At 45.1% G+C, this 72089-nt stretch overlaps 1 protein-coding gene across 2 annotated transcripts; it reads left to right on the top strand.

Moving 5' to 3' along the window:
* The first annotated feature begins 32541 nt into the window (after positions 1 to 32541).
* LOC144114624 (cytochrome P450 4V2-like) lies at positions 32542 to 57022 on the top strand. 2 transcript variants are annotated; one of them, XM_077648484.1, is made up of 11 exons: positions 32542 to 32985; positions 40924 to 41036; positions 47048 to 47133; positions 47211 to 47398; positions 50920 to 50989; positions 51060 to 51186; positions 51317 to 51469; positions 51617 to 51790; positions 55202 to 55268; positions 55706 to 55879; positions 56662 to 57022. In XM_077648484.1, the coding sequence occupies exons 1-11, from the start codon at positions 32775 to 32777 to the stop codon at positions 56835 to 56837; spliced, it is 1539 nt and encodes a 512-aa protein (XP_077504610.1). In that variant the 5' UTR covers positions 32542 to 32774; the 3' UTR covers positions 56838 to 57022. The 2 variants fall into 2 exon arrangements, with proteins under 2 accessions (XP_077504610.1, XP_077504611.1); XM_077648485.1 differs by lacking the exon at positions 51617 to 51790.
* The last annotated feature ends 15067 nt before the right edge of the window (positions 57023 to 72089 follow it).

Raw genomic sequence — 72089 nt, 5'->3', positions numbered from 1 at the left:
GAGCAATAATGATAAAGTTTCAGAGTGTTGTATCCCAGTGGGTTCAGTTTTTTTGACACCTTTCCGATGCCAAAGAGAGTGTGCAAGAGACAGTTGTACATACCAGAAGCCATCGTCTGGCAATACTTGAAGGCTGCTCACCTCAGCGTCACGGAAAGTGAGTGCTGCGACAGTTTTGTGACAAGTGCCTTTTTAGAACTACAGCATGCTCATTTCGTCCCTCCGACTGCTAGAACCACTGTTACGCTTAATTTTTTTCCCGCTTTTTCATTTTGACCTTTTACTGATTCTGACAACTTTTTTTGCGGTTTAGTGTACCTTTTTTTTGCGATGTCGGAGTATAATATGATCAACACATTTTATTCATTTTCGCTGCTCTTAACTGAATGAGTGAATGAGGGTTCTATGTTACTCTCGGACGTTTGCCGCTCTGCCACTGTGTCGTGCGGAACAGTGGCAGAATTCTGCGTAACTCAAATCAACCTTGGCTTTGTGACACTTTGAAACAAGTATTCTAAAATGAAAAATCGTTTAAATATATTATAGATGGTCCCCGTTGCTTGTTTTTACTGTGCACAACGTCTACAAAGCGCTTAGCGGTGTCAAGAGGAGCCAGACATGCTTCTAAGCACCCGGGGTCGTATTCTGCAAAATTTATTTTCATTTTCCTTTCCTTCGGCCTTCTGTCATTGGTGACAACTTTTCAGTGACGTTGGCCGTGGCGTAAGGATGCTGTTACTGAACCCCGAAAAAAGTAAAGCGAGATGAAGCGTCATAAACTAAAAAGTTGCTGCGCCTGCGTTGCGCTTAAATGCATTACACCTGGTGTCCAGCTTCAGTACCAGTTTAAGCAGTGAAGTTCCGGCTGAGGCAAAATAACTTTGAGCACTAACTATAAATGGTATGCGGAGAAAAAAGCATGTGGAGCTGCCGTAGAAACATACAAGCATTGACCGCAAAGCCGCCAATGATCCCATTGCAATTGATAGTGAATACGTGCAGTAGTTATAATTACACGCACACACACACGCAGATGCGCATTGTTTACCACAAGCGCTACACTTCTAACAGGAATTTTCTGGAAGCCACCACTCTAAGAAGAGCAAATTACTTGGGCGGTAGCGCAGTTGCCGCGCAGTTGGCATTTCATTTTGTCACGACAGTACACGCCTTTACTGCCGTAAGAGACAAAAAAATACAGGAAAAAGAACAAGTCCCTGAGATAAGTTAGTAGCAGTTGAAAGGCTATCTGTAAGTTGGGTTACAAGCACGTACGTTCTCCGATCCGTCTCCCCGGAGGAAACCAAGCAGCGCTTCCAGAACGTGCTTGCGGTATAGAGGTGAACATGAACTAACGGTGCCTGAATAGGGGTACCTAGCTTTTCAGATGTCCGCAGTATGAAGCAAGAATCGTCAGGAAGCGTATGTGTTCTTAATTGGCAGAGCTGGGTCATCACGAGTGACTGATTATCAGTGAAAGTTTTAGGATATGACCCAGAAGCAATCCTAGTAAAACTAAAGCTGCGTATTACCCGTGCACATGTATTACAGCATGCGACTGCTATTTTCTTTCCGGAGAGAATCAGATTTGAACACAGAACCTGGCTTTGTGGAGGTTTAGAAAATAAATCCATGTCTTGCGGGAAGCGAGGGCACGCGGCTTTCAAGTGATAAAAGTACAGACCCACTCTGGGGATGCTTCAATATTTCATTCTCAGAACCATGGAAGTTGTGGATGGGGTGCAGTGGTGAACCTAAAACACCATTTGTTTCAGCGAATTTAATTTAATGTTTTGTGATTTGTTTTCTTCAAAGCTATACTTGCTAAAAATAGGCGCGATTTTTGCTCGCGCGGTTATGACCACTGGTTGATACTTGTCCTCGAAAGATCGAAGGACAGAGTCTTGGGGAAATCTTGAGTGTGCAGATCCGGCGCTGTTAAGCTAAAATCGTCCATTTCAAAATGAGGAATGGGTGCAAAATTCAGTTAAAATAATGCTTAAATTCTTAGGCTGCATTGAACATAGTAAGTGTGTTGAGTCCTACAGAAACAAAATTTTTGGGGCTGTCACTGGCAATTTCCAATGTCGAAGTCCATGTGAAAGCTGATCATTCATTTTTACTTCTTAAATTATTTTTGCAAGATTGTTCAACTGCTTCAAAGAATCAGTGGTTGCTTATGCCAGCGAAGATTTGACTGTCTACTTGTATGGGCCAGTACCCGTACTCCTCATGAACACGCCTGTGGAAATGGAGGTGAGATAACTTTTAGTCATATCAGGCAAACTGCCAAATAGGTTGTACACCAAGTTATAAGCAAATCAGCATAAGTTGTTAAACACATCAAATTATTCACACTAGCTCTACCTTGCTAAAAACCTTCTCGTGAAAATTGGGTTTTTCGAACCTTAAATTCCGGAAAGTAGCAAACTAAGATCCGTTTACGACACATGCTGTAGTAAACACGTTTAAAATATGCCACCTGCTCTAAATTAAAAAAAAAATATTGGATTTAATCAGTCCTGATTCTGTAAGTTAAAGTCAGTCTTAAGAAAGCCGCACACAGAGCGAAAGTGGGAGTTAAGTCTCTGCCGCTGGCGCCTTGCAAGGGTGCGGTAGCGGGAGAGCCGGTAATCTTTTGACGCACCAACAGTAGACGCTGTTAAGCGCATCATGTTTAACGTCTCACAAGCAAAAATAATTCAGTTTTTCAGTTTTCTTCACTCCATCAAATTCAGCAACTGGAAAACTAAAAAAAAAACACATAAATGAAGTCGCACACTCCATCAAATTCAGCAACTGGAAAACTAAAAAAAACACATAAATGAAGTCGCAGCGCGAGGGCGGAGGAAGTGTGTAAGGGCACCAGGCAGTAGCAGTGAAATTTAAAACATGCCAGTGCGTTTCTTATGAGCGGACCGCTTGCTAATTATCATGAAGGCTGTTGTAGAATTCGTTATTACCAAAGACCACCGATCCTGTGTTGGCAAATGGCACAACAACTGGAGACGAGAAAAATTCGACGAATGTCTGCTTCGAGGATTCCGTCTTAATTAAAGAGGCGCAAACTGACGTTCCCGTTGATGCTACAGCAGCGTTTCGATCAGTTTTTCCGTAAGTGTGTATCAACTAATGCGTAGGGCTCTTTATTGCAGCCATAGCTTCACTACGCCATGTAAATCCGATTTCGCCGTGCTTGGCACAGACCTCTACAGCGCATGCGCCGAAATATTTGGGAGCTGCGTAAAAATCAGTGGACACGCACACTCAGTGAATTAAAAAGCCGATGTCCAAGCCGGGAATCGAAACAGGGCCTTTGACTTTCAAGACGGGGAAGCTTCCACTCCGCCACGACGGCTCGACGTTTGAACATAAATAAAGGCGCGTCTAGTGAATGCATGAGTTTAAAAACGTACGTTCTACATCTGTACTGAGGCATGCATGAGTAATTATGAGCATGTGAACTACAGGTGTCGGAATTAATCGAGTACCACGCGTTTCCAGTACAATTCCTCCGAGCTTGGCGCGCAGTCGTAGCGCCATCCTCTAGGCACCCACTGAAATCCCCTTCGCCATGCACGGCGCTGGCCCAGCAGATGGCGCGCGAATCTTCTGAGTCTTACTGAGTCTGCGCCTTTCCTGAATGCTGATGTGCCCTCAAAATCAGCGGGTGCTTGACCACGAAGGAACGCTATCGCGTTTAACTCTTAAGGCGGAGCTTAAGCATTTCCCAATTTTTATTGCGAAAGCAATACTACGTCAGGTCTAACCGCGCGTCACGTAAGCCGTGCCCCCCCCCCCACCGAGCCGTCGCTGCGCTTAGCAGGTGGTGTGACGTAAGCTCTCTCTGTTGCTATGACGACGTGTGACGTCAGCTTGCTCCCTGCCGCAGCTAGAAGGGAGCCGCTCATCGCGTGTGCCGTGGCCCCCGAGACGGCGCCGCGCCTAACAGTTGGTCTCTCCGTTGATATTGACGACCTCCTCGCCTTGCGCTCGCTCCGTGGCGGCTTCACTGGGGTGTATAGCGGTGCGCTACGCGTTGGTTGATCAGTCTCGCCATGGAAGTTACCGACCAAGAGTCTTTATCTGAATCTAGTTGCTCTACTGCTTCGGAACAGTTAAATTCTAACGCGAAAGCTAAGCAAGCTAGGAAGAATGATAGAAAGAGGTTGCAACGTGCCCATGAAGCAGAGGAACAACGAGAAGAACGATTGCGAACACGAAGAGAAGCCGAAGCAGCCAAGCGAGCTTTCGCAATTCAACCAGGTTTAACCAGAGTTAAACCACAGTCAATTTTTTCTTTAATTGCGGTGTGACATTTCTTGTGGCCACCAAGCAGCAAAGCAACATTTTAGTCATTACAGGCAATTGCACGAAGCCGAAGTAATCTAACCAAACAATCACGTACGGTATGACGAAAACCCCGATGGGAACCAGCCTGCTAGCAGGGTATGCGCATGCAACACTCATGCCTGCTGCTGCTCTTTTTTCTTGTCCGATTCCTCCGTTCTAGTTGCACATTGTGCGTATGTGGAAAAGGATCAAGCTAGCCTTGATACCCACAAAGGAAGCAAGCTAGCGTATTACGGTTTTCACGTTGATGAGACTTGTTTTTGGCAAGAAAAAGAAAATTGTAAATGTAGTTAACCTTTAGTGCACATGCATGGTCTTCAGATTTCAATTTCCAGCACTCTACTTGCCGCTTCTATGCGGTCGCTCGTAATGTCTACGGCCTATAGTTTTTTACAGGTGTACTCCATCAGTGGTCCATGTTGATGGCGGGCCACAAAATATGACGTCACACATGACGTGAGCGGCACAAGATAAGTGGAGGAAGGGGTCCGTGCAGGTGGCATGAGATGAGCCAAGCGGTGTGGAATGGCGATCGCATGCGCGCAGCAGCCTGTCATTGAAGAAATGCGACCGCGAGACGTCTCACCTCTCATACTACTTTAAGATAATTGGATAGATGGTAGTGGTACAGCGGTTAACTGAACGTGTCAAGGAAATTCGTGTAAAAGGGCAGGACGCATGGATGTTGACATGGTTGAGGTGCTGTCACGGCATGCTATAGGTCAAGCTAACCGAATACACGCAAGCTGCTCGACATGCAGACTTGCTCGCTTTGCTGAGCTGCGGTAAGAGGAAAACCAGACTTCAGAGGAGTTTGACGAGTGGGCGCTGCGCGTTCGTCGCACTCAGTCTAATTGGTCTGACAATGGTAGTTTATTTATTTACTGAAATTTCCAAAGGTCTGAAACTGAGACATTAGATTGGGGGGGTGGGCCTTACTCGATGAAATAATGAAGCTAAAACAATTAAGGTTGATAACCCGCTTCAAATAACATTAGGAGAAAGATGCTGATAGCAACGTTGGTGCACAGGCCATTCCAGGTAATAGTATGGCTTTTTGTGGGATCCACATTATTGGCGTCGCTTGCACCGGTCATGTGGCAGTCTGATTTAATTTACTGGTCACCAGGCTGAAACTAAATGAAGCATTTATATGAGAGGCAAAGACAGGCTATACTACGGTGAGAAAGAAAGATGGGTAAGTTTAGCTGAACATTTAATGCGAGAACACTCCAATTGCTAGAATATTTAGAAACAATTAAATAGGAAGCGCGGTTCTAAAACTACTAGAGGGGTTTAGTTAAGTTAGCTTGATACCGGTCTGAAATAGCATTGCCACACTCAAGCTTGGATCGCAGAAATGCTTGCAAAGAAAATTGCTTAATAGTGGAAGGATACAGGGCAAGATTCAGTGGTATCGAACCCAGAAATTCTGAACAAGCGCAGTTTTCAACGGGAAGCTGTTTATGGGCGGAATTTTTTCATATGTCGCAAGATTCCACTGCAGCAATCAATGTATCCGCAGATCTCCTCTCGGCAGGCTGGCGTTGTTTTGCTATTGACGTTTTTTCTTTCGTCAAAAAAGTTCCTCATTGGTTTTTACAGCAGTCTTAAGTACTCGATGCGCGAGAAGGACAACCTTTAAAAAGATATTGCTTCGCATCGCAAGAGTGTACCCTCATCTTCCGTATTTTCACAATCGTACCTTACAATATTCGACAGTTGCCTCACAATTAAAATTTATGTCCCAGAATCTTGGACTTGACATCCCAAAACGCGGTTAGAAAAATTTTTGTGGCGTTAACACGACACATCCAAGTTAGATAATTCGAGATATGCACACCGATGTATTCGGCTCAGAAGCAGATGGTTTTTATTTCTGTGCATGAATAATGCATCATGTGCAGGTTGTCGCAACCTGACCGTCATTGATAGCCTAACTGATCACCGCTTAATAGCGGCGAAGTTGAAGGAACAGAAACACATCATTAGAGGCATTTAAAGACATGAACCAATTGAGCGTTAAACACGTCCTTTCTGTGATCAACGTCGTTTTGTAATGCACAATTACCGGTAAAGTTTGCAATCGCACGGTAAATGGCACAACAATCTGCGAAGAGGCGGATCAGAGACTCTTGCCGCAACCTTATGAGAGGCTACAGAATGAAAAAATAAAGAAATAAATAAGAATGTTGTAAGGCAGTTTGTTAAAAGAAACAGTGAGGTGAAATATGTATCGACCTGTATTGGTAGCGCACCGCGCTCTGGTGACAAAGAGAGCCCTCTCCTCAAAGACGGCGCTTCCATAAGCTAGAAAACAACAAAGGAAAAAGTACAGGTGTCGCCACCAACCGCCGATTTCAGAAATTATATGCATCCGTTGACCCCGTCTTTCTGTGCTTATCAGAGGCTACGCTACAGAGTTCGTCACCTCGAAATGGTGGCAATCCGTCCTTTCCGGTAAGGACGTCACGAGTTTGTATCGATTTTTCAACCCGATTTTCAAGGCGATAAACGCGCGCTACGCTGCCAGAAAAACGCCAACACAGCCAGAAAAAGCAAGAGAATTAGTTTTAGTCAGCACAATAAAGGAAAATATTCTCCTTAGTGTCTCTTTAACATATATTAAGAGAAGGAGAGGTCCAACGCTGCTCTACTGCTGCGCATTTGAAAATACAGGTTTTTCAAATAGCTACTAAAAATGATGGAATCTAGCTCAGGATGAAGGTTAAGACAGAATAAGTTTAGTAAGAAACGACCATGAGGGCTTTCAATACAGAAAAGCTTCAACAAACTAAAAAAAAGTGCGTAAGTCGGGATGATGCTATTTAGGTTTCAGTGCGAGTGCCGCTATGCAGTTTTACAAAGCTCCTGTCCCGAGGTGCTTTCAAGTGGAACTTTCTTGGTGATCTTCTGTGACTGTAGCACATATGACCTCGGGACCACACCAGCTATCGCCTGCCTACTTTTCCCCTGAGGGCGACAATGATGTTATAATTTTCATATTGAGATTGGTACAGCCTCACTGGAATGAAAACATTATAGTAGAGACGCCTCGTCTCATCCTACGTTTCAGTTTTGCGCCTATTGTGAGCATAAAATGCGTACAAGTGGAGTCAGCCGAGCAAACTTGCGCAGCGACTCACAAAACCACTGCCGGTGGCCTCACATGGCAGGAAAATGAGAAGCACTGCTAGTTCGAGTGGAAATCGAACCGGTGACCTTTGGATTCCAGGGCCGGCGCGCTACGACTCAGCCGTGACTCTGTCAGGGACGGCATTTGCAGGCAGGAACTATAGTAGGGCTAGCGGTGTAGGTCGTAAAGTGCATTGAAGAGGAAAGAGGACTCCCACACGTACACGCAGAGAGAAACGCGATGAGGAGTTAAAGTTTCGGTACGTTATATGTTAGAAGTGAAAAAAAAACTACAGAAAAACAAAGATGCGGCACTTTCTGAAGGGGGAATGAAAATTTGCAGTGTACTTCGATTCACTATATGGTGGATGTGCTACTCAAGTTAGTAGCTATAGCAAGTTCGTTCGCTGCCATTTGTGCTTAAACCTACTTCCAGCCACGGAAATGAGAGCAAGTATGGGGAGGCCCCAGGCAAATCATAAAAAAATAGTAGTTATAGAGCACAACTTAGAAACGAAAAAGGTTTTGCGATAAGATCAGGCGCAAAAAAAAAATAGGATCAAGCGGTAAATGAATTAAAAGAAGATTGTGAGATAATTTGATTCCCTGCAAGCAGTGTTATTGAATGGAAGTCGAGGACGTAATTGTTCTTATACTTTACGTAGAATATTATTACACATTATTAGAGCTGCATATTGTTATGCATATTACAGTAAACTCAGTAGAGGCATTCGTAATACTTTTATCAGCTTATTCTAACCATAGACAGTGTGGATAGCGCATCACTGCGAAAATTAACATTCGTGCATGCGATATGTCGCTGTGCGAAAGGTGCAGGTGCATAAAAACATGCATGTTCCTGAGCGTGATTTTTGTTGCGCTCCGGAAAAATGTGGATACAAAGCGAGCAATTCATTGCAACCACACTTGACAAAATTATTCACAGAATTGTTAACAATACATTTCATAACCCATGAAGGGCTTTTTTATGTGAATATCTTCCTTACGTTGGTGCAGCCTTTTGTTCACACACACCTCCAAACCTTGTGTATGTCGTTATGGTGTGCTTATCATGGGAAAAGAGACGCTAATATATTATTATTATTATTATTATTATTATTATTATTATTATTATTATTATTATTATTATTATTATTATTATTATTATTATTATTATTATTATTATTATTATTATTATTATTTGACGCCTACTATACTCGTTGCCACTTTCAATTTCTTATGGGCCACCAATACTCCTGCAGTCTGTGTGTTTCACCGCAGCAGAGACCTTTTCATATGGTGAATTTTTAATTTCATTTCTAATTGCAAAAATAAAGGAGAAGGCACCATGATTCCGGGTCTACATGTTTTGTTCGTTTATTTTAATGCTTCCTTATCCGTGCAGACGTCCGCAAGGAAGGCCTCAAACCATGACAGCGCCCTCTTAATGGATAAAAAAAAGCCCAAATTCTTGGATAGTATCTCCTTACCTATTGCTTTTGTGCTTTCGTGAATACGTTTGTTGCTCCCGGTGTTGTCGACTCTCGGGATTGACGGGCATGAATGCGCATGATTTCCCGCAGAAAAACAGTTTGATGTTTTCGCAGCCGTTACTGACATGGCTGTCTTCAAAGCAAGCGGTAAATGTTTCTGGTCAGGAGTAAGCGGCCTTTTCACTTTTCAAAACAAGGCCCTTGAACGGTTGGATTCAGCACCGCTGCTATCGCGCGGGTTTTCTTCGCAGCGAAAACCCGGCACAGGTAAGCCGCTAAATTCTTAAAGGACAACATGAGAGCAGCGTCTATTTCATAGAAGATGACCGCACTCGTCGCTTTGTGGGGTCGAGGGCATTGACGACACGCTCAATTCACATTTTAATAGTGCACCCCACAAGAGGCATGGGGCTGCGGGACGGGAGAGCGGGATCTCCTTGATAGCGGTAAACAACTGCCAGAGGGAAGCGGGCGACGCGGGCTCTGGGGTCCAGGGGAAAGGGGTGGTATAAAAAAAACAGTCACTGGGCGAGCTATCAAGGAGGAGCACCTTGCCCCCATCTGATGAACAGAAGACTGTAATGACAAGGTGTCGGCACGTAAAGTCAGGTTGCCCAGCTACCCCGACTTCTGTACAATGGACAGAAAAAGCTCACTTATGACGCTTTCGAATATTACGCTTTCATTTTAGGCTCAGCCTTTTAGTGTCTGCTTGCCTCGACTTTCAGAGTGCAGCCACGCACTAAATGCGGTCACCACCCAAGTTCTTTTCAGTTGCTAATAACGAATATCAGGCCCCATTCAAGCATTGATTTTTTTCTTCAAATGAGTGGTTAATGACGCTACAGCGCATTGAGTAATGCCTCAGCGGCTCTCACGGCCCGTCGAACAAGAACGCCGGCCAACCACCGATGGAAAACGAGCAAGAACACCTTGGTCATTTCCATGTCCATTTAAGAAGGACTTTAATACGAAAGGATCCTCGTACCAATGTCAGAATTTATGTAGCTTGTGTAGACAAAGTGCTGGGCGCCTTAGGTAACGTTCTATCAAGTTTGTCTTGTCGATCGTAGCGCCGTAGCACATAGCGATCGGAGCATTTACTTTTTAGTCCATCTGTATGCTTTTCCACGTTAACTGCCTACGCTTAACGCCGTCACTTTACGCGCTCTGTCAAAGCCACAAGTAGCGTTTAGAATGCAGTCTCACGTTTGTAGCGGCCCAAGTGGCTGGCTGCAGCAGTTTTAGGCGCCCAGTGGAACAATATCAGCGCCTCCTGGGCACTGAAAGTTGCCTATAGATGCGGAAACTAAACGTACTTGCGATGCAGTTTTTCTTTCTCTTTTCTCAATGCCACAAATGGCAATACAGAGCAGCAACTGGTATATGATTGCCTTTCCGCGTTCAGCGGCTCGTTGTGCAAGCCTGTAAAAAAAAAAGGGAATAAAGCATCGTTGTGTGGGCAACGTCAACTTGTTGGTACCCCGCCTATTTTTTTTTTTAGCTGTGCATACCTGTGAATAGTGCAGAACCCCATTTGTGTGCCTACGCAATACCGCACTTTTCACCTAAGATGTCCTGATTTTTTTAAAAGTAGGCTGTTTCAGTTAGAAGAGCGCTATTTTCGGAACGGCACGGTCAGCGGTGTAGCTCGTCAGAATACAAGTGAGACGTGCTAACGGGTAGGATTGAATAGTTAGCGTTTTACCTATTACGGTTAGTCTCCTGATTTATTGAGAGTCGAATAGCTTACCGTAAGTATAATCCATATCAGTGTTTAAAAGATGTCCAACGTGCTTGGAAAACATTTCAAATATTGGAAACGTTATGGAAACGTTGAAGGTGATGGTTCATTCTTTTGAAGTGCAGCAAAACCATTCTTCTAAATATTCTCCATCGCTCCCACCGAACATTTAAGACTACCAGAGAAAACGAACGGGGGATGCTTTTGATGATAGCAAGAACGTTAATAGCAAAAAAAATGCAAGCCTGTCGACGCGAGATATGTGGACATATAGATTGTTGTAACGAAATCTAACTATATGTCGAAAAATTGCGTTCATAAACTTTTTTGGTTATGCTTATGTCCAGAATTGCTGGGTATGTCGAAACCGCAGTTACCCTCGGCGCTGTGGCCTAAAAATTTGACTCTTTCGACCAGTTACGTGCACTGGAGGTGCTGCTTTGCCTAAAAGCTTTTCGAAGGCGCCTGTATTTTGACCTGATGTAGGACATATTTGTTGCGCCAGGGGTAACTCCGTTTTCTAAGTTCTAAAAAGCTTTATGAATATTACTTGCGGTGGTCTACATACACGCCTCTCAATAAATAAGAATGCTATCAGTAATAACTAAAAAGTTAGCTATTAAATATTAGTTAACCAGCCTACTTATTAGCATGTCTTAGAAGCATTCTGATGTGCTACACCACTGACAGTCCTATTCTGGCAAAACGCGCTCTTCTAACTCAAAAGTCTCTTTTTTAAAAAGTGGAGAAGATCTGCGATGAAAAACTCGGTACACAGCTCACTTGCTCACAATGCCGAGCACTAGAGCACTAGAGCAGTTCTACGAAGGAGCTGCGATTTCCTTGCATCTGAATCGTTCTTCACAGCAAATGTAAAGGAAAAAATAGAAAATTAATGTTGTCTTCAGTGTTTTACAAGAAGCCATTTAAAACAAGATGGCGGTTTTTCTCTCATTTCGTTAAATTTTAACTTTCGTTTTGTTTTGTTACAATCTTGCACTAAAGGCATGTGGCGGAGCCGAAGAAGGATTCTCAGTCCAGCCCTTCACTTCTGGAACTTCAGCTCCTTTGTTCCCGCGATTAGCCGAAGGTGCGAATCACTGGTGGAGCGCAGCTCGGTAAAAAAAGTGCGGCTGACTCTGGAGGGATCTTTGATATACTGACCAAGCTGACGTCGACCACTTGTGGCGTGTTATTAGGTGAGGAGCCGCTTGCACACATCGACAGGGAATCTCGAGTTAAGAAGAACAGGGATCGTAGTAGACGTGCCGCCCAGTTAGGGCAACTCAACAAAACCTGAATTACTAAATGTGCGCAGGCAAGAAAAAACAATAAAAACAGAACTCACAAAAAATAACAACTGCGTGTCGTTTACGTTGGGCTCGATATCATGCACTCAAGAATTTTTGTGCTATTTCAGATAACTTTCTAACGTTGCAAGTTATTACAAGTAAGAGTATTAAAGTCACTGGCAAAGTCAAAGTAAAAACTATTTGGCGTTTCGGAGCCCGTACGGGTTCCTCGTTCACAATGAGTCTAAAATGGCAACCGCTCGGAACTTAAATACGCAGAATATGACGTAATTATTGTATGTACACGGGTGGCATCGTCCCTGGCTTCCGGTTGATAGTATCAGGCGTCGTTTGCATGGATGATGACTCAAGCAAAAGGCGTGTCGTCAAGTTCCGCTCTTTGGATACAATTGCAGCGTCGTCCCAGTCGATATGATGCATTTTCTCGTGCGCGTGCTCGGCAATCGCACTGCAAGCCACTTTGTGGTTTTCGACATCGCGCTGATGCTCTTTCATTCTCCTGGAGAATTTGCCTGTTTCGCTTCTGTAAACCTGGTTACAATAAGCGCACGGGATTCGACAGACAACGCCGGGAAAGCGGTTATCTAGCAGGGGGTCCCTGACTTTCACCAGCATACCTCAAAGTTTGCTGGAAGGAAAGAGTCAAAAGCGTATGTTATACTCCGCGAAAATACGGGATAAAACTTCGCTTATACCATGCACATACGGAATGCCAGTAATGGCGATGAAAACCTTACGATTGGAAGAACTCGGTTGCAAGATCTGTTTTTGGATGCTTTCCACAAAATGGAAGGAATTTATTTCGTTTATTTATTTATTTACAGAATACTGCAGGCCCTTCTGGGCCCTAGCAGGAGGGGCAATACAATGCAACATGAATATACACAAAAACACTAAAGAAAATTGTAAACACAAAGCCAATTAATTTTGATGGCGTCAATCTTCTATTTCATCAATTGATTCTATGTCCCGTAGTGCTGTTAAAGGTAAAGCATTCCATTGAGTAACGGTGCGAGGGAAGAAGGAGTATTTCAATAGGTTAGTTCTGGCGGTGAATGGAGTTAGTAAATCAGAGTGGCGATGCCCTGTTGGTCGAGGAGCGGAAAATGGCTTGACATAGGGATCCGGGCACAGTGACAACTTGTTATGGTTTAGAAGGAAAAGAAATTTTAATCTGAGAATTTTACGTCTTACTTGCAATGTTTAATTCGGTGTGATCGCAATAGCCGTGAGACGAAAGCTCTCGGCGTATCATTTGAAGTTCGGCTTGCAAATCGTCCTTTGCAGATTCGCGTCGCACGCGTCACCAAAGACAACACAACGGATCTTTTGTGGGCAAGCGGGTGATAGGAATCAAAGTCTAATTACTTTCTTGTGTGCGTTAGTTTCCGCTATACTTTGAAGGAGAGTTCATCGCCCTTGCGTTGTACCAGTACGCCGAGGAACGGGAGGCTGCTATATTGTTCATATTCGACCATGAACTGTAGTCTCGGTTCGAATGCATTCAATTGTTGCACCAACCGAGAGACGTCCTCTTTGTGCAAAAGGGCGCAAAAACAGTCATCTAATAAGCGAGTAGATGATTGTTCGTGGTGACAACAGAACAAAAGATCTGTTGTGTTGTTTATGGTGGCGCGTGCGCCGCGAATCTGCAATGGAAAAGGCGATTTGCAAGCCGAACTTCAAATGATACGCTGAGAGCTTTCGTACAACGGCTATCCCGACCATTTTGTGGAAAGGATTCAAAAACAGATCTTGCAACCGAGCTCTTCCAATCGTAAGGTTTTCATCTCCACTACTGGCATTCCGTATGTGCATGGTATAAGCGAAGCTTTATCCCGTATTTTCGCGGAATATAACCTACGCATTTGACACTTTCCTTCCAGCAAACTTTGAAGTATGCTGGTGAAAGTCAGGGACCCCCTGCCAGATAACCGCTTTCCCGGCATTGGCTGTCGAATCCCGTGCTCTTATTGTAACCAGGTTTGCAGAGGCGAACCAGGAAAATTCCCCAGGGGAATGAAAGAGCATCAGCGCGATGTCGAAAACCACGAAGTGGCTTCCAATGCGATTGCCGAGCACGAGCACGAGAAAACGCATCATATCGACTGGGACGACGCTGCAATCATATCCAAAGAGCGGGACTTGACGACACGCCTTTTGCTTGAGTCACCATTTATCCAAACGACGCCTGATGCTATAAGCCAGAAGGCAGGGACGATGCCACCCGTGTACATACAATGATTACGTCATATTCTGCGTGTTTAAGTTTCGACCGCTTGCCATTTTAGATTCATTGTGAACGAGGAACCCGTGGGGGTTGCGAAACGTCAAATAGTTTTTACTTTGACTTGGTCAGTGACTGAAATACTTTTACTTCTAGCACTTCTACTAATGCTTGAGCAGACGAACTTTCGTCGAACCGTTGACTATGCAAGTTATTAGCCTGTGTAACTGTGGATGGATGCCGTTCCTACGTACGGTCAGAAATACAAAGGTTACTTTTCTGAAACCACTCTTTTCACACATATTAACAAATATTTGCCACTAAACAAATTTTTTCTGTGTGTAAGCCGGCCTCAAAACAATAGTGAGATGCCTATGTAAAATAACGCTTCGTTACTATTTTACTTCTAGAGACAGTTCTCGGTATCAGGGTTGATGACATTAATCTGAATGAAATGGGAATGATTACGCTATAAAAGGGTATTTAGGTTCCTTCTTGTTTGTAACATTTCCTGCCTCACAATTCTTCCTCCGCAATATTATTCTGCCAATTTTTTTGCTGCGCACTACCGATAATCTACTTACTTTGGCTTTTTTTTATTTCAGATTGTGTGATGGATTCGTATCTCAGAGGGCGCATATTCTTTATCGGTGGGATGCATTATATTTCCTTACCAAAGAGGGAAAGTATCACAAAAGGAGTTGTGAGGCTGTGCGGGACTATAGAAGGTAAGTGGGCAACTGAATTATTCAATTTTTTTATTTGCACGAGTGTTCCTTATTCTGCTTGCATAGGAACCGTATGCCATTATGAGGGTCTGGCTTGCGATGGGCGCCCGCTTTCTGTGCCTAGAAAATGCTAAGCAAAAACGCAAGTTCTTGGGGTCAACATTTCAAGCAATTAAAAGTGCAGTAAGCGTAACACACTGCGGCCCGACCAAGACCGAAGAGAAGAACCCTCTTGTGGCTTGGTGCTCCCGTTCTGTTTAACTCTTTCTGTTTCACCACCAATTACCGCTTCCACAGTGAATTATAAACACGTTAAGTTCCGGCTCAGTGCTTTTACGGCACAGACACAGGAGAAAAAAAAACTCGGAATAGACAGATGATGGTGAAATATGATCAAGCGCAAAATGGCGCAAAGGCCAGTGAAGATGACTATGAATCAGTGCGAATTTTGTCATCCCTAGGGTGCCAGGAACAGCGCCAGTCACGGCGACTTTGAAGGACCAAGGGCAAAAAGGGCGGTGTAAGATATTGCTCCAAGATGATTCAGGGGCGTTTTTTATTGATCGCAAAACAAGAAATCATAATTTCATTTCGGCATGAAAAATCTCACAAAATGAGATCAAGTGAGTTCCGCTCTGGAACTCTCATTTATATCAGTGCTACCCACCAAAGTGAACACATATTGCTGTTCATAACTCAACAGTTGTTAAATGCCCACTGTCCTAGCTTATAACTATAGAATGCCGACTTTTGTTTTATAATCGTTTACTCTCTTCGGAGAGCCTTCTGTTTAAAGAACACAAGTAGCGTAATGGCGCGTACAGGGCTTTTGTTCCCATGCTTGTGTAAAAAGGGTGCGCACAGATTAGCAGAAACAACGAACTACAAAGGGTGTTTAACATTAGTCTTGCACTATTTTTGCTGGAAACTCCTCTCGCTGGCACGTAGATTTTACTTGGGCGTTTCGTCTGCCAACGCGTCAGAGCAATAGGTGAAGCTGATAACATTTCTCTTCCATTTTCCGGTATAATGAAATACAATAAACTATGTACGCCACCGATGCGTCACTCGAGGGAGGAGTTACGCGCTGATGATCACCGCCGCCTTGGATACGCAATTACGTGCATTAACAATGAAATTCTAGGGCGAATATTTAGGGCACAGGCGTGCTAAGAAAATTATGCTCAATGGAGTGATGTAGGAATTTGACCGCCTCATGTTTTCAATATAAATACGGATGTGAACTGCAGGCAGTAAAAATAATAATTGATTTGAAGATTAGCAATGCCATTTTTCCTCATGTATTGCGTCCGCTTGATCGCGAAACCAACTGAGCAAAAGCGGATTTCGCGTACTTCTCATAGTTTTTCTATAATTCCTGAAATGCTGTTCCTTACGGCTGGTGGCCCATTTGCTTTCGGCCTCTCAGTTTTGCCAGCGCCGAAAGGCTATCACGCTCACTTTTCATTATTCACAGCCCAGAAATATATAAAAGCTATAGCGTGCTCCCTGCGCGGAAAACTGCGCTTGGCCATATATCGCGAGGAATATACTTTCCCGTTCCATTCTTTTGCCTGTTTGAGGTCGTCCAGATCCACCATTGACATCATAGCAGGAGATCGAGCAATGCTTGTCGGCTCTTACCGATAACATCCCACGCGGGACCTGCCAGTAATGAATGGGCAAGGCAATAAATCGGGGAAGGAAATGTTACAAAATACAACCTCTCGATTAAATTTCGCGCTGTGTTGAACGCAACGGTTGCGCTGCTGGGCACGCTGGATGCCAAGTACTTGACTGCGAGAAAAGTCAATTTTTGTCCTATTTAAACAGATCGAAGTTGCAACGCTAAGGATTAATTTCTGTTTTACTATCGGTTTTCCTTTTATTTTTAGAGACAATCATTCACAGAAGTTAATGTGCATCATTTATTCTTTTGGCGATAAGCTCAAAGTGGCGTTTGAGACATCCAGACGGCATTATTGTACCGTGGGAAAACTAATGTAACAACCATGTTCAAGTCATCCACATCAAAACTGTATACTTGAAGGGGCTGCTAACCGTTTAGCATTTCTCCTTTACTGCCGTCATATGATCTCATGTCATGGGATCATATGACAACCCAGGTTTCGGGAAAATTCTGACGCCTTTACGTACGCGCCTTTTTGTGCAAGAAGTTGGCCTTTAAGTAAAACAAGGGCGCAGTATTCCCTTACAAAAATGGTCTATATACAGTCTACAGACTTCCTATAGACTCTGTTGGCTTCCTGTAGATATTTATTTTTGTCTGTTCGTAGTCTATAGACAAAAGTCTACAAAAAGTGTATGACCATAAATCTATAGATTTTCTATAGACTGTCTATAGGATTTGTATGGCCTCCAGACTGTTCTCTAGGGTTTGGCTATAGAGAGTCTATAGACTTTATAGACAGAAGTCTATGGACAGTCTACAGACTGTGTAGAGAAATTTTTGTTAGGGTTGCTTAGCGCTGAACCTCCTGTATTGGATTTCCTTCGTAGAAATGGCACTTATTACGGCTGTTTTTATTGCTGACGCAGATAATGGTGAAAAGGAAGGAAGAACTCTAGGCCAAAGGCTCCGAGAGAGACTACATCGCTTCTTTCTTCGACGTCCTTCTTCAGATACTTTTGGAGGACTGATCCTTTACGGAAGAGGAAGTCCTTGATGAAACCGTAACAATTTTCGCCGCGGTAAACAGCAATCGGCCCACCCTCTAAAGGCACTTTCAATGTATTTATGGCCACTAATGTGAGAGGGGAATACCGCAACACGGTTTTGACTTGCACAATATCACCAACCAGCCGGTATACGTAGAAGAACGCTGAAGTATGTGCGGGATACTTCGCATACGTTGTGTGCATTTTACCACATGAAATTTTTCATGCTTTCATTACTCAAGGTTTTCAGTCTGAATGTTTCAATATAAAACTGGCCTAACGAAGTGAAAATCGCGTGCTTCCGCACCTGCGCAGTGCATTCTTTACAAGAGAGCTTTTTGTGTTTCGACACTCTTTGTGAGGAGGTATTTATGTGTGGCCTCAGGATTGCGATTCAGGTTACTGTCTATATCTGCCCGCTTGTAAATGCTCTGTCAATTAGCTAAAGAGGTTTCTTAATTTTGCTGTAAAAGTTAATTTTTGTTTTTCCTGGGTTATAAGGGCCAACTTATGTAGGCAAAGATTCATGCAGGCAGGGTAGGCATACATAGCGCCAGACGATTCTTGTTCGCAAAAGTAATGAATACATATGAATTGTATATCAAGGCCTCTAATTACTTGTAAGCACTAGTGATCCACAAACACACTCGTGAGTAAAAATCATAATCAGAAGGTTCGGCATTAGCAATTTGTGCATATGGTAGGGAAATGATGCCCAATTTATGTGGTTTAACTAGGCTAAGGGAGTATAGATTATGAACGGACACTCGACAAGGGTGTGTGTTTCGTTACACTACTTAATGCCTCTGAAGAGAAAGCTGAGTGTGGAGCCAGCAAACCAGGGGCAGATTTCTTAATGGTGTTTGCGCGCTGGAACTGTGCCTCCTTGGCAGCCCCCCCTTTTCCACTTCGGGTTATCATGGTTGCCGAGACCACGTGCCCAAACCATTGTCGAACCATTATTACGTGCAATAAACTTTGACGGCTCAGCCCCTAATTTATCAATAATAGCCCCTAACAAAATAACAGCCCCCAATATAACAATAAAATACATTATAACAATCTGTAATGTTGGGACCCTCCTTAAACAATTTATGCTGTGTCCCTGCAGTTCTATTTTTTTTGTATTTTGGCACTTAATATGAAAAAAATATTCTGTTCTATTCTATTATATTTTATTCTAGTCTAAATGCAGAAAGCTCCATTTTCTGTTCACTGTTTGGAAACATATGCTCTACTCAGCAACACAAGGGGACAAAATCACACACGACACAAGCGCCTGTGTCGTGTGTCATTCGTAATTTTGTCTCCTTGTGCTCCTGAGTAGCGCATACGTTTCCAAAAATGATCATTCAACTGGCTGCTGTGTTAGCATTGTGTTCAGTGTGTTTGTGCTAGCAATATAACGGCGTGCATTTCTTTAAGATGCGTAATTTTGTAAGACTTCTTGATGTCGTTCTTGACAGTAAGTAGCGCTACCTCAAAGGCAAATGAAGAATTTATTAGTATCGCTTGAAACTGAATAAGGAATTTATGAAAAAAGTCCCATTTTATACGCTCAAAGTGAGTGACAACTACCGTTATGAAAGGCGGTAATCGTACCAAAGGCATCTGTTATGTAATCTGCGTTTAATGCATTGCATTATGCTTATCGAAAAATTTGAATAACCACGCCGGTGTATCCCTCAGGGCAAAAGTGGCAACTGAGCTAAATGCAAGCAGTGTGCACTTGATGCTTTAAGTCCAACGCTCTTGAAGTCATTGGGATACCAACTACACGCTGTTTCACACGTAGAGGAAAAGTGGGATCGCGTGACCGCCGTGCTTCGTAAAGCGCTGCCGCCGGAAGCCGGCGAGAATTGGCGACACCAAGCGCATGCACGGAAAGAGGAGCCGGCTGTGCTTATTGCGCAAGCGCCTTTGCCACCGATTCTCCCCGGCTGTTGACGGCAGCACTTTGCGAAGCGCGCGATTACTCGCTCCCTGTTTCTGAGTGTCAGACAGCCTCTACAGACGTGAGCAATATGACAGGGAACAAACTCCACAAAATTGCGAATTCTGTGATTATTTCTCCACTAAATTTGAGAACTTTTAGACTTTATATAGCAAGTAAAAAACTGGTTAGAAAACAGAAAAAACTGCGCTGGTAACACATAATTATAGAGAAATCAATAAACGAAGTCATTTATAATGATAACACTTTGTTTCCTGTCATATTGCTCACGACTGTGCATTGCACTGTTTATTGTTTCATCATCGATATAAGAAAGGTTAGTACGAGGGAAAAAAGGTGGGCAAAACTGGCAACCTAATCTACATCCAAATGATGCCTTTTTTTATGGATCGGGCGAAGGTGAAAAGTACAACTTGCAGAGTGGCTGTACTGCACACAATTATTTCGTAATAAAAATTTTACATTACCGTTGTTCGCTGAAGGAATCTTTACAGTTGCCGAAATGCATGGAAAAAGAGACAAGGAAGAAAAGGTGGATGGCAGAGAACGCGGCTTATTTGCTAAATTCTGTTTCTAACTGCTTGACTTCAGCTAGTTCTTTGTACAAATCCCTGTTTCGAAATGATTTACTTAAGTGAATTCGTGGAATAAATCACGGAGTTTATATACTCGCACTTACAAGGTATACACGTTTAATACTTCTATACGCGGGTTATAGTGTCACTCTCAGCCTACCATTAAGGAGCCGCACCACGCCAAAAACAAAAGTCGTCGTTTGCTTTCTTCAGCCACTGAAAGCCTTGACCGCTGAAAGCCATGTAAACCTTGACCAAGAACAGCTTCGTTGTCAAAACTCACACGTAAGCAGGACGGGCACAAGTACTATCATGATAGTTATGAGCGGGAATGCGTGATTGCTGCTTTCGCTGCGACGTTCGCAATGTTCTTCTGAATTCTGCTTCGGGCGACCATTGTATTTGCAACGGCAAAGAGCCACTAAATGGCGCTACGTGACTCACCCAGAGCCAGTCGCAACGAGCCAGACGCCACGCGCGAAGCGCGCCCTGGCGGCGGAGCTTCAAAAGTCGCAGGCGTCGTTTGGAGGCCCAGTACAATACATGAGAACATCGGCATATGGACTTCAATAAAAGAGGACAGGCGTGCTTTCAGGCGTTCATGAGCGGAAATGCGCGGTAGCACTTAGGCGAGTGCGCTCGCTCGCGCTTAGCTTTCCGAGAAACCGGAGGTTATGGGCAAACGAAAGTCGCGTTAGCTCTCGCGCGTAGTCTGCCTCTCTCCGCTCGGTCCGACTTAGTGTGATCGCATTTATTTTTAAAAAGAACAATAGCTAAGTGGAGGCGGCGTTCGGCTGCTCAGTGCCAGGCTGAAGGATCAAATCCCGGCCTCAAAATTATATGGAAGTGAAACACAAAAAGGCGCCCGTGCGCTGTCGAGCGCAGGTAAAATAACTCCAGGTTGTCGGTATTCATCCCCAGCTGTCCACTACTGCACCCCTTTTAGTCTTTCCTCCAACGTTCCCTCACGACCTGGTTTCCGTTTCCTCTTAGAGGTGAAACACGCACTTCGCCTTCACTTTCCGCACAACCAAATTTTTTCGTTTCCTTTTGCTTGCTTCTGAAACCTTCTTTGCGCAACTAAGGCAGTAAATACCACTGGAAGAGAGAAATGACGGGGTGGGGGGGGGGGGGGGGGGAAATTGAACCAAGTGTTTTGAAATGCGGAACAACGCAGCTGGATGCAACCAACGACATATATAGTGTTTGCCGTCGTGTTGCACACCTCACAGTATTTTTAATATTCCACTTTCACATTAAGTTCATTAACTGAGATTAATAATGCAAATGTTTTAATATTTATTTTAGGCACAAAAGCGCTTCGCTAAGTTTTTGCGGGCGTTCAGGAACAGCTGATAGGTTGTTCTTTGGCAACGTAAGCACCTCCTGCGTGGTACGACGAACTGGACAAGGCTTTTAGGGGCTATGTAGACTAGCCTGTGATGGTAGACGACCTGAGAACGATCAGGTACCTAAGCTGCATTATAAAGGTGAAAAACTAAAATCATGTTGTTGTTTGGAATATAGTATTGTTTAGTAAACAAAACAGCATCCTAATCACATGCAGCATGCATCAAAAAGAGAGTTCAGATCTTAAATAAAAGTTTCTTTCGAATCACGAAAAATTTCCTTATTTAGTACAAGTATGATCATGTGAATCGTTGTGTAGAACAATGATATCTGTTCTCCGCGCTCTCTTCTAGGCAACACTGAGTGTTTGTCCTTGTGTTCCATTTATGGGACAGTGCATAGAAGAGGACATGAATATTGGTAAACAACAACAGCTGTATTAGTCATAGTTAATGGGTACAACGTAAATATGACAATGCATTAAGAAGAGATTCCGCGCCACTTCTATTCATTATCCTTGTCTGGTTCCCGTTTTTTCCCATTACCTGTGCTCTCAAGTTACCAACTTGCCTAACTTTTGATCCTCATTCATGCGTATTAAAATTGAGATCGTGTTACTCACGGTAATTCGTACTGCTATTTTTTTTTAAAGCAATGCTGATATACTTGTATACATAAACGTAAGGTGTTTTGATCAACGAGTTTTAAACAGCCGTTTCATGTGCTCATGGCATGAGAATAAGAAGTACAAAAAGTGTGCACAAATAAAATCTTCACTCATTTGTGCAAGGGCCTTCGTAGAGTTGGACTCAAGGACATTTTTGCTTGCTTAACGGGCGCCTTTACGAAGGCTGGTGACATTGTTTCCCGCATGGAGATCTAGCCTTCTCAAACCAAATGATGCACAGCTTTTTCTAGGTTTCTTTTCTCTGCCAATTTTGGCAGAGCCCGCGAATCTGCCCAAAAGCATTCGTCCAAATTGCAGGGCGCATTACGCCGAAAGGCTTGGCTTCCTACCACCACGGGGATTCAACGCATGCCTTTTTGCCTGTCTGCCCAAGCGGCTTAGACCACGTGACCGTGGGACCTACCTCACCATTCCTGCAAACAGGTTCCAGTGCCCAAGACATCATTTGGAATCGCCGTTTGTGGCTTTTCTGCTTCAGCTATGAATTCGCGGTTTATAAAAACTCCCGCTCCTATTGTGCTCCCACGGAGCAAACATATTAGAATGCGAGCGGCACCAAGTTTATTTCTCCTCTCAGCCAGTGACAGCGTCGACTAAAAAGATTCACCTGGCTAGCATTCTTACTGAAGAACAAGTGAACGTGGGAGCTTACAATTTACGGCATACTACGACGTGGAACTCGATGCTCTGCGACACAGAGAATGTTTTCAATACAGCTATAAGTGGTTGCTGGCAGTGATTGCTTCGGGGGGGGGGGGGGGGGGGGGGTTGTATGCGGGGTGCTGGTCGCAGCTAGTGCATGTTTCGCATATGAAATAAAGCAGTACGTTATTAGGGCTCTGTATAGTGAGAGAGGGCTATGTAAGATTGCAAAAAATAAATGACGAATATCAAGTTAAGTCGGTCAATAATGCTGGGATGTGGAAGCTAAGAGGGAAAACTCCCAATAATACCATTTGAACTTTTTATTGTTCTTCTCAGAAAATGTAAAAACAACATAAAAGAAAGATTGAGGGAGCCCGGAAAAGAAGCTAAGTACTCAAAAGAAAAAAAAAGAATTTAAATGAAAAATCAAAGCTGTAAAAACAAAAATAAGACCCAAAAGAAGAAACAAATTACACACCACAGTTAATGTCACAGTCAATGGCAGACAGACGAAGCACAGAGAGCGGCACACGACGAAGAAAAAAAGAAAACCAAAGTCGCAGTATACTGTCACGTAGTGATGACGGCAGTCGAAGCAGCGATGATGACGGACATAAGGGTGTTCTAAAAGAAAACTGCTTATTGAGCTGACTTGCACCCAAAATGGACTGGATCACTCGGCGGCGGTGAAGCGACAAGCGTGCTCGGCGGTCGTCGAACACAATGCCTGCCGCTGTCGGCAGTGCTCAATTTAAAGCTGATAGCGAACTGTCGAGATAAAGCGTGCAAAGTTACTAGAACATTGCGGAACAACGTAGAATCAGCTCTGCCTGGCTGCGATCAGTCGAGACAAATCTAGTCGCGTCTTGCGTCGTGAACAAACCGATAAAGTGGTGTGGCGGCAGATCTGAAAAACGAACAAACACTGCAAATATTCACGGCATTACTCCCCTCTCAAAGAAGTATCGACCCGATGCATTAAAACAACTAATGCGGCTAGTACGAGCAAAAAAACGGATCTTGCGAAAAAAGAGCATGGAAGTGCAGCGGCCTTTAGCGCGCATAATACGGCTTCAGACGGACTACATGCATGGGAAACTTCTGGTGGTACGCGGCGTCGCTTGGATGCAGTCATTGCGTCAGGGATGACTTCATATTCCAGTTCACCTAGCTCGCGAAGAACCTTGTACGGGCCGAAATAACGGCGCAAAATATTTTCACTCTATCCACGGCGGCGAATGGGCGTCCACACCCAGATTTGGGCTCCTGGCTTGTATTCCGCGTTGAGTCTTCGTAGGTTGTAGCGTGTGGCGTCGGACCGCTGCTGATCTTTGATCCGTGATCGGGCAAGCCTTCGAGCTTCTTCTGCGCGTTGAAGGTATGCGGCAACGTCGACGTTCTCGTCTTCTTTAACGTTGGGCAGCATGGCGTCTAGCGTGGTCGTGGCCTCCCTGCCATGGACGAGTCTAAAAGGTGTCATCTGGGTGATCTCCTGCACTGCGGTGTTGTAGGCGAAGACGACGTAAGGAAGGATGACATCCCAGGTTTTGTGTTCGGCATCGACATACGTGGCGGGCATATCGGCGATGGTTTTGTTCAAGCGCTCGGTCAGTCCGTTGGTCTGCGGATGGTATGTAGTTGTCCTCCGGTGGCTCGTTCGGCTGTAACGCAGGATGGCTTGCTTTAGTTCCGCCGTGAATGCTGTTCCTCTGTCCGTGATGAGCACATCGGGGACGTCGTGTCGGAGAAGAATGTACTCCACGAAAAATTTGGCGACTTCTGCTGCTGTTCCGTTCGGTAGGGCTTTTGCCTCGGCGTAGCGGGTCAGGTAGTCGGTCGCTATGATGATCCACTTATTTCCAGATGTTAACATTGGAAAAGGGCCAAGCAAGTCCATGCCGATCTGCTGAAAGGGCCTTGAGGGAGGTTCAATGGGTTTCAGAAATCATGCTGGTCGTGTGGGAGGGGTCTTTCGTCGCTGAGAATCTTGGCAGGTTTTCACATAGTGTGCGACATCGGCAGACAGTCGGGGCTAGTAATACTTGTCTTCAATGCGGCGGAGGGTGCGAATAAACTCGAGATGTCCAGCTGTAGGCTCGTCGTGTGAAGCCTGTAGAAATTCTTCGCGGTGACAAGCAGGTATAACAAGGGGGTAGGCTGTTTTGCTCGTTGCAAAGTTCTTCCTCACGAGGACCTCATTCTGCACCCAGAAGGAAGACAGTCCTCGCTTGAATGAAGCGGGGGGTGAAGAAACCTTGCCTTCCAGGCACTCGATGAGGCGTTTGAGGTCGGGGTCCGAGCGTTGCTGCTGAGCGAAAGAGCTGGGGCTGATGGGTCCCAGGAAGGCGTCCTCATCGTCGTCCGGTGGCGGTGTATCTACAGGGGCTCGTGAGAGGCAATCGGCGTCAGAGTGCTTGCGTCCGCACTTGTAAACGACGGTGACGTCAAACTCCTGGAGACCCAGACTCCATCGAGCGAGTCGGCCAGAGGGGACCTTCATCCTTCAAATTGGCAAGCCAGCACAGCGCGTGGTGGTCGCCGACCACCTTGAACGGTCGTCCGTACAGGTAGGGGCGGAATTTCGACGTAGCCCAGATGATGACAAGGCACTTCTCAGTTGTCGAATAGTTAGCCTCGGCCTTGGAAAGGGAATGGCTAGCGTATGCGATGACTTTTTCCACCTGTCGCTTTTTTGAACGAGGACGGCGCCTAGGCCCACGCTGCTTGCGTCGGTATGAACTTCAGTATCGGCGTTTTCATCAAAGTGCGCGAGGATCTGAGGGAACTGTAAACGACGCTGAAGTTCCTTGAAGGCTTCTGCTTGCGGCGCTTCCCATTTAAACGGCACGTATGCCTTCGTCAGTTGGGTCAGGGGCTCGGCGATGCGCGAAAAGTTTTTCACAAATCGTCGGTAATATGCGCACAGTCCGAGAAAGTTGCGCACTGCTTCTTATCGGCCTGCGGTGGAAACTGTTCAATAGCAGCTGTTTTCTGCGGGTCTGGGCGGACTCCCTCCTTACTAACGATGTGCCCCAGAAACAGCAGCTCTTCGTATGCAAAGTGGCATTTCTCTGCTTTCAAGGTTAGGCCAGACGACTTGATGGCGTCCAGTACTGTTCGAAGTCTTCTGAGATGCTCTTCAAAGTTTGAGGCGAAGACAACGACGTCATCTAAATATACCAGACAAATGTGCTACTTCAGGCCTGCCAGCACTGTATCCATTACTCGCTGAAACGTCGCTGGTGCGGAACAGGGACCAAATGGCATCACCTTGAACTCAGACAGCCCATTCGGAGTGATGAATGCTGTCTTCTCGCGATCTCTTCCGTCGAACTCAATTTGCCAGTAACCGCTCTTGAAGTACATCGATTAGAAATATTTGGCGTTGCAGAGGTGGTCCAGTGTGTCGTCGATGCGGGGGAAGGGGTAGACGTCCTTCTTTGTTATGTTGTTCAAGCGGCGGTAATCCACGCAGAAGCGAAGTGCGCCGTCTTGCTTTCTCACTAGAACAACCGGTGCCGCCCAATGGCTGTTTGAAAGCTGGATGACGTCGTCGCGAAGCATTTCTTCGACATGGTCCCGGATAGCTTGTCGTTCTCGCGGTGACACACGGTAGGGGCTTTGACGGAGAGGTCGGACGTGTTTGTCCGTTATAATGCGATGCTTGGCACTTGGCGTTTGTCGCACCTTCGGCGATGTCGAAAAACACTCACTGTAGCTTTCAAGCAGACTGCGGATCTGGTCTTGTCTGTTCCGGTGCAGGGCTGGGTTGATGTCGAAAGTGGGCGAGTTCTCTTGGTCAGGCGAATCTTCTGCGGAGGGGTCGGAGAGGGCGAAGGAGTCTCGTACGTAGGATATTTCGTCGAAGAAAGCAATCGTCGTTCCTCTGTTAATGTGCCGGTATTCTTCGCTGACGTTAGTCAGCAGTACTTCGGCCTGGCCATTGCGGAAATGTGCAATGCCTCTTGCGATGCTGATTCCTTGGTCTAGAAGCAACTGCATGTTCCCCTCGATGATGGCTTCAGCGTTAATGGCTTTCGTGGCGCCTACGGTCACGATAACGCTTGATCGGGGTGGGACTCACTTCTTCCTCCAGGACACTCAGGGCAACGTGATTTTCCCGAGTTTTCATCGAAGCGATGGCTTCGTCCGTCGAAAGCGTGATCAGCTTGGATCGCAGGTCGATGATCGCCTGATGCTCATTAAGGAAATACATACACAAGATCACTTCGCAAAAGCATTGCGGTAGCACAACAAAGGTCGCAAGATAGGTATGTCCTTTGACAGTCACTCGCGCTGTGCATCGTCCGGATGGCGTAATGAGGTGGCCCCCTGCGGTGCGAATTTGTGGGCCGTCCCAAGCCGTTGTGACTATTTTCAGCTGCGCAGCGAATGTTCGATTCATCACCGAGTAATCGGCTCCTGTGTCGACTAGAGCGGTAAGTTTCCGGCCGTCGATAGTCACTTCTAAGTCGGAGGTCCTGGCTCTTGCATTGCATTTCGCTCTCGGCGTCGGGTCACGGCTTCGTCGCGTATGCGAGTCGCGGTTGTGGCGTGTGGTCGAAGTATTTCTGAGTGGCGTCGTCGTTTTGAAGGCAGTTTGCGTCGTGGTCGGGATTGTAATTTTGTGCGACATCGGTGCTGCGACAGTAGGTTCTTCATGCGGCGTCGCGGGTGCAGCGTCTTCATGGGGCGTGGTCGGTGGAGGATCTTCGGCGTTTCGCTCGTGATCAACCTCACCTCCAGAGGTTGCTGCCTTTAGTTTCCCCTACGTGGGCTGGGAGACCTTCCTCGTACCGCGGCTGCGTAGCTGCGGCGTGGCGACGCAAAGCGCGAGGTTGACGGTGGTGGTGAGCGCGAAAAGCGGTTCGGCGTGTACTCCTCTCGACGCAGGTACTCGTCGATTTCCTGCGGACGTTGTCCGAAGCGTAGCCGTGGGACGTTAACGGCAAATGCTCGAAGACCGATCCGTCGGTACAGGCAGTGACGAATAATATGGCCGGCCTCACCGCAATGGAAGCACAACGGCCGGTTGTCGGAAGTCGTCCAGGCGTCGCATTTCCTGGGGCTTGAGCGTCGGTCATAGGCTGGGCGGGCAGGGGCTGGGTGGCGGCGTTGTGGAACAAGTGGCTCATCTCGGGGAGGACGTAGGGGTTGTCGGTGGGGCTGAGCAGTCCTTACTGCAGCGGCGTAGGTCATGGCCTGGGGTTCTGTGGCCGTCGGGGTGCCAAGTGCCTGTTGCACTTCTTCCCGTACCACATCCATCAGAGTCGTTGATTGTGGCTGTGGGGAGGGTGGCAGTAATCGGCGTAGCTCCTCTCGGACGGTTTCGCGTATAACTTCCCGCAAGCTGCCGCTGGTGGTTGCCTCGTGTCCTAACGGATTGCACAGGCAGAGGAAGTGCGATTGTACTGCCGAGCTCGGACGTCGAGGGTCTTCTGAATCGTGCAGGCTTCTTGCATGAATTCCTAGACTGTTTTTGGCGGCTGACGTACGAGGTTGCCGAATAGTTGTTCGTTTGCGTCACGCTTTAAAAACTGAACTTTCTTTTCCTCGGTCATCTCGAGGTCGGCGCTGCGAAATAGGCGCTTCATCTCCTCGACGTAACCGCGGACGGGCTCATTCGAAAACTGGATCCTGGACTCGAGGAGTCGTTCGGCTCTTTCCTCACGACACAGGTGAATACCTTCAATAGTTGTCTCTTGAATAGCTCCCATGTCGTAAGGGACGACTCGTAGTTTTCGTACCACGTGCGTGCGGAGCCATCCAATGAGAAAAACACGTGTCCAATTTTTGCCCCATCATCCCATTTGTTGAATGACGCCACGAGCTCAAATTGGTCCAACCATTCTTCAGGGTCTTCGCCTAGGGATCCATTGAAAGTTGGCTGCACGGGCGGCTGCTGCAGTATGATAGGTGTCGACATCTTCGGCGGGGTTGCGGTGCTCGTAGCAGCGCCTTTTCGCTGTCTGGTGCGGTCCGGTAGTTTCCCGAACTCAGGCTCGTCTCCCTGGAGACGTCGGCTGGCTCGCTGATCTGCTGGCTCGTCCTCGAGTGCGAAACGCTGAGGGCTGGCTTCAAGACTTGAAGGGGGCGCCCGGAACATGGAAGGCAACCCAGCACCTCCACCAGATGTCACGTAGTGGTGACGGCAGTCGAGGCAGCGATGAAGACGGACAAAAGGGTCTCCTAAAAGAAAACTGTTTATTGGGCTGACTTGCACCCAAAATGGACTGAATCACAAGGCGGCGGCGAAGTGACAAGCGTGCTCGGCGGTCGTCCAACAGAATGCCCGCCGCTGTCGGCAGTGCTCAATTTAAAGCTGATAGCGAACTTTCGAGATAAAGCATGCAAATTTACTAGAACATTCCGGAACAACGTAGAATCAGCTCTGCCTGGCTGCGATCAATCGAGATAAATCTAGTCGCGTGTTGCGTCGCAAACAAAGCGATAAAGTGGTGTGGCGGCAGATTTCAAAAACGAACAAACACTGCAAATATTCGCAGCAATAGCGAAAGGAGCAATCGTTATGATCCACGTTTATTTTCTGCATCGGCCTTCTCGCTTTCCCAACAATCTAGGTAGTTTCACACCAAAACGATTTCTGAACAACGCCACCTGCCTGCACCCGTACGCCTGCATGCCTTTCTTTGGCGGAGCGAAAAACAGCATAGTTACGCACTACTTTTATGCCACGGCCTTGGACGCCAACAATAGCCTGAGCGAAACTATAAGTTCCTGGTCGCAAAAAAAAAAAAATCGGAACGAAGAAAACTGCTAGTATAGACAAGCCACACTCCGAACAATGCACGAAAGATAGCTGGAGCGAAGCAGATTATGCACAGAACATCACGCGATAATCTTATTTAACGTGCTTCACGTCTTCCTGTAAACAGCTTGATTGCTTGAGCGCGTAACAGCAGGTAAGCATCGTAAAAAGTGAGACATTGAGCAGATCACGGGTGGAACTTCTTTGCAAGCGGCTGGATGGCAAACAACCTGAAGCCAATTTGTTTCCTTATGGGGCTCTCGCGCAATAGCCCATGATTTGCAAGAATTTGGTTTCACTGCTGCCACAAAACAAGGCCGCGTGCTCCTACAGAATTTGCTCTTATTTCCATCTTCTTATATGCCTACTCAATCATGACACGTGTTTCCAGGTCAGCGCTTCGCCCTGCAAGACGCAAAGGTGGTCGTCGCCCAAATTATGATGATGATGGATTTTCACGGCGCAAGGGCATCTATGGCCAAAGAGCGCCATAGTGCAGGGTATCTTCGATTAACTCCAGGTGGGGTCAAAGACCCGTTTTTCAAGCATTTCACCCCTGATAAGCCCAGAACCGGGCCAAGGGGAAGCTTGTATCCGTTATATCACCGCTGGGTACCGGGCGGCAGTGGGGATCGAACCCCGCACCTTCCGCATGTGAGGTGGATGCTCAACCACTCGGCCACCGCTGCGGCGGCGAAGTTATACGCCATTTCGAAATCAAATCCTAAATTCAAGAGAAGGAACTTCATTCGGAACTTGGTTTGGTTTATGGTTTATGGGGGTTTTACGTCCCAAAGCGACTCAGGCTATGAGAGACGCCGTAGTGAAGGGCTCCGGAAATTTCGACCACCTGGGTTTCTTTAACGTGCACTGACATCGCACAGCGCACGGGCCTCTAGAATTTCGCCTCCATCGAAACTCGACCGCCGCGGCCGGGATCGAACCCGCGTCTTTCGGGCCAGCAGCCGAGCGCCATAACCACTCATCCACCGCGGCGGCCATTTGGAACTTGGAAGTGTGCTCAAGCCATGTCAGGGGCTTAAAGTGGGAGCACGCACCGAAGCTTCGCAAGACCATACGCACTGACCGGCTGTAATGATATCAAGTCTCTGAATAAAGACAAAATTCTGATGTCTCTTTCTCTCACAGTGGTCGTCGTAGATTTATTTCAAAGCTAATGGAACCGCCTTTGATAACGTCACGGGGAACAATCCACACAGCGGATGCGCCGAGTCAGCAGTGCATTAGGATGCTCTGACACTTCAGAGACACGAACTTAAACTCGCGGAAGTTTTACATTATTTAATAATATTGTATTTTTTTTATCTCGCGGAATTGTAATTGAAAAATCTACGTGACACTACGGCATCACTGTATGTGCATCGACAGAACTCATTGTATTAGCCTGTTTTAACTGGCTGTACAGAATTCACAATATAAGAACAGGACACTTTTTCAAATGTGAAAGAGGATTGTCTCGAATGCAATCGTCCTTTATAAATACCAACCTCTGAAACATGTCAGCCAGTAAAGCAAAGTTACGCAAAGTATTTTGTCATCAATGACATATTACTACGAGTTGGGCTCCGGAGGATCAAAGAAGGATGCACTGACGCCGAATGAGAATGTGCGAAACGACATATTTGACAAAAATTTCATCTGTGTAAACTCTTTATACAAAAAAATGAGCTATCAAGTGCTGGTTCTTGAAAACACTAGAAATAAAAATGTCTTCAAAAATAATTCTGCACTGACAGAATGTTATCTCTTCGAAAATAAAAATACATTTATGATTTGGTTTATGGTTTATGGGGGTTTAACGTCCCAAAGCGACTCAGGCTATGAGAGACGCCGTAGTGAAGGGCTCCAGGAATTTCGGCCACCTGGGGTTCTTTAACGCGCACTGACATCGCACACTACACGGGCCTCTAGAATTTGGCCTCCATCGAAATTCGACCGCCGTGGCCGGGATCGAACCCTCGTCTTTCGGGCCAGCACCGCGGTGGCAAAAAAGAAAACATTTATATTCCAAGAATTCCGCTAAGCGTTTTCTTCCGAAGTTCGCCGTTTTCAATTTGCCATTCCACATCCACATGTGATCTCAGTTGTGCCATGCGCAACGCGAAATAGAATATATAAGTGGCAAAATCATGTTCGGTATGCATCTCATGGTGTATATAATAGTGTGTAAGAAAACATTTCTTGTTGATGATTTGGTTTTTGTGGGTTTAACATCCGAAAGCGGCTCAGGCTATGAGGGAAGCCGTAGTGAAGTGCTCCGGGAAATTCGACCGCCTCGGGTTCTTTAACGTGCACTGACATCGCACAGTACACGGGCCTCTAGAATTTTGCCTCCATCGGAATTCGACCGCCGCGGCTGGGATCGAATCCAGTTGTTGAGATCGTTATTGCACCTAATATAATAACAAAACCGCGGTGAAGTTCGCAGAAGTTTCGTAAGCTATATATAAAATTGCGCGATAAATTAGTTTTTTTTTTGCTTATACACATAAATGCCTCTGCGCGCCAGTTTGAATACACAATCCATTTTGTTGAGGTTATGGCGCAAGTTACGATAGCGTTGAAATCAGTTTTGCGAATGAGAAGGATAGCAGAGCTGAAAGGGCAAGACACGCACCTCGAGGCACTCCTTAAGTGCCCTAGCGTGAGTTTCTGAGATCACCGTGAAGGAAAATCTGGCTAATTTAGGAAAAACAACATAAAGGCTGGCGGTCAGGATGGCGACGTTGCTGGCGGAGAAATAGCTGTGCAAATACATGATGACGCAGAGGCAGGACATTCACGGACGAGTGAACACACGCCAAGTATCAATTGTGTTGAGAATCGCGGAAGAGTCGGCTTCCAGTCTAATATGCGGCGACATTGCGACCGGCCTTGTTTCATAGGCGTTGTTCGTTCCGGAGGAGTTCGCCCGTCCGTTAGCGAGGTTCTGCGCCACAGCCGACCTACCATTCTTCGCCGGGCACTGCGTCAAGAAGGGTTCTCTCTCTTAGTTTTCGGTGTCCAGCGTTTAGCTCTCAATTAAGGCTGCTTTTTGAAGACTCTCGCTAGACAGTTTTGAAGCTCAAAATAAGAAAAAAACTTTAGTTTCTAACCAGTCATGCAATACGTACTTATAGCCACAAAACTCGCAGCCTTGATTGCATTGGTGACAATCATTTTCTTCATCGGTAAGCAAGCGCTGAAATGGTTTAGAATGTACTACTACCTCCGGCACTTACCGCATGTAGAGGAACGCTGGCCCTTCTCTCTCTTTCTCGACACTTGGACAGCACTACGACGAATGGATAGGCACCTTCCCATCACAGCAAGTGAGTACCGTGCTGAGCACCTGAATGGCAATGGAGTACAGCTTTCGTAACGATTCTATCTGAAATGACTTTATACGACGCATAACGAGCTTCCGAAATAAACTATGACACCAAACAAAATCTCTTGAATAGTCGAGCCTATTCCGGTCCTCTGCTTTTCTCGTTTGTAAAGCGCGGAAATTTGCAAGAAACGACTGTTTCAATACGTTAAAATCCTGGTCTTAAATTTTTTTTTTGTCCAGATTGCTTACACTGTTATGTATAAAATCTAAACTTGATCCGCAGCTAAGCGAGAGCGGCCTCTTCTCTTTAAGAGTTGTTTTTACTGTCTTCTGAGGCATCTCTTCAAGAGAGCGTTTCGAATCGCTTTGTTTGGTGAATCTCAGCTGACGAATACAGCATTTTCTTCCTTAAATTTAGTTTCATGGCTTTTTTTTGCGTTAAAATAGTGTATTACTGCATTTTGTCGAGCAAGTGCGTACGTAATTTTCACGTCAAAAACTTCGTTTTCACGTGGAAACTTGAGAGTTTAGAAATGACCGCACGTTTGTTAAAGCGCTTTGCTCTTAACTTGAGTATCCGTTAACGCAGCCAAAGTTAAATTTTTAGACACCATCCGGAGTAGTGGTCAGGCCTAGCCCCAGGCTACGACCGTCTTTTCGGGGTTTTGAAGTTATGAACGCTGATAATAACAACGCATTAAAGGCTTCGCCGCACTGAAAACATCAGAGTGGAGGCACACGTGAGAGCTAACTGCATCGCTAAAATTCTGCTAGGTGACTCTTTCGAAGGGTTGGCAGTTCGCGCTTCGAGACAAGAACAACAAGCGGGCCCGAATTAATGTGCTTAACATTGCCTCCATGCCTGTAGCAAGTTTACGAATAGCCGTTTCCTTATTTCCCGCACTTAGGATATCAATGCAGCACACAGTTACAAAGAATCTTAACTTTCATACCAGGACCTATTAGAAAATAGAGGGAATCACAAGCTTACTCGCACAAAAAGATTTCGTTAGAACGTAAATGTTTGCAGAGCGTTTTAATGTTATTCCATACCGTTCATTGTCCTTTCCACAGCAGAAGCCGCCGCGGTGGCTCATTGGTACGACGCTCGGCTGCTGACCCGAAACACGCGGGTTCGATCCCTGCCGCGGGGGTCGACTTTCGATGGAGGCGAAATTCTAGAGGCCCGTGTACTGCGCGATGTCAGTGCACGTTAAACAACCCCAGGTGGTCGAAATTTCCGAAGCCCTTCACTACGGCGTTCCTCATAGCCTGAGTCGCTTTGGGACGTTAAGTGGTTATAAACCATAAAACCTTTTTACAACGCAGCACTGTTGCCCTGACCCCCCCCCCCAAGCAATGTGTGACTCGGATGCTGACGATTCAAAAGTTTATACTTGAAACTGAAGTACTCCCTTACATGCCTTCATCGCCTCAATTCATTCCTTTGAGTACAAGGTAAATGCGGCTGCAAGGCGGTCTGCATTCGTTGACATCGAGTTTAATTAGGAAGCAACTGTGAAATATTGCAAGGCAGTGTTATGGAAATATGGCCCATTTCTGAGGCACGCAGCAAAATCTTTCTTTTGTAGTAAGTCCATCGCTTGCGTCGAGTTAACCGCCTTAAAGAACCAATGGGGAACGTTTTTGACGATAGCAAAAATGCTAGTAGCAAAAACCGCAAGCCTGTTGAAGGGAGATCTGTGTATATATTGATTTTTACACTGAAATCTTGTCATATATGGAAAATTTCGTTCATAAACTATTTCCTGTTGAAAAATGCGCTTATCCAGAATTTATGATAATTGTGGGGATGAAAGCGTAATAGCAGTGGTCGAACAGATATCGCTGCCATTCATTCTGAAACCATTCATGAAAATTTATTGAACAATCTTCAGTAACGCTCACCTCTTGCACGCTTGTTGACAATGCAGTGATTCTAAAAAAAAAAGATTGCCAGCAATCATTGGCGACGGTGCGAATTTCAGCGGTAATTGGTCACTTCAACACGACTCACAATGAAGTTGCTGATGAATGAGGCGGTTACGCGTACGGGCACCACTGAAATACGCTGTGTCTTCAAGAGTGGGTCGCAAGCCGAACACGCAAAGGTGAATATGCTGCCACATAGCTGACGTTGAAATGCCTCAAGTAGCACCGTCCTGCTTCACATCTCTTTAGCACGCGCACTATTTATAATCCTCGCACTGTTGTGTCCTATCGGCATCGTGAGCTCGCACATCAGGCTACATTAAGCTTTACTACTGCTACTATTAACGTTCTGAGCCGGAAATACCTTATGTCCCTTAGCCCTAAACTAGGCGAGTGTAGCGTACATTTCAGATTAAAGGCTACTGCTGCGATTCGTAGATGTAATCACTGTAAAAAAATGAAAGTAAAAGCAGTCCCAAGATGAGTTTCAGCTATTCACAAAGTTAATATTGGTGAATCTGAGTACTCCTCTCTTTTCCACAGAGCACTGTTGTGACATTGCTGAAACGGGCTTTTTCTTTTTTTTCACATCCTGATGACGGCTTTTAGTTTCTTTCATAATAAGCTCGCAGTTCACACTTGGTGGTAATACAACTTCGACAGTGGTAACACCATCTCATCTGCCATCGAAATTTTCGCACAGCATCGAAAAAAACAACTTGTGCAATTTCCATTGCATGACATCAACACGGACGTTACAACAGTGCCCATGTTTTTTACGCCAACTCTTCAAACAGTCCATCGCCACCCAACGAGGAAATAATGAAACACACTTTCAGGCGTTTAGGTCTCGCCATCCCTAAAACAGACATTTTCATTTAATAAACCTCTACACTACGTTCATTCAATTGCAGATCATTTTAGGGGAGGCTTCTCGTGACGTTTTTTTTTTCCTTTGGGCGTTAATGTTGACGAAGAATAACCTCACGAAAACACTGCTATTACAACTGAAGTAGATACACAGGAAACCACTACCACACTAACAAAACGAAACTAAGATTTGTCGCATAAAATTAACAAACAAAATTTATAGCAGCATGAAAAGTTAAAAAAAAGCATCATTCCACCTGCAGCATCCCAGGCGTGCCGCTCGGATTCGACTGGAAGTTCGTACTTTTTAATCTAAGGGGAATGCTTCACGTTCAAAATATTTTTTTAAACAAATCAATATTTTGGTCACCTGACAGGCCTTTAAAGCATGGAGCTCTGCAGAATACGATTGCAGAAAAAGTTGCAAAAATCAAGATCTTGAGAATGGAGCACTTCCTTCTTCCGATATTTACGATATTTCGGTAATAATATGTGATAGCATACAGAAAAAAAAAATTATTTTGTCTCGTTTTATTGCCTAATGTGGCCTCATGCAAAAAACTTCCTGATGGGTTTTGATTTCTTGAAAATGAAAACATCACTCCTTACATGTTCCTGTATTTTTTTCAGGTTTGCGTAGAGCTTTTCTTGGAGTAAAATAAATTTGAGCCTAGGTATTCAGTTTTTCAAGCGAAAGCTTAACTTGCCTGCGGCGCTGATTTCACCGTGGGCCGCAGTACGACATTCATTTGACCGGAGCTGCGCCGCCGCCACTGCCACTGCCACCGGCTTGGCGCATGCGCCCTCTGCAGCTGGGTCGCCGCCTTAATACGTTACTCGCCCCGCGCCTGGATGAGAGCAGCGCAACGCTGGACTAGTCAGTCCGAGCTTGGCCATGCATGAGAGCGAGGCCGGGCCGTCTTCTCTGAGCGTTGCGCGGGAGCGGAAAGCTTTGAGCCGTCGCCAGAAAGCAGCGTCTGGCCAACCCGCGGTTATCGCACGGCGAGCTGCTTCATTGGACAGGGTCCGGAATTCCAAGCGCGCGAAGCTAGCGTCAGAGACTGAGGAAGAATGAGCTGGCGCTCCGGAGCATGCGCGCACAGACGCTATGGGGGAGAGCGCCGAGGAGCCTGCGTGCAGTGCACGCGTAAAGCTTTCGCTTGTATATCCAGGCCTAGCCGCAGTGAAGCCCCAGCCATTCTTTTTTTGCCACGACACAGGTATAAATGGGCACACAACGTCTGTTTTCCTAACGTTCTGCTGATGGTGAAACGCACTGGTGCTCGAAATAACAAATTTGGCAGTGACACTTAAGAGTTGCTTACGTGTGGGATTGCGAAAGAATTATCCCTGAGTGCGCTGGCACCCCCCCCCCCCCCACACACACACACACGGGCGTATAACACCACTCGGAACAGTGTACGACAAACCTTTGCATCACAATTTTGATATGAAAATTGTTTTTCGAGGAAAGCAAGTGGTGCAGTAACTGTCTCACATCTCGGTGGACACCTCAACCGCGTCTTTAAGGGACGGGATAAAGAGTCTGGGAAGGCGTATCATTGAAGGTGCATATGCCGTCGGTTCGAATGCCTGCCACAAGCTAGCCTACAACTTGAGAACTTGAGTAGCACGTGTAAGATATAATCAACGAGAAATCTTATGACACCACCCGGAACGCTGTACGACAAACGATTGCGTCACAATATTGGTACGAATGTTGTCGGGAAAACTGGCGCGACATGGTGGTAGGCCAGTGGCGAATATATATAGACGAACGACATGTACAGGATTTTCTGAAGGGGCGGTGTTCGGCTTCCTCTATGCGCCATACGGCAGCTTGATGACGTCGCCCTATTTTTATTGCCATCGCTGTGATTTCCTGTACCATCTCCAAGTATACACACACGCGCGCTGCCGGCTTTTCTCGTAATGGGATTAGTAATGCTTTCACATTAAAATACTAGGTATCTCTCAGATAATTTATCAACACTAAACAGTAGAGCCTTGTACGGTGTAAATTTTGTAGGAGGAAATAGCGAAGTTCTCAACGTCGGGGAGTTGTTACATGGTCCAGATTGTTGCAAGTCAAAATGCAGCCTTGTGTCGCATATCTTCGTCTCTGGGAAAGGCGAGGTCACGAAATGTTTCGCCATGTATTCCAATTTCCAAATATGCATGGCTTTTGAGGATTATGTATTCGAGATCTAAGTAATCAAATCCCTAAGCAGTTATAAAAGAGTGAAAAGACAGAAGTATGTCTGCCTGGGCACAGCATGAGGCACAGTATAAGAGCGCAAAGAAGTTATTGAACCGCTGTCAATATGAAGTTAACAGCAGTAAAGAAGCTGAATGCAGTTTCTTTGCGACTTCTCGCGCAAAGAGTTCCTGTGACTGCGATGGAAAGCATATGGGGGGGAGAGAGAGCTCAAGCGCTTCACGGCAAAAGCCAGATTTTAGAAAACTATTCATCAATAATATGCACCAGTAACGAGACAAGCTGTTTACATAGGACAGCCGTGATAAAAAAGGCATTAGGGACAACAGTCATCTGGGTGCCTTCAGTCTAAACTCTCCACGTTTGGCGTATGTGCGTCCAACAATATTATAGAATAGATTCAAATGTGCAAACAGAGCATAAAAATGCACAGTATTTCATCAACAATTCACATCCCAGGAAAATCTCAGCAGAAAAAAAAGAAAGCTCCCAATATTTCCGACACATCAAAAACACACATGCACGACGCATGATGGCTTTATTTCAGGAGAAGGGGTATCCAGAAAAATAGAAAACAGTGGTAGAAATGCATACATACACACTGCGTACATTATGCATAGATACACAGTGGTACATACACTAAAGAAGCCGAAATTTCAACAATGCTTTTTTTCAGGCACCTTATACAATAACATACATGCTGAATATGGAAGCTCAGGAATATGCTAGCAATGACATAAAAGCAATAACGAAGAGAAAAGCCAACTCTTCAAACACCTTCCCGACGAAACAATCAATTTACACACTAAAATAGAGGTTTGACATCGAATAATTCAAGCTAATAGAGAAAGACGAAGGAAGAGGGACGACTTTATGTTGTGAGAGATTTTCCAGTGATGGAATGTCGTTGGAAAGAAAGTCGATTTAAATCTATGCCGAGGAAAATAACAGCGCAAGCAGACAAAAGACAAACCCACTCGCAAAGTTTCCTGAAAAAAGTTTGAATACTACCTACCACTAGAGGCTTTTTTATATCCATTTTAAGACATATTAAATATGCTATACTGAGGAATTACAAGGTGGATAAAATCAAGCCTCCGTGAAAAAGATTTCCGGTCGTGTATCGGCGCATATAACTTGATGTGTAGATTATTCTTAGACTCCCACACAGTTGTGACCACCATTATACTGAACACAGCAGTATTATGTTCACGTCTTTCCATTTGTCAAAAATTTGAGTCGCTGTCCCTGCCGGGGAAAAATGACCGTTTTCTTTCGGTTTTCGATTAATTTTACTGAGGTATAAATTTAATGCAACACATCAGAATGAAGTCATTGAACATAGTTTTTATTAGTATGAGCTCTTATATAGTGTTTCATGTCTTAATTTCTAATTCTTTTTGCGAAATCAATCTGCTGAGATAAAATTTCAACAAAGCCTGTATACATAAGCTCGTGTATAAAGAGGAAAAAAATAGAGAAACTTCGCAAGCTACGAAATGTATTCATGTCCAATAGCAAATACTCAAGGAAGGAATCACTTTAGACCCTGTAGTTTGGCACATTATTGGGCGTAACAGACAAGCGAACGCTTCGCAGTGAAATGATCTTGACCACATGATGGTGAAACTTTACAAATGAGACAAAAATAAAAACATCGCCAGCATCAATGCCCTTTTCAAAATGGGCGCTGAATTCAGCAAAACGGGCACCAGTATGAAGCTAACCGATACGCTGCCAGCGACATTCTCAGCGGGTTCCTCAGACCTTCGCCTTCTGAGCTAAAGTCGGATGTTGGGACAACATCCGCAGAGCCACTTCCGCATACAACGTCGACAAAGTCAACCGCGGACGAAACTGAATCTCGAGATTCACCGCATTTCAGGGCCCGTGCCACAATGCCCGAGGCGGCAATACTCAACTTATACGCTGTGCTGTTTTCGCGGGCAGCTGAGTAATCACCGCCACGTAGAAAAAAGACAGACTGAAGACAAAAATTAGACTGCAGTTTTCTAGCATCAAGGCAGATGGATCAGACTGTTCGAGAACGGCGCGGAAGCGTTTCAAACTGGCGTTGGTATCCATTGCCAGTGGGTTAACGAGGGTGAATGGGCGCGGTACGGAAAGAGCTAAATGATTGTTTATGTGTGATCCATCAAAGGCTTTCTCACACATGTTTGACTTCAACTCGCAACTTACTGAGATAACAGTACGACATATTGTATCTTAAATGCAAGAAGTTCAGAAAGATTCATATTATTAATTATGTTCGCGCGAAGTGGCTGTAAAACTCATGTGATTAAGCCTGAAATATAATATTTTCCCAGCTTTTCTGTTCTTGCCACGGCGTAGGTGGATAAACATAATAAAATGCCATAACTTAACGGTGTCAGAAACAAAAAAACAACGGTGGACTATTTAGGGTGGTTAAGCCAAATGCGGATTAGGTGCGCTCGAACTTCGGTTTCGGTTCGAGGCTCGGTTTTCAAGGTCAAGCAGGTTCCCCACAACTATCAGCAACATCAGACTTAAGCTCCGCCTTAAGGGTATGACGCCATAACGTTGATGGACTATACATAAGGAATTGGTCATTCTGTACTTTACATGCATAGATCCCTGATAGTCCTTGTACTACTCCTGGTGGGATGGCGCAGCGATTCAGCGATGCGTCACTGCCCTGCGATGCCAGGTGCTGCCAACGGGTCGGTTTGTGAGACTCAGGTTGCTCTTCCCGAGCAACCTCAAGGTCACGGAGAGAGGTTTCAGACCGATGAACGTCTTGTAAATCTGAGATGGAGGATTTTAGTACGCGAGCACTAAAAGTAGCATTGACTGCAAAACTTTATGAATCAACGTGTGTAGGGCAACAAGAAGCCAACAGTACAGCTCACTGATTTATTTTTTGTTTACTTGCAGAACTTTTCAACTATATGCAAGAAATCACTTCCAAAATCTACGAGCAAGAAGTTACTGTTGCATATTATGGGCCACAGCCATTTGTCATCGGTATTTCGCCGACACTTTTTGAGGTGAGAAAAATTTTACAAAAGAAAAAGCACGTTTCGCTAGACGACAACCGATAACCTTGTGGATATCCTGTGATTAAGATCTCCGCCTCCACCAGCATAATCGCTTGCATCAACAAAATGCAGCTAAAAAAGCTTCGTGGCCTTAACTAGAGAGTTGCAGTACAGTACGCCATTGGCCTATGCCATTTTACATACTTGTATCAAGCCATGGCATAGCAATACTACTAGTGAAAACCTTTTTGGCCGTGGCAGTTCGATTTACTCTAAGTACAGAAAGCTTATATAGATCGCTGACGGGCTTGCGATACTGCGCAGCTAAATGACACCCGATAAGATGGGAACATAGCGTACGAAGGATCGGCAAATTTTGTGCAATGAGCAAATAAACTGCACGAAAACTACACGGATGTACAAATAAACATACCCGACGAAGATGTGTAGAACTATCTTTTAGCAGCTTTACTCCTGTTTTATTTTCTGGACAGAATTTTATTGGTTTGAAGGTTTTATTGGGCGCTTCCGAGTAATTATATTGAAGCAATCTTCCCTGCATGGCTGGAATACTATGCTATTTGCATTATTCAATAGAGCTGGCTCATTTCGTTCAGGGTTGCCGACTGACATCGGCATACTTCTGGAGGTGTCGTGAAACTAGTTCATGGGCGGGACCGAGATAAGGTTGTAAAGCTCCAGTAACACCAGAGTAATAGTATGGAAAACAATTTTTCCGATTGCTGAGGAAAGTTCATCATCTGTGTGCAGAAGTTCAGTGGCGTTGATGATAATCTCCTCGGAGAGAGGAGATTATCCATTGGGTAGAAGGCGACGAGAACTCACCGTTGGCTGCATTTCGCAGCAAATGGCAGCCAATGGGCGGGTACCGTCGCCTGTCGTTGACAGAGCGCTGCGATGAGCATCACCGGTTGCTGCATATCGCTGTCAATGGCACCCAACGGTGAGGTCCCGTGGCCAACCCCCGAATGGCCGGGTCGCTTTCAACAGATGCTTGAACGCCGCGCTATATCTGAGTGGCCAATGGCAGAGGACCTGACGCACGCGAAATGAGCATTTTAAAATGGGCGGCTTACACAATATAGCCCCTGTTGTGGTGGCACAAGTTCGATGGTGAGTAAAAGCGGATTTTTATTGGGATAACAATTGAAGCCTGATTGCAAAGAAAACCCGTCCTGTCTCACTTATTTACCATTGACTGAAAGGAGGTGACGTCATGCACCACTTTATCTCAGGATGCTCGCGACGGGCTAGGCGGCAGTTGTCAGCTGTGCTCGGCCATCTGCCGCCGTGCTAAGTTCTCCGCTGGCGTGGAGCCTGCAGCAGGGCCGTTGCGTGCTGCCGAAAGTCCCCGCATGCGCAGAAGGCGCCCATATGTGTGCATTGCCTTTATGTAGCACTTCAGACAGTGGCAGTACAGTACCAGTCGCATGGCAGTACAGTATCAGTCGCCTTGTCACAGGTAATGATAATTGAGCGTATCCTAGCTTTTGTCACCGACAGTTCAGTACAGTAAACCGAGGAACATGCTTTGTGTAATTTTTGCAAAGCAGTAAACAGTGCAAAAGTAGTTGAAGGACCTGTCAAAATATAAGAACGAAAAATTACAGGCGTTTACCTCAAGGGTACGACGAGTAATCAGCTCTAGCTGGATTTCGATATGTTTTGCGCAATGATGACTGAGTGCGTGATGATACGCCGATTTAATGTGTATATGTTTGTGGGGAGGTCACAACCGATGCTTTGTGGTAAAAAAGATCTTAGGCTTTGTGTAATTCTGTGGCCAGTACTATAACGGCTGAATACCAAAAATATACGCACTTGGTCAGCTAAATGGTGGCTTGTGTAGAGTTAGTGTCAAGATAAGGGCGAATTCGGTGATCGCTCAAAAATCATGAAGGAGAAGTAATACCGCCCCGATGTTGGGGAATCCAAATCGATGACTGAAATACAATACGCGCCCTGGGAAGCGTGGATCAATGCTGGCCGACCCTCCGCGGAGCGACGTTTTCCCAGCCTAAGATTGAAGCCAGAGACCTGCGTTCAAACCTCCCATTGAAACAGTTTCGCTTCTCGGAGCAAGGAGTCATGCTCCGGAACGCCGATTGATGTTTGCAATAAAATTACCGCATACCTTAAGGAACAAACCGCTTTGTGTCGCTTGCGGGTAGCGTCTCGAGGGTTTAACTCTGTTCGACCGGCTGCACGTTTGCGGTTTCTGGCCTCCTGCTTAGGTGCAGTGTCCCAGACACGACACTCCACCTCAGCTGCATCCGTGGCCTCCTGGCAGCGCTGCTGATGCAGGACACATCGCTTGCGGTTTTACCCCTGCTGCGAGCGCTACTTTACAAGCGCATGCGCACAGCTTCTGATCACACGTACCCCAAAACGGATCCCGCCATCGGAGGCTGGCGAGCGCCGGCTATAGGGAACAACCGCTCTCTCCCCGGGCCAGCAGATGTTCTCTCTCCTCTGCATCTACCCCTGTCCTCCTCTCCTACTTCACCTTCCCCGTCCGTTACAGACGGAACGACTACGGGACTCTGGTAGAACTAGGTTAAGACAGGTAGCGCTGCTCTAATTTTGAAGTCAAAGTAGGAAGGCAGAGCCTGAAGGTTCAGCTTTCTTGTGACGACCTTTGAGCTTTAGTATCAAGAAAAAACTTCCTTGAAATCAGAATTGTTTCCACTGTAAAGCAATGCGTGCCTTTGTAACCAATCAAAGCCCAATGTCGGAGGACTTACGCACATGAAACTTGATTCAAAAATATGAACTTTGCTTCGCAGCTTGACGCAGTGCCTATCGGAGCGTCGTTGCTAATTCCACTCTGTGGTGTCCTGATCGACTTTCTTGCTAATTTCATAAGTCATTTCAATTGACATTGGCGCTGCTGTATTTCAGGTTCTCCCGACCAGTATTGATGTTGTAATTCGGCCAACGTCTTTCACAAAAATTGTCATCCTATTAATTCCAAAAAGAACGATTAAGAGAAATATTTGCGGATGAGTACATGCCAATTACACTACCTAACGTAGACTCAAATTTCCGCTAAGCTGATGTAAAATGGGCTGCAATCTGCAATGATTACTGCTCTTTGGCTTCGCCAGACGTGTGGCTTGAGGAGCCGTCTACAATCTAACCTACACGTTGCCCGTACGGTCTTGCACTTCTCCAGAAATTGTCAGGAATAACTAGCAATTGCTCAAATTTTCCTTGAAATACGATGGTTAGTGTGCGTTTTTTTTTTCTTTTCCCATATAGAGCTCGCCACTGAGGGCTCATTGTCTGCAGCAAATACACCTTTGATATAAGAGCTGCTGAATACGCCTAATTGTTATTAAAGGACGGTTTTCACAACCTGAGTGCACCGTTTCCTCTGTAAAACTATGTTCCCCGTTTTCTCCGTCACTGTCTTCTCTTTACTTAGAGCAGCCATGAGCGTTCTTAACCATTCTGTCATTAGCTGTTTTCGTCTCTTCGATAACAAGCTTAACGTATTAGCGTAAGCGATGAACTTGCGTTTCTCTACATTGACAAGCCAAGCATGGATGAAGCTGCTCGCTTAGGAGAACAGTTAGCTTCGGTCTCTGGTGTTCACAACCTTTGCTCCAGGAGTTCTTTTCTGTGGACTGGATGATGGGGATCTCCACCTGCTGAGTATGCCGAAGTTAGGGACATTTGTTTCACCCAAGTACCGTGATGTTCCATTAAGTGCCTACAAACACTGTGCACACTACTAGAAAAAGCGCATACCGCGTCTACATCACTGCTCAAATCTTATATTCCAAGCAGTCTATTGGTATTTAGCAGGGCTACCGCCGGGAATCAATTCTTAGCCACAAAGTTTATGCGTTGCAAGCTGCTAAAAAGATTAGGCTTTACATTCAGCACCTTCACAGATATAGACTATTTCGTGTGGGGTGTCTGTGAGCCACATGGCATGATTACATGTATTGGCCTGTCATCGCTTTTGGGCTTGCTTCAGTCCATCTTTACGCCCGAGAGATTCTTTCTGCAGCACTGCTTGAGAAGCTGCGAGCGCGAGGCGACGGCTTCTATACGCGCTTTTCTCATGCTTTTACGATCCAAATGCACCGGCTGGCAAGCTGACAACTCGCGCTCCTATCTTCTAGTGGAATAGCATAGAAATTCGTCCCATAGTACAGTAGCTTATACTGATAGTAGTATAGAGCGGGTAGTCGCGGTCTAGTAGGGAAACGAAGTGTGCAGAGAAGGCAAACGTAGAAGGAGACGGCAGAGAGCCAGGTGTTCGGATGACACTAGCAAGTTTGCGGGTATACGGTGGCCACAGCTCACGCGAGTCAGGGTTAATTCCAGATCAAACAAAGAGGCTTTTTTCCTCCCGTGGTCTTCACTGGGCCGATGACGGTGATCATATCTTAAGGTTTTCATTTATCTATGTTCTCTGAAGGCACGATCATATCACAGACAGGAGTAGTGTACATGAATGTAGGGGCACTTCTTGAAGTTGTCAGCCTTCGCTTTGGTGGTGATTGAGGCATAAAGGGGATTGCACTAATTGCAAGGGCGAGGAATTATCGACGGCGTATGAATGTCGCAGCAGCATGACAAAACATTTCCCTAAACTGTTGATCCATACGGGACATAACGACCGACGCAATGGTGGTCCAGTTTGCGGCACTATGCAGAACAGTACGGACCCATAACCTTTTCAATCAATATTTCTATGAAGTTGCAAGCATTACAGTCAAAACGTCACTGTTTCAAGCACGACATGATATGACGTAAGCAGTTCCAATTAGGTATAATCAGTACATCAAGAATTTCCTGGAGTGACCGTTGTTATATTTTGTGGTGCTAAAATTCATCTTAGGGGGACACAATAAAATAAACACTCAGGGATACTAATTGAAATGGAAGAAACTTTAAAAATACGTTCCTTCGAAAGATTATGCAAAGACACCGGTCTCTCTGAAAAGGTTTTATCGCTGGCCGTTTTTTGCGTTTTTCACAAACACGTTCTTCACCATAAGCTTAGTCTTTAAGTGAAGTACATTGAGGCGAAAAAAAATTAATCATGCAGGAGTTCTTTAACAACCAGTGATATGATGCGTAATATTCTTAAATTCCACAAAATTACGCCTCTAGAAATGCACATTAGAAAGGAGTGCCAGACTGGGCAATATTAAAATGCCGCTGCGTCGATAGGCTCTCATTACGCAAAATACACTCCTTACGACAAAAGCTAATTTACTGCATGTGCAACGTGGTACCTAAGAAAACCTGCCTTTCGCATCAAAACTGCACCTGTTTGCAGCCTACTAAATTATAATTAGAAGGTGTAAAATGTCCTTAATTCCAAGACATGTACTGACTGCACGATGTTTTTAAGTGCTCTTCTCATTCTCATCGTGCAGAATTGTTTTGCGCTTATCCTGAACGCCAGAAGTGCGCGCAATAACATATGCTTTAGAAAAGTCTGTATGACCCTTGTATGCTAAACCCTGGAGGCTTGTGTACTGTGCGTTGTTAGTGCACGTTAAAGAACCCCAGGCGGAACAAATTATTGTGAGCCCTCCACTATCGCATTCGTCATAGCGTGAACCGCTTTGGGACGTCAAATCCCATAAAACCAAAACAAAAAGTCATGTCGGAAGGCCTACCGTGGAACCGCTCATATCACTGCATTTCACTATAAGTGTACATTAAACAACCGGTATATCGCATCTATTGGCAATATTTTTCTCAAGGGCAATTGGCCAGATTCTTTCTTATAGTTGTATGTCTTTCATCAGACGGATGAGGATGTAAGACTCACCAATGACAACAAAAGATCCCGCCTCAACTCACTGTGACCCATGATGGGCATTTTGTTGTGGAACAGAATTCTTTGAATTTGAGATACGCTTCTTGTAATTCAACTTCGTATTTCCTGGTGACATTTCCGCAGACGTGCTGATCTATCAGGACCGCAGCGAAGGTGTTTCTGGGGAGTAATATTTTGATGCTCGTTTCAGGCAATTCTGTCAAGCACCGTCAACCTGAACAAGTCCTTCATATATCGTATGATGAAGCCATGGATGGGAAATGGTGTTCTTACGAGGTGAATAAAGTGGCCTCTTGTAACGGCAAGTACTCAAGCTGTGGTTCCCACTAGAAGACGTAAATTGTTTATTGCAGTGACAAGGAACTTTGGAGGACGCGCAGAAAAATACTAACACCTGCATTTCACTTCAAGACACTACGTAATTACGTGCCCATAATGAACCGCCGAACGAACCATGTTGTAGAGAAGCTTATGAAAAAGGAGGCAACGGCTTTCGACATTCTGCCAGTTTTGAGACAGGCCGCTTTTGGGATGCTCTTTGGTAAGTATGCACTTTTAAAAATTTTACCGGTTGCCTCGACCGTAGCCAACATTCTCTTTGGTATGGCAAAAGTACGTGGGGTTTAACATCACAGAACGGGATATGGGCTAATAGAGACGCCGTAGCGGAGGCCTACGGATTATTTTAGGCTACCTGGTGTTCTTTAACGTACATTGACTTCACTCAGCATACAGGCGTTTCGGCCTCAACCGCCATAAAAGCTAAGCCACCACAGCGGGTCAACGTTAGCCTTGAATTAAACGTAGCTCTAGGTGAAGATAACTCCAAGGCTCTTTCTAGCAGAGCGAATTTTTTCAGATATGGCAGGTGCCACGAAGTAATGTTTCCGTAATGCGAGAACGCTAGTACCTTATGTCGGAAAAAAAAAACTGTCCGACGTCGGCGTCAGAGAGAACGGCGTCTGCGTTGGCTACCATTTGAAGCCTCGCAGCTGGAGCGCCTGGAGCAACCGGCCGCTCCAGCAACCTAGGCGGAGTACCTAGGTCACATGACCTTGCGGTTTCATTAGAACCTACCCACCAGATTGTGGGCGAACTACACACTGTGGCAGGTGGGAGTTAAATTAATAATTCGTCACAACAGGTTGCGCAAAAAGAGCAACCTGGGCCTCAAAAGCTTCACCAGTGGAAGCACCTGCCATCGCAAGGCAGTGGCGCATTGCTTAACCGCTGCACTATTGAGCCAGGAGTGGTATGAGAACTCTCAGCCATCTATGAATGTAATGCCGAAGATTACCAATTCCGTATATATGGGAATTAACTCATTAACGCTATCGCGTCATACCCTTAAGGCGGAGCTTACGTGTTCCCTCCACTTTAGTTTTTTGGCGTGTAGCAACTTAGTTTCGTTTTTTGTAGCGTGAGCTACACTGCCAGCGGTTGAGCAGTTTCGCGTAGCTCTTGGGGAGCCGTGCTGCGCATGCGCGAAGAGCAGTGACGTCACACGGCGCACAGCTGGCGCGCCTCCGCCGTCGCCGCGCGCGCCTCGCCGGGCATTGCCGCGGCAGACGCACTGGCGCCGGCGCGTGCCCAGCTGTGCGCCTCCGTTGCGCATTAGCCAAGTCGGACGCTGCGCCGGAGCCGCTTGATAGCGCCTCTCATTTTGTGCGCATGCGCAGAGGTATCAGTAAGGGTGTACATATAGCGGGGCGTTTGCCAGTGTGGTATGGCCATGGAGAAGAAGAGCGAAATTGCTGCTCAGCGGCTCAGCGTAGCTCACGATACGTATATCCTGGCATAGCCGAGCTAAGCCACTGCTAATTTTTAGTGTGCGCCGCCCAAATTGCGAAACCCGTTGAGTAGCGCTTCATGTGCCATCAAAGTGCTAGCGACAGCATGAGCACCCACCACTACTCTTGGAGTGCCCGGAGTAGTCATAGGCATAGAAGGCTATGTGACTGCCAGCATGAAATGCGATGTGCTTATTGCCTGTTACACATAGCACTCCAGAGAAAATGTGATCGAAATATACCTTTAAAGTTGCCTTTTACTAAACAAAGAGTCCGTATATTTTGCCAAAATAATAGCGGTCGTGCGTGCTATGCATGGCTGATGTGTTTGTGCCTTTTGGAAGCAACGATTGCTTGAAAGACATGGTTGCCGCCTCCGACATATCTGTATATTCTATTTGGTCCAGTATTAATTCAGAGAGACGTTGAGTTGAACAAACATATGTAAAGGCAACGATTGCTTGAAAGACATGGTTGCCGCCTCCTACATATCTGTATATTCTATTTGGTCCAGTATTAATTCAGAGAGACGTTGAGTTGAACAAACATATGTATGTTTATCGCTTTTGCAGCATTTCACCTAATAACCATGGTAGAGCTGTAGCTGTTACAAAGTAGCTGAATAAGGTGGCAAAAATGTGTGTCCCCGCCTCCTATATAATATCCTTCGTCTTACCTTTCTTGAAAAACTTAGCAGTGGCTTAGCTCGGCTATGCCATGATATACGTAGTGTGAGCTACGCTGAGCCGCTGAGCATCAATTGCCGCTGAGCAGCAATTTCGCTCCCCTTCTCCATGGCTATACTACACTGGCAAACGCCCCGCTATATGTATACCCCCCACTGATACCTCTGCGCATGCGCACAAAATGAGAGGCGCTGTCAAGCGGCTCCGGCGCAGCGTCAGACTTGGCTACTGCGCAGCGTACGCGCACAGCTGAGCACGTACCGGCGCCTGTGCGTCTGCCGTGACTATGACGCGGCTATGACCGGTGAGGCGCGCGCTGCGGCGGCGGCTCCGGCGTGCCAGCTGTGCGCGTGTGACGTCACTGCTCCTCGCGCATGCGCAGCACGGCTCTCCAGGAGCCACGCGAAACTGCTCAACCTCAGCCAGAGTAGCTCACGCTATAAAAATCTGCCGAAATATTTTGCATATTATGCTGCTGCAGCTGTTTGCTCCACCAGTAAACGGGAATCAAGAGTGACGATGTGTGACTGCACGTGCGCAGAGGCGACACAGAAAACCACGTGATCAGGCATTGCATAGTCATCTACATCTGTGCTTTTTCGTAGAACTGGCGTGAATGCCCGTAAGAGGAGAAGCAACAGTATTTGTAACCGAGCACCGTTATACTGGGTACTTCGCCTTTTTCAAGTTAGATTTCATTCAGAAATGCTAAAACATCAAGATAGCACAGATTTTCAGAATTAGTCGTCTGGTCACGCAGGTATTCCTCTGAAGAGCATTTGTAATTATTGATGAGTGGTTGCCTAAAGCTTTCTACTTAGGTTCTAAATGGATACAATGTAATGAGGCAATACTTATTATCATAATCTTATAAGTGCGCCGACGATTTATCAGAAGCAAGCTTGACAACGTAGTTAGAAATGGTAATCTAACTAATTTGGAAACTTCCGTTTCACCACTGAGCACGTGGTGTTCGCCGTCAGCCTACGAATGTGCAACTTCCTAGCTACCGCAAGCACTCAGTAAAGTTGGCAACGTTAAGTCAAGAGGGTGGAAAATTTGAGTGGCAGCTACGCGATTTGTATAGTCTTAATGTACTGGGAACTAGCTTCATAATGAAGCAATAATGAAGTATAATGAAGAAAGGCGAGATATCCTAGTAAAGAACGCTATAAGGCAAGTTTGCGCATAGCTTGGTGTAGATGAGGTGAAAAAAAAAATCACTTTCTCGTGTAAGTGCTGTCGTTGTGCGCTTCCTCTACACTATGAAAAGAAAATTCGCTACCAGCAAAGTATCATTGGTCGTTAGGCGTTCAAGTCTAACGTCTATGGTACTTTTTCCTATAAAGCAGCAATACAGAGCAAGTCAGTTTCTGCTAGGTCAATGATAGGGATTTAGCTTAACTCGTCTTATTCTAAGTGAATATCAACTTTTAGGCAAGCTTACGTACACCCGGCATACTCAGTGTGCTGCTGTTGCATTGCTTACATCGTTAAACAATTATAAATTGGTCTTTTTGATCGAAACCAGCAAGAAGAAAGCTTTGTCTTTTTTTTTCGCATATACCTATTGAAAAACGCTGCAGAAACAGCGATGGGCGTTAATATAAATGAAGAAGAGGTCGCAAGCAAAAGACTTCTATGTACGACCGACGAGTACGTATAAATTTATTTGCTTTTTACTATGAAGGTGTGTGCAAATATTTAATGGATGCATGCTCGGCAGGCTTGCAGCTAGCATCATATCTCGAGTTCTCAATGTTTTTCTCTGGCCCGATGCTGTCTTTAATATGACTCAAGAAGGCAAGACATTCCTGAGGAAGGTGCAGTACATTCGTGACTACAACAAAAAGGTACATTACAACTTGCTTTGATTTCTTAGGAGTACACAAATATGCATGCGTGCACACGTACAGGTTTACTGTGAGCAATGGGTCACTAATAACCGAACGAAATACCTTTCCCCGACGTTTTCTCCTATAGATTATCCAGCAACGGAAGGCAGAATATGTTTCAGGAGGTACTGGCACTGAGTCGAGGAAAAGTTTTCTGGATATTTTGCTTCGCATGCACATCGACGAGGGCACTCTAACTGAGCATGAAGTTGCCGAAGAAGTTGCTACATTTTTTATTGGAGTAAGTAGCAAATCTTTTTTCTCTAAGGTAGCTTTCCGTTCGTGTTGAAATATACCCTGCTAGAAGTTTTTAGTGAGTACAGAAGGTGTGGCTAATCGACAGCTTTAAGTTGCGCATTTTGTAAAAAAAGTGATTTCTCTTCTTTAGGGTTTCGATACCACAGCAACTGCAGCATCGTACACCTTGTATCTGTTGGGACACCACACGGACGTCCAAAAAAAAGTCCACGCTGAAATCGATGCCATCTTCGGCTATGACAAGCAGAGAGGAGTAACTATTGAGGACATTAATCAGCTCAAGTACTTAGAATGTGTCATAAAGGCAAGTAAAGGGCTTTGTGAGAAAAGAAACACATTTTGTTTTGCTCGCTACTGCAGACTCGATGAATTCTTTCATTTGAAACGAAGTGGTGTGTGCTGTCGATCGCGCACAGGGATATGTATGGTGCTAGGAACTGCCTTCCTGGCTTTAGAAGTTATAAAATCTGTCTTCTATGATGTACCAGCAAAGCATTACACCTTCAAACAGCGCGTTATGATAGTCATCACATTTCTGAGAGAACGTTAATGCTGTCCATTGCCTCGATCTCTCGAAGAAAATCAAAAGGGCTCGACTTTCACTAGCTACTTTGATGTTGCGTTGGTTGGAAATATTTATATACCATCAAACAATGCGTAGGTTGATAGGTGGGCGATTTTCAATTTGTTTCCGTGTGCACAAATATGGGTTTCATACGTGCGGGTGATGCAAAAGCTTTTTCTGAATAAAACTAATGGAAATCTTCCTTAGAGGGAAGCAAAAAAAATGGCTTACTGCGAGTCTTCTTATCTGTGTCTGGAAAAACAAATATGCTAATTTTTCTGTGTTAAGTCTTTGTTGTGAAGAATTACTTCTTTTTCGCTTTAGTAGCATTGCGCGTGGGAGCAAGGTTTTTTTGTCTGTCTGATCCTGAAGAAGTAAAAAGATTGATAATCTCAACCAGAACTCAAATATTGCGGTAAGCAGCTTACGCCAGATACGAGCGATGAGAGTAAGGGCAGTCGATGTGGATTGTCATGTTAAAGGACTTGCAAGACGCGAGCGTGGGCCAAATACCAATAAGCGCTCGAAGCATAGTGGAGGTGAACTATTTTGAGAATTCAATCACTTTTTCGTTGTATTTTTTTAGGAAAAAGTGGCATAGCAAGAATCACACACACCGATCACAGGCTTTCTTTCGTCCTTTACATTTCGTGCCAGTCCGATCCTTCATATTCCCTTCCTATGATGCCTGTTTGTTTGGTGTGAAAGCAACAACTATTACTATTTATTCAGGTGACAATGAAGGCGCGTGCTCGGTGGAGCGCCCATTCGTCTTAGCCTATGAAGATACGCTCGCACAGCTAGCACAAGGTAGACAGCTGCAAAGTGGCGGTTTCTTTTTCGCTGAAAATACTCAATGCCTCTAATATCTCTTTACCATTTGTTTCCTTATGTCTGTCGGCTACCTGCAGCATAACGCACATGTTATTATTTGTTTATACAATACTGCAGACCTGAAAAGTTTCAGGCAGGATGGGCAGCTAGACAGGATGAATATTCGTAGTGCTAAGAAATAATACAATGCAATAAAATACAATGTTTACAATACAAGACGCAAATGCAGGGAATAGAAACAAAGCATTTACTTAATGTTTTGAGGGACATTTGCAAAATTTTCATTTTCAAATACTCCGTGAGGTAATCAATTGCAGTCTATTATAGCGCGGCGGTAAATATGAATATTTATACTGGTTGGTCCTTGGGAAGTAGGGCGCGAAAGTGTGATTATGCTTGTGCATGGTTTTCACAGTTACAGAGCGCGTGGCGTAAGGTTCTGGCGAAATTCCAAGTTTTCTCTTCACTAGCGAATGAAGAAAGCTGAAGCGAGAAATCTTTCCTCTGATGTAGAGGGGCTGTATTTGATTGGCTACCATTAAGACACAAGGATATTCGGTATTTATAAATTTATTGTACATAAAATGCACTGCCGCCTCTCTACTTTTCTCAGTTCTAAAATGTCCTTTTTTTGTGCGTGCAGATTCTATACTATGTCTGCATATTCGAGTGTGGATTTAATCAGCGATATATATGCCAATTTCCTAACGCTGCTGGGTGTTCCCTTCAGTTTATGTCGCAAGAGGCCTAATTTTATTTTTTGCAGATGACGGATATACTTTATGTGGTCAGTCCAAGTAAGCTGAAAATAAATTGTAACTGCCAATCCTTCGTAACAATAATTGCAATATAAGGCAGAAAAGTACTTTCGCAGCAAATACCGCAAAATGCTTCTTACACAACTGTCACCATGCGATAACATTGAACAACGAGTCCAATGAGTTCAAGAAAAACAATGAATCCAAGGAACACGCGAAATTTACCATTAAGTTGCGCGTTGCTCTTTAAATCTGCGCTAGTTTTTCCAATCGGTTCAACTTATCATAATATTTGGCTTGGCTTCATGAAGGAAGCTCGCAGAAAGGTTATCGAGAAAACAGCAGCCAGGGAATTACTTCGGCTGTTAAGGCGTAGCAGCCTTGACGTTCGCCGGTGATCTGCCTATCTTCTCTTTTGTTCCCTTCTTTTGCGAGTTTTCTCTTCGAGACCTAAAAGGCAGAGAGGGGTGATAGGTATGCGTGCAATGTCGCACTTCGCAAAGGAAACTGCAATTTTAGGTCGGTGTGCAAGGACAAAGTTGCCAAACAGGCCGTCGCACTAGCGGGGGCGACACACGTGAAATGATGCGGGTGGTGGCCTTACGCGCCACTGAAGCGTGACGCACTCATCGAGCGGCGGTTCATGCAAATAGCTAAGGCCCCCCGGGAAGGAAGTGAGCCGCGTGCAACGATTCATCCGTGACACGACCGATGTGCCATACGTACAGATGTAACGCTACACCTGCAGAAAGAAGGAAGGCAAGGCAAAAAAAAAAAAAGACATGAAGCATCCACGTCGGGTTAAACCTAGCCACCGCAGCAGCCAAGGCGAAACACCCTGCTGCGCGCCGATGTTCGTGTTAGTTCGACGGCTGAGGGGCGTTTTGCAAGTGCCTAACATATCGAAGGGCATCGAACTATCGTGAAAAAAAATACAGCTCTTTGGAGTATTTGTTTTTCAGGCCAATGATCAGCCTGGCCTAAACTTGTTATAAATTAGTGATGAAGAAGGGCTAACAATCCATAAAAAGTTTGGGCGGCGAAGTATTATCGATTACTTGATACCCAACAATTCTGGACAAAAGCAGTTTGGAACAGGAAACAGTATATGAACGCAATTTTTTCATATATTGTAAGATTTCACTATAACAATCAATATATCCGCAAAAGGTCCTGTCAACAGGCTTGTATGTTTATGCTATTAACGTTTTTTCGATTGTCAAAAGCGTTCGCCATTGGTTCTCTATGGCAGTCATAGCTGCTCCATCCGAATGACGGGAAAACTTTAAAAGAAAGATTTTGCTACACATTGGAAGAATGGACCCTTACCTTCAATATTCCCATAACAGTGTCTCAAAATTTTGTAATATTCAAAATTTTTGTACAAGAATCTTGGGCATGTTTTATGCCATAATATCCCCGCCACTTCCGTCTTCGCTTTAAGTATTTCGTTAAAAAGTCAACGATGGGATCAGGGAACAAATCCAAGGCGTGTGTGTTCAACTGTTCTTGTGGCGTGTAACCAAGGCTGGACTTTTTTTTCCTATTTACTCTTCAGGAATCTATGCGCCTGTACCCACCAGTTCCTCTTGTTGCTCGAAACATAGACGAAGACGTGCACGTCGGTGAGCTAAAAAAAAAGAAATGTTTCTGCCTCGCGCATTGCGGATTAGAATTCTTTACTATCCATCGGCTTACTCTGAACTCTAAATGTGGTGCACATAAATATTGACTCTCCGCTACATTCTCGCACAAAATTTCACGCGTTTCGCACCTTCATTCATACTTGCTTGCTTTTTTTTGCTTTCAATTAATCGTAATCTCCGCACATAAAAGTACGGAGAACAAACTGCTCGCCATGCTGTGACCCCATATAGTTTACCTTATAATGGGTTCGCGAACTACAAATTTCTCGTTCAAAGTTCAGAGTAAACAAGGTCTTATCAATTCACGAAAGTCTGACGATGTAATCAAAAATAGATTTAAAACCATTGTTCTTGCTGAATTCTTTTGTGCGCGCAGCCAAGACACAGTTAAACTGGAATTTCTTCGTATCTTTCAGGAAGTCACATTATTCCTAAAGGCACAGTTGTCCTCTGTGCCATTTATTTTTTACATCGGCACCCTGGAGTGTATGCAGATGCCAACTCATTCATACCGGAGAGGTTCATGGACAACAGAAATATCAGCCCATACGCTTACGTCCCCTTCTCTGCTGGATCCCGAAACTGCATAGGTATGACAATAAATACGTATTTCAATATCGCGACAACGTTTGTTCGCCCATATAGAAGAACCAGCACTGGAAACATGCGCTGAAAGCGCTGAGATCGCGTTTCTTGGCGACAGTAATCGGAAGATTTTTTGCACTGCTTTTGCACAGCCCTCAATGAGGAGTACATATGATGCGTCTTGTGCATACACCACATAAGTGTGAGGCACGTGACTTTATAGGGTGCTCTTCTGAATAAGCTGGTTATGTAGTTAAACGCATTATTCTGGGAACTGCATATTGCGTATTGTCGCACAAAAAAGGTCGATAGGAGTAGAGATCATTAATAACGAAAAAAAAGTCAAATGCGCCTCGCGAGGCAAAGAATTCAGAACTTAAAACGAGGAAAATAAACGCCCAGAGGGCTGATAAATAACTTCAGGACAGGTAGAAACGCCCGACTACAACAAAATCGGAATGAAACTAATATTAATAATATTTTACTGAGGTAAATGAGATCCATGCAAAATAAAAGCACATACTGCGAAAACGTAAAATTTGATCCTGCCTGCCATGCGCAGTGCGATATAAAGGAAATGGTGCATATTTATCTCATAAGTCGCTGATGAGTGGTGGTGTAAAGAGCTCTTTGTTAAAAAAAAAAAGAATGTGCACTTCAGTATAGTAAAAACAAACAGCTAGGGGTATTTATGTTGCTCTATAGAGAGTATTGGATCAGCTACAATAAAGTGCGCTCTTTTTAAATCATTTTAACGACCTTTCTTTTTCTTTGTTCATTTTAACAGGTCAGAAATTTGCCCAGCTCGAAGAGAAAATACTGCTCGCCCAGATCCTGAGGAACTTCCACGTGGAATCCGTGGTGCCGATAGAGGACCTTAAGCTACAACTTGAAATAGTTCTGAGGCCCCTCCAGGGTATACAAGTCCGGCTAACTCCTCGACACCGAACTGGGAGCCGTTAAAAATGAGAGAGGGTGTGCTCAAGGCCATTGCCAGGTCGATGAACGCTCTGAGAGTGTTCATGCAACATCATCCCAAGGTCCCGTCCTGAAATCCTGAAATCCGACACGTTCACGCCGGGAGGACAGTCAACGGCTCTTTTTTGCTTTTGATTGTATGATGTGTGTAATTTAATAAATGTGCAGCAAATGGCAGCTGTGAATTTTTTTTTACATTAACAATACTTTTGCACGACAATGTATACGCTGGAGGCAAAATACAAAAAGAATGAGAGTACTTGAGTCTTCTTACACGGAGCAAGGCGAAAGCATGTGTTTTGAGGAAAGGAAAGAACGCAGAAGCTCTCAGATCTCGACATCTCGGTGGACACCTCAAAGCGCGCCTTAAAGCATGCAATTGAATGTGCATATGTCATCGGCCTGAACCCCTGCCGCAAGCTAACCTCCAACTTGACAAAAATATGTAAGCTATATGCAAAGGGAAATACTATCACACCAACCAGAATGCTGTACAACGAACAATTGCTCAAAATTCAAAGATAAATGGCGCGACACCGTGGTAGACCACATATGGTAGGGCCTATATCCACTCTTGACCTCCGGCTTTCTTGAAGGTCAACTTGCAACGCACGGCGAAATCTACATAACCTAGAGTAGTGAAGCATTCGCTTCAAAAACGTCCGCATGCTTCACGATGTCAGCGCACCAGCGTATATTAAAGAACAGCAGCAGGTGGCCTAAATTAATCCAGAGCCTTCCTCTACGGCGTTCCTCAGAGTGCACATGTCTCTTCGGGACGGGAAACTATACAGTTTACAACTTCGTTTAACCTGGCCCACATATATGGCTATCTTGTGTCTCTGTTTTTCTTTTTTCCCAGGGCACTTGCAACTGTGGAAACTGAGAATCCTGACTACAACTTGTCACCTTAACTTCAGTTATCAAATAAAGTGTTTAATCACGATATAAATAAAACAAAAACATCAGTTTCACCTTTGCGTCACACACAAAGTAAAATCAACTGGAGCAAAATCTGCAGTAGTAAAGGTTTCACTTGGTAGGGATCACTGCAGCTAAGCCGAGGGGAAAGCTCTGCAGGTGATTCGAGATATGGGCCAGTTTTCGCATATATAGTTAAAAAGGAAACCATTAAAACAGACGAAGGACGAGTAAAGGTTGTGTGTTTGCGGCAGCTGACGATAATGGCTTCCCTACCGCCACACTAGCATAGTCTCGGACCCAGCGGCCTACACTCGGCGGCACTAATTAATGTCACTCCGAGCTACGCCCTTGAGTATTCGGTTTAAGTCGGCGGGCAGTGGTACGTGCGTGCATTCATAAATTTTAAGAACGAAAAGTAATTAATATGAAAAAGAAGAGGTTCTTCATGGCCAATTACAGGCAACCGTGATGAAGTATTAACGCAACGGCACGCACACTGAAGCGCATCACGACGGTGAGCGTCAATACTCTTGTCGGACCGACAGAAGGGCTTTCTTTGCTTGCAAAGAAAGGCCGGCTTACTTGAGGCCAATGAATGTTCGATTGAGCATGGCTTCCGGCAAATACCAATCTTACGAAATCTTGTCGAAGAGGAGAAGCAACTTCGTATTTTAATGATATGCGTATGTCCTCATCTATATTCTTATTAATACCCTCATTACAAATGACCTCAAAAGAGAAGTCGAGCCATCAGTTTTAATGAAGGCCTTTATAAATCATGGGCGATGAATATCATATCGTAAATAAACTGGGCGAATTTATTCACGATGCTCAAAACCGCTTTTTCAACTTCAGCCGGCCCGGTAGCTTACCGGTCATGGTGCTAGGCTACTGACCCGAAATACGCGGGTTCAGCCACGGCCGAGGTGGACCAGTTTCGATGGAGGCGAAATGCTAAAGGCGCGTGTACTGTGCGACGTCAGCTCACGTTAAAAATCCCCAGGTGGTCGAAATGATTCGAAGACCTTGATCCGAAAATTAGCTGGACGGATGAGATTAAGAAGTTTGCCTCATAGCCTGAGTTGGTTTGAGCCTCCTTGGGACGTTAAACCCCTTAAACAAAAATAAGTTTGTGAACATCACAAAAGAAGTCACACACTTTTTAGATACCATTGGCACGAGCTTATCAGCTAAATATTACGCTACCACAGGAAGCTGAAAATGCAGAACCACACTCGAAAGTGTGTTTGGTCTTTCCTTCGGCTCTTTTTAACGTTTATAAAGTTTCTAAATACTACCTAGAGGGAAACCCGCCTCCAACCTTTATGCGAGGTTCTTGAAGGGGCCCTTCATCCACCGTGGGAATGCAGGGAAGACAGAGGCATCTTACTTGGCTTCGCTAATGTCAGCCCTGAAACATAACTACGACTGTAGAGATTCAAATTTTCGCTAAAAAATATTGCACGGAACGTTGTTTTACAATTCAAATGTCCTGTAATGAAATATGCCTACTGTACATGACAATAAACAAAGATAAAAGCAGATAGGCGTAAACGAGCGCCGAATTTGCCCTTGGTGAGAGAGGGTTTTCTCTACATATCGCCAAATATAACTAGCCATCGCAAATCATTTTCTGCGTTTACACTTTTCAGAGCAAATATTATTTCAAACAAATTGTTAGCTCTTAAAATCGTACACTTCAGAAACTTTTGTTTTTTCGCATTGCGAAAAAAAAAAAAAGAAAAGTTTCACTGGTGTCGTCAGCAATTGCTGGTTCGCGCCCCCCATGTTCGTGCATAGGGTATGGTTTGTGCCACGAGAAACTCGCCCGAATCCTCACTTTCCTATAAGGAAATAGTTTGCACGTGCTGAATGCCGAATCTCACTATCTCCTGGCACTGTGCTTAAATATTATGCGAGGAAACATGAATTAGGAAACGGAAACCCGTCCTCCCCGTAAGTGACGGCCGTGTTCACGCTGACAAGTGCAACATGCTGGTATCTGCGTGAATTAATTCATGAAGTGGAAGTCGCTCCTACGCTCAAAGTGCTGCCACCGCCAGACTTGGAAATGAAGCAAATGGAGTCCTCGACGAGTACGATTAGCATAAGTGGCGTTTGTGCAAGTTTTTTGTGCTTAAAAGATGCGGGTCTCCGAGGCCCGTACAAGAAATGTGCACTTAAAAGATGCGGGTCTCCGAGGCTCGTACAAGAAATGTGCAGAGTGGTCACAGTAGCAGATTGTCGAAATTGAAATTCGCAAAATCTTTGCTCCTTTTTTCATCCTTCAATGCACAGGTTCCCGCTGAGAAAATTTCACACAACTTGTTGCGTAAGTGGCCCCAAGCGATGGGGCAAAGAGACTTCCTCCTTGCCAGGCATCAGCCACAGTGCTCAGCTCACTTCGAGTCAAGCGCCTTCGGATGTTTCGGGTCTCAAATGAACTTCGCGCGTAGATGGATATGGGATAGCGCAAAAAACATCAGTGAAAACGAATTTTAACAAGCAAGAAATCCTATCCGTACACTCAGTCAACAAGCCACCAGATGTCAATCCGAAGCTCTATCTTATCGGCACGCCTCGGGCGTCCTTGGTGGATTAAGTGCAGGGCCGCCAGCTTTCCCTCTATGGGTAACAGTAAGAAACTCTATGCTTCAGCTATGCTTCAGAATTCGCGGCGCCTTCATGTAACGTGGCAACGTGTACAGGTTTAAATACAGTCACTTGTGGCACCGTCAGCAGCCAGCCAACCCCGTGCTCCATGACATGAAATGGCTGCCTTGCGCGATAAATTAAAATGTGAAAAAAGACGACATAGTTACGTTAACGATGACGTTTCACTGGGTGGGGCTGGTGGAGAGGCACCTCGCCTTAAGCGCGCTAGGAATCACGGGAGCAGCAGGAAACGTGCGAGTATTAACAAGGCTATGACGACAATGGTACTTTCCCACAAGAAACCTCTCGCCCTGCGAAATGCCTGCGTTCACGAAAATGATCGGATTGACTGGTTAGGATCCGTTCTGAGCTGAGTAGAAATGTTCCAACGCAGCGGTAAACACGTAAAGCATTTAATTGACCTGTTTGCCTCAAGAGCGAAACTCGTGACCAGGCAATTTCCAGGCGGTGCCGTTATTTCCTTAAAGAAGTGTTGGCCTACAAAACAATAAAAATTGCGGCATTGAAGCTACACTTAGCCGGCTGCTTATTAATATAGCTTGCCTTTCCAAAATGGCGGCACTGAATCTAAATTAACCGCCTGCTTATCAATAGAGCTTGTCTGGAAAGTGCACTGTAGCTTCCAAATAATTGGCCCACCGCGGCAAGGCTGCTTACTCGAAAACGTAAGGTTCATTTAATTTATTTTTATGTGTTTGGAATATTTTTGTCTTAACATCTGTTAGAACATGGTCAATACACTTTTCTGGACGTGTGATAAAGCACAGGAGTATTTCAACTTCTCGATCTTAGCGGAAATATCATTATTAGAATTTGTTTCCTAATTCGCACTTTCTCTTGCCCTCTTACAAATTATTACATTTTTCTTTATCTATGTGAAGCAGACTCCGATATGTTCCTGAATCTTCAAATCTCTAACCTCTTATTCAAGAAAACCAAGATGCATTTCTCTCCTGAAATTAGAGCTTCTGACATTCTGATTCAACCAGCGATAGCAGGCCGAAAAAACGTCGGCGATAGCAGGCTGAAAAAGCTGAACCATCATTTCATTTCTGATGGTCGCAATGAATGGACAGAGTGAAGTTGAAAGACTGTGCCAGGCGTTTCAGAGAATTGCGCCACCAATGTTTAAAAACAGGGTTTTTTAGGTAAAGAGAAGCTTTTTTCGGCATACCATACTAGTGTTGGCGGACACCCCGCGCCACATGGCAACAACCCCGCGACACAACCGACACGGAGTGTCGCTATTTGATGGACGTTGCTTTCCGGTCACCGCACGTGCACTGTTTTATAACGGCATGAAAGGTGGCCCAATTTTACTGAGCCTCAACGGCGAGGGTAATCGTGTAATCGTGCTCCCCATATTCTGAAAACTGGTATGGCTATTACTAACGGCCGCCTACAAATCTCTAATTGCAATCGGGCGCCTCTCGGTAATAATTAAAAAGTTAACTATAAGAATTTTGACAATCACTTCACCAGTTAACATGATTCGCCTGTTTATTGACGTCCACAACACTGATAGGACCATGTTGCAAAAAGCTTATTTTATCCTCTATTATTAAAAACCTATTATTAAAAATTATTGGCGGACTTCCCTGGTATTCGTCTGTCAGAGCCAACAGACTTCATCCCCAAGTGGCGAACGGAGTTTAGCGACAGATTGTCCTGCATTGAATGCAGCTGCCAGATAATCAATACGTGGAAATATAATATCCTGATTGTGCTAGAAGACGAGGGAGACAATGCAAAAGTCATGTTAAATGACTGTACCGTAAACGTTGCCATACCCATTTTTTGTCGCTTTACTAGTCGTAACGGTTGAAATTCACGTCACGCAACAAAAGAGCGCGATAACAAGAAAGCACAGGACCGAAGAACGGAGTTGTGGAGAGCACACAAAAATGACGCAACAAAAAGAAATAGAAGCTGTATGCCAAAAAGCAGCGTGGAAAGAAACTATGGGCCTAAAAACTCAGTGGTGACGGAATAGCACTGCGATAAAGAGCACAGCAACTGGACTAAGACAGAGCAGCAAAAATAAATGGGACGTGTACATGCGCGCTTAATGAATGGCTGCAATGAAAGAATAAAGTGCATCTCTAACGAGATTAATCCGCCAGACAAACGCCTGTCTATTGCACTAAAAATCCACACTATAATCTATGTGTCCATGAGCGCCTTGGTGAACGACCATCAATCCTATATTTAATTACTGGGGCGATTTCCTGCGCTATGGGGCCAGTTTCGCAGTTCTATGCTTTTTTCTTTTTCCTAAGAAAAACCTTGTATATAGCTGTATATAACGGTGCTCAACTATGGCGAGAAACGTGGAAGCCAACGTAAAGGGTTCAGCTTAAGTTAAAGACAACGCAGCGAGCTATGGAAAGAAAAATGATAGGGGTAACGCTAAGAGACCGGAAGCGAGCAGAGTAGGTCAGGGGACAAAAGCGAGTTAATGACATCCTAGTCGAATTCAAGAGGGAGAAATGGGCTTGCGCAGGGCATGTAATGTGAAGGCAAGATAACCGCTGGTCCATAAGGGTAACGGAGTGGATTCCAAGAGAAGGCAAGCGTAGCAGGGGGCGGCAGGAAGTTAGGTGGGAGGATGAGATTAAGAGGTTTGCCGGCATAGGGTAGGGCAGCTGGCAAAGGACAGGGTTAATTTGAGAGACATGGGAGAGGCCTTTTCCTTGCAGTGGGCGTAGTCAAACTGATGATGATGAAGAGCAACCTTGCCGAAAATACAACTGGGATGCAGTGTTCGGACTGCTTCGAAAGCCACTGATAAGAAATGTGCCTTTTTCATTAATAAGAATTTCCGGCTGTCATCATCCCTCCTTCGTATGTTTTCTTAACGTTTCGCGCATTCAAAATTGTGGGTAGCGATAGCATCGGAAATCGAAGCTGCACGTGTCTGGCTGGCGACCTTAAGATGAGATGCGACAAATCTGCGTTTACAGTATTCATTGTACAATCGCGTTTACATTCCTGGCCTTCGCACTGCATCTTTGAAATTGATGATGGAGGTGGGTGAAGGTTGGCAGCTCTCGCTCCTTCTCTGAGTTCTCGGCTCATTTCGTTGAGTTTGGAGGGGAAGCCATTTGGAGGATGAAAATGGGCTGAGGGTGATGGCGGGCGATGTTGGCCTTTCTGAAAGATAGACGCTTCACAGGCAACCTCCGTTTTGGGAGGAAGTCGTTGTCACTGCTAACCCAGTAAAATGAAGCTGAGGTAAAGCAAAGAGTAGGCAGAATAATTTATAGGGCTTATCTCAGTCAAAAAGAAATAGAATTAATACCGACGAATTAACCAATGCCCTTGAAACAGTCCAAAATCGCTCCGCACGTTTTATTCTTGGTGACTATGGTCGTCTATCAAGCGTCACACTCATGAAAGAAACTTTATCAATAGCACCCGTGTCGATGCGCAGTAAAATTTCCCGTTTGTGCCTTTTCTTTAAAATTTACCACACCAATCCAATTCTAAAAAATGAACTGATCACGTCACCCACATATGTATCGTCGCGCATCGATAATCCGTGCAAAGTAGGCATCCCCCACTTCCGCACTACATCCTATCAATATTCATTCATTACTAAAACAGGAGCAGAGTGGAATCGTCTGCCTGCCGCGCTGGTGATTAATAACAATACCGAGGTATTCAAGAAAAATCTATGCTTGCATTATAACGCATAGAAGTTTCTTTATTCTTACTCCTTTAGTTTCACAGTTTTCAGTTATATTGTTGTGTGTTTTATGTGGTTTCATGTTGTGTTCTACTCTATTTGTTTTTAACGACAAACACTGAAGAGTGTTGCCATTTATTAGCTATGTTTCCCATGCGATGTTAGTACTTTTTGTTACGCCACGTAATCGTGTGCTTTTCAAACGAGATTAATCCTAAGGTCACTCATGTATTCCAATTTGTCCGTTCCTTTCTTCTTTTTTTTGTTGTTTTGTACTGTATCACTCCCCTCTATAATTCCCTCTGGGCCAAGAGGGTAACTGAAATAAATAAATAATAAATAAATCAATCAATAAATAAAAAGACCAAAAACGGAGCGCGAGGCAAAACATAGGTAAGTCTTTCCTCATACTGGTAATCATTTCCGGATACTGGTAGTCCCCGCATTGATAACCAGATAGTGAGTGGCTGTCGCCACGTGCACGCTATTGAAAGCTAGTCTTCATTGTGGTGAAACGTCTGACCTGAAAAATTGTACACCGCAAAGACTGCACTGAGCATCATGTCATCTCTAGTCATACTGACTGCTGCTGGTGCACGTGAGTATACGGCACAATAAAATACTGCCGCTGTCACAAATAAACTGGTGGTGTTTACATGGCGTGTCGTAACTTCTCATTTATGCAGCCATCATTACCAATTCCAAGAAAAAGAGACGAAAAAAACTAACATGCGCAATAAAAAGCGGCGCATATTGCAAACATTTTCGATTAGTGAAGAACACGGAGTGGCCATATGTGTTATTTAAAACAGGGAATATCATACGCTGTTTATTACGTTCTCGCCGACACATTTCATGGCGATGAGTGCCTATGTCGCCGCTCTCCGCTGTCACTCCGAGGTTGTTTAATTTGATAGTACGGCTGTTCCGTGCCCCTATGTTGTGGTGCGTGCTGTCTATTCATATGGGTTCTACCCCTCCTTGTGCCATTACATTTCTCTATTTTTGTGACGCGTGCTACTTTGTCCGATGCCGCTTTGTCATTACCATTCATCAAGAACCTTACTTCCACTTTAACGTCCCTTAACATTCAGCACGTTCATCAAGCCAGATTTTAAGTTCCATAGAAGGCGCGGTTTTTTATAGATAGCCAGCACTGACAAACTTTGTACCACGCAACTTCACGTTACTCCATCTTCCTGCAGTCGAATAACCGCTGAATTGTTAATGTTTACATAAGTTTCGCAGTACATGAAATAATATTGTTATTTTAGCGAGTGCTCCAAGACGATGCAAAGGGGAAAAGATACGTGAACACGACAACGATAAAGTCATTCTTTTACAATGATCCGCAACGTTCCTTAGAGGAATGCCTGTACAAAAATTCGAATCCCCTTCACTATATTTTGGACCAAACTGAATGATGCTTTACAGCTTGCCTCGCACTCGTACTTGCCCGGTAATGTCCCGATAATGCCTACCAAACAAGACTGAAACGATCGGAGAAAAACACGAAGCGAGTTTGCTACGCTTCGCTGCGGCGCAAGACAACGTTCCATGCACTGACCGGTCACATCCCTTGATATAGTGCGCCGCTTGTTTAGGTGCAGGAACAGAGCGTAATTAAGCTATGTAGAAAATATCCATCAATCGCATTACAGCCAGTCTAATTCCGACCAAATTTATTAACAAGATGTTTTTGACTTCATAAAATCAATTGAAGTACCTCGGGTTGTCACCAGATTCTACTCAGCTGGCTTGTCATAAACACTCCACATTGAGCCCCTGACCGTTATTTAGCTCTGCGGTACTCCGTGTTTCGGTTTCACCGACGCTGCTTGCAGTGTCACATTTGCCAGTAAGAATAACCAGCGAGGCTATCTCTTAGCCTTTGAACACCATTTCGTAATGTCAAAACCTATGCGTATATTGGTAGTATAGTCACGTATGTGTAGACTAACCGCAAGGGTGGTAATAATAAATAGTCTCTTTTTTTGCACTTAGAGATTTAATCTTTTTTTTTAGACTTGTATTTTTGAAATATCGCTGAGCAGCAAAATAGTTTTTTTTCTTTTTCAAATCTGTGCATGTTAAACCTGTCGCAGTTTAGAAGAGACGCTAATGCAGCCCCACCCTCAAATAAAGTGACTTGCCTGACTTCAGGAAACATTTACTAAACAGGGTTATTACCCGCAAGAGATAAGCGAACAAAACATCATCCCGGAATACTCGTCCATCCGTCTTTAGGCTGAGTTAGGACCTCGTCATTGGTAGGATGCTAAGATAATCGACACTAATATAGCCGAACACGCACGCTTCATACGAAGAGAATTTCGGCGATGTTGTGCGTTTTATCGATGTGACACTCCAAATTTAGATATAGTTTCACGTCTCATGCTAAATCACTCAAGGACACTATAACATTGCCGTATCCAAGCTGGTTTGGAAAGGGATCGAGAACATGTTACGACATAAAACATAAGCAGGCGTTAGAGAAAAATAAACACATAACATGAATGAGAACGGCATAATGCAAACTTTTCCGCGTCGTATCACCAGAAACCACGTCCTCGGCGCAAAGCTACTGTTCCCCCCCCCTTTTTTTTTTTGCTGGCGGTGGGGCATTAAGGTGGTGCACGAGTCTGACTATTGCGAAACGCTCAGGGAACCCGCTTCTCGGCAGTCGTTTCCAAGGACATACGAAACGAGCAGAAGCGAATTCCTCATCGACGTGCTCCGACAAGAACGGGCCCGTCAGGAACGCATCACTTCTGTGACAGCCTGATGACAAATCACCCGGCTCAGCACCCAACCCCGTGTTCATTAAATATAACGCCACGCGCTGTGAGTGCTAGCATGAAGCCACAAATGTCGGGTAAGCGCTGTCCCAACACTTCGCGTCAAGCTTGTAAGGCGCGTTTTCATTAAAACCGGCGTAATGAAGTCCTAGAAGCGAAGTCATCGGCGCTATACAACACTCTCAGTTATACGTAAGTGATGCCAGGCATTGTGAAAGAGCGCTCGGTGAGAAAGCAGCTGCCAACTAAAACAGCTACTCCGGAGAAAGACGTATTTACGCAGCGGTGGCGTAGTGCGAAGAGTAAAGCGATAGGACAGATTTTATTAAAGGCGATCCACGACATACGACAAAATACTCGTCAATAACCAACGCCAGGATTGGAATTGCACCAAACGTTGCTGCAATTAACTATAAAACAAGGTTCGTTCTCAACAAGTCATGAGGAAAAGCAGGTGAATGCGCTCGGACATGTAGCCAGCCCGCAACACACCACGCCACTGGATGCAACACGTAAACGACATTTTCGCCCAGTATGCCTTTGAGTACACCTGAGGAAGGTGGCAGTTTCGTCTGAGGAGCAGCGCGCTATGATAATATCGCAATTAACAGTGAAACGAAAGTGATAGGTGCACGCTAACTTCACCATGATGCCTGCTTTCATTTCGTGCTCTAGCACTTGATACCTCACTAGCGAAAAAGCCCTTATGTGTCCTGGTGAAGCCTCCACCTGACAGCTTCCATAGCTGGTATAGTGGAGAGGAAAATCCCCTGATCCCTTCCAGAGGAGAAGGAAATGCAAATTAGAGAGGGAGACTAATAGAGGGTGAAAGGCGGTGGGTTGCGGGTTGAAAAGTGGAGAGGGAAATCTCCCGGTCTTTTTGGCGCTTTAGCACTAGGTGGGTCACTACAGAAAAAGCCGTTATATGCCCTGGCGAAGAATGAAAACCTGTTTCGCGGCAGCTGCAGCCACGCGGAAAGAAAAAAAATTCATGGGCACTTTGACGAGCTAAAGTGCGCAAGGCGAAAGCCTTTATGCGCCACTTTGACTGTCTCTGCGCGCACGCGCCTTGTGACTAGAACGTTCTAGTCACAAGGCCCGACAAAGGCTTGCGGTTCTCGGTATACAGAAAACCAACCCACACGGGACGGTACCTCCATTTCAATTCGAATCATACCACTCCCCACAAGGCATTTGTCATTACATCTTTATTGAAGAGAGCCGACACCATATGTTCTTCACATGAAGAAAAAATAAACGAGATGAACCGAGTTGTCTTCGATCTCCAAAAAAATGGGTACCCCAGTTCATTCATCCGACGCGTCAGCCAAAAACAAAAACGAAAAAAACAATAACAGCTCTATTTCTTCCCCAAGCACCCGCCAGAACCGGAAACGTGTTTGCATACCATACGTGAAAGGCGTGAGCGAGACGCTGGCTCGAATTCTCGGAAAAGAAGGGGTGCTAACAACGCACAAAACGGCTACCACCATCGTACGCTTCCTCCCCGGCCCGAAAGATCGTCACCCAAAAGAAAGGGCCCAAGGGGTTGTATACAAGATTCCCTGCTCAGTCTGCACGGCCTCGTACGTGAGTGAAACGAAGAACTTCGCCGAAAGAATGAGGTAACACAAAGCGGACGTCCGACAAATGAACCGTCAGCGCAGCGTGGTGGCTGAACACTGCGAGGAATGTGACCACCGAATTGACTTTGACAGCACTATTGTACTGGAGGCCGAAGCTAACCAGCGCAGGAGGCTTCTGCTGGAATCTTGGCACATACAACAAATACGAAGGAATGTTAATCACTCCTTGGGGGCACTTCCTTCGTCTTACATTCATGGTTTGCGGCCATTGAACCGGAGGTATTCAACACGAGGGCTTAAAGAGCCAAGCTGCGCGTTGCCCGTAGTCACACCGTGAAGAAGAGACCGAGCCGGTCCCGAAACGTCGTGTTTTTCAAAAATTATCCTGGTTGGCATCAGTCATCTTTCTACTGAATTAATTTTCCCAACCAGAGAGACTTCTGTAAAATGTTTTCTTTTGTTGAAGGACTTTAGGGAGATTGTGTTAGAAAAGCGAGCCACCATGTGTACGCAATGCTTCATGACCTCGAGCGTACCAGAATCTTGGAAGAACCCTAACATCATTTTAATCCGTGGGAAAGGGGACGTCAAGCACTTGAGAAAAATTACGTACAGAATAGCTTACTGCCCGTCCGTCTTCAAGGTACTTACAAAGGTGATCACCGATAGAGTCATGGCAACCTCAGATTTTAATCAACAAAATGACCAGCCAGGCTTTCGTGAAGCCTACACGACAATACACCGTATTCATATCATAAGTCAGGTGACAGAGAAAAGCGCAACATATAACCAACCTCTATATATACCCTTCTTAGAGTATGAAAAATTATTTGACTTATTCGAAACCTCAACAGCCATGCAGGCATTACGGAATCATGGTGTAGATGCGCCTCATGCAAAAACACCGAAAGATATCTATAACGGCTGCACAGCCACGATAGCCCTCCATAAAGTCAGCAATAAAATTCCAATAAAGAAGGATGTAAGGCAGGGAGACACGATATGTCCATAGCATTATTAACCGCCTCTTTACAGAAGGTATTCAGAAACTTGTTTTGGGAACACTTGGGGGCAAGAGTTAATTGGGAATACCTTGGTAACTTGCGATTCGCTGAAGGCCCTGCCTTGCTGTGTCACCCAGGGGATGAGTTGCAAAATATGATCAATGACTGATACAGGCACAACAGAAGGGTGGGTATAAAAGTAATATGCCGAAAACTATAGTAATGTTTCAACAGTCTCGGGAGAGAAGAGCAGTTCACGATTCATTAGCGAAGCGTTGCAACTGTTAAGGAAACGCGTCTACTTAGGCCACGAATAGGGCCATTGAAATTGCGACTGACAAATGTGACCAAGACCATGGAAGCAAGATCTGGTTAATGCCTTTCGCAGACTGGAACTAACAACGAGGTTTCCCACTAATTTTGAGTGGCTTGGGTGGGAAATGAGAAGTTCCTTCGTCTATCTCGAGTTGTACTTCCAGCAAACGTTATCGCGGTTGAAACGTAGGTGCTTGCCAAATATTGCAGTTCTTCGACTATTAGTGCCTCAAAGGTGAACTGCAACCGTGAGCAGTACTCCCTGAACACCTTGACAATGTCTCTCATGTAGGCCGCAACATCAACCACGTGCCCAGGTAGTCACTAACATATGCCTTATGGTGTTTTGAATGGTGTTATAATTTTGTGCCATGGTGGTTATGGATCTTTTGGCACCTGGTCGCAAAAGCTCTTTAAAAGACAAACGGCCGAATAAAGAACACAAGGGCTGGCGCAAACACGCGACTCTAACTTCATTTGAGACAGGAACACGTATGAACAGAAACAAAACCATTTGCGTTATTTCTTTGTTTTTTGTCATTTCACTTGCTTTTTCAACCACGCATTTAAATAACTTGCCCAACTTTCTCCCTTTCTAAGGTCTTGAGGTGTAGCCCTGACATGCTGCTTACAATGTCCTTGTCAACATATATTTAAAAAAAAATTCACTTAGGACCAGGTAGATGGGGAAACTGGAGCGCGCTTAGGAGGCATCCGGCTGCGTCGACTGCCAAGGAGCGTCTGTCGACGAAAGGGCTCAAGCGACAATGGCGCCACTCTCGGTGCATGCGCAGTGCGAGATCGCCGCAGTTGTGACTACTGGCTACTAGTGTCTTGGCTATTGGCTAATGTTCGCTATTGGCTACTGGCTAAAGTTTCGGTTAGATTAGGATTAGGTTGATGACGCCATTTGATTGACATCTATAGATCTATAGTGTGACCGGACGGCGGACGCGGACGCCGGGAGTATGAGGCATTAAAGCCTTCCGCCTTAAAACCCGTGCATGCATCGCTTCAACCAAGTGGAACGGAGGGTATCACGTCTGCTGCTGCCTAGTCGAAAGCAGGCAATCAGGTTTCGCGGCAGCTGCAGCCAAGTGGAAAGGCAGAAGCCGCGCAGCGCCAGCTGTCGCTTACATGGTCTGTAAAAGTATCATAACTAACCAATGGTAAGGGTACATATAAATTCTGCTAGCGCACCTACGTCGCATTTAGTTTAACGAAGTAAACAGCCGGTTAATTTTTTCACGCCGCTCTTGGTGCAAACCGACAACAGCGTTCCTTAAAGATTCTTTCCTTCTAGCCCCTACCAGACATTTGCCAGAAGCTACCGCAAGTCCATCGAACCTGATACATTGTTGCTCTAATGAAGGTTTCCTTCTAGTCCATTCCACAGGTTTACCAGAATCTATTACAAGTCCATCGGAAGACAGCATTCATTTTAGAGCGCTTGCTTGCCTTCAATATTTCCATAAGAGTGTCTCACAGGTTTCAAATTTTCAAACTTTTTGACCGAGAATATTGGGCATGAAATTTTGCTGCATACGTGCCCTTCTCTTCATAAGCATTCTCTCCAAATGTGTCTGCATAACGCGACAACAAACACCCAATTCTGGGTAGCGGCCGTTCCGCAGCCCACATGTACCTTGCGGCCCTGGGGCACCTACCTATCTGGTTGGTCAACAAAAGAACGCGACAATTTGAGATATTGACGTGCTACATGTACAGAACTTCCGCTTCAGACCGACCTTTACACAGCTACAGTTGTTAGCTATAGCAGTGTCGCTGGGCGAGAAGCAGGCTGGAGACCAGGCAGTGGGCGACTATAGCATAGTCACTTGGAGTGGCAGGGGGGACTTATTAGTGGAGTTCACAGAGAGAAATAATTTACGGATCATGAATTCCTTGTTCCGCAAACGGCATTACAGGAAGTAGACGTGGAAGAGCTCCAATGGAAAGACTAAAAATGAAACAGACCTCACACTGTGCTCTCACCCTGGCATTAGGCAAGATGTGAAGGTCCTCGGAAAAATGCGTTGTAGCCGCAATAGGATACAAGGGTAGACGTGCGGGCTAGTTGGTGGTTCATACTTGGTTTAAACCACGCAAAATTCGCGGACGTAGAAAGGACACACAAGACACACACAGCGCTGACTCTCAACTATGTTTATTCATGAAATTTATATGTGTATATACAGATGGCTTGATGCGCGACAGGTGTGAAAGAAATACAGTGCGCAAAAAGG

The sequence above is a fragment of the Amblyomma americanum genome, chromosome 1, assembly GCF_052857255.1.
Source record: "Amblyomma americanum isolate KBUSLIRL-KWMA chromosome 1, ASM5285725v1, whole genome shotgun sequence".
Taxonomy (NCBI): Eukaryota; Metazoa; Arthropoda; class Arachnida; order Ixodida; family Ixodidae; genus Amblyomma; species Amblyomma americanum.
The sequence above is the reverse complement of the archived record's forward strand: the minus strand, read 5'-3'. Positions and strand labels throughout refer to the sequence as shown.

Coding starts and splice junctions, on each gene's coding strand:
- LOC144114624 (XM_077648484.1), top strand. CDS start 32,775: ATGCAATACGTACTTATAGCCACAAAACTCGCAGCCTTGATTGCATTG. Junction 51,791..55,201: donor ACTTAGAATGTGTCATAAAG/GCAAGTAAAGGG, acceptor TTTACTCTTCAG/GAATCTATGCGCCTGTACCC. Junction 55,269..55,705: donor AGACGAAGACGTGCACGTCG/GTGAGCTAAAAA, acceptor CGTATCTTTCAG/GAAGTCACATTATTCCTAAA.